A 72,089-nucleotide genomic window follows, 5' to 3' on the forward strand; every position below is an offset into this window, starting at 1 on the left:
CAGCGAAGGTCAAGCATGGGCTAACTGGGAAGGGTGAGTTATGAGACTGCTCCAAGCAGGCTCTGAAACCTGTATCCAGGAAGCATGCTGGACCTCAGAGACACAATTATGACAAATCCTCTGACATCACAATGGACCCGAAAAACAACCTAGCCTCATCTACACAGTGCTAGAGTTGGGCTCACTAGTATATTTAACTCCCATTGCACTCAACTGCACGTTGCCACTGAACATGTAAGTGGCCGGCCGGTGGTGCAGTGGTGAGGTCCGCACCTTCTGGGTCTGTGGCCCAGTATGGGCTGGGTGGAATCCTCGGTTTGGGCCTCCTCACCACTGCTTCAGTTGTTCTGGTGCAGGCGTCCGAGGTAGAGTAGAGGCAGATGGGAAGGGACGTTGGACAGGGCCAGACTTCCACAGCAAATACAGGAGCATTGCCAGCAGATGTGAGCACAGCAATGCACTTGTGCCAAAACAAAACCAATTAAAAGTTGCAAAGAATAGAAAAACTGAAGCTAAGGAAAAAAAAAACAAAAAAACAGGAGCTTGCCATTACGAAGAATAGGATCTCTGTGAATAACCTTAGCAAAACAGGTGAATTCTATGTTAATTCAAAAACTAGCAAACCTTTGGGGAAAGAAACTCAAGAAGACACAAGAAAAAAAAAAGATATCGAGGGATCTAGGAATGGAAGGATTAACACACTTGAAAGGTTCATACCGCAGTAAGGAATCTCTGGATTCCATGCAATCCCAGTCAAAGTTGCAGCAGTATTTGCCACAGAGAAGAAGAGAGAATCCTAAAGTTTCTAGCCAGCAACACGAGACCCTGACTAGGCAAAGGAATCCTCAGGAAAACGAACAAAGCAGCACGTGTCACAATTTCTGATTTCAACATAGAGGACGAAGCGCTAGGTACCGAAACGGCACAGTCTGGGCCCCAAAACAGGCATGAAGACCCATGCAAAACAATTGAGAGCCCAGAGCCCAACTCAAACTTACATGGACAGCCCATTTTGGACCAGGGAGCCAAGTGGAGACAGCGGAGAAAGGAGAGTCTCTACAATAAACGGTGCTGGGAAGCCTGCACAGCCACATGGAACACAACGAGAGTACACCATGATGTTACACCTGGCACACACACCACCTGAAGTGGATTAAAGCCTTGAATGGCAGACTTGAAACCGTGAACCTTGTAGGAGAAGACCTAGGCAGAGTGCTCTTTGCCATCTGTCTGAGCCGCCTATTTGGAAGAAGCATGTCTGACTGGTCAAGGGCAACAAAGGAAACAAGAAACAAACGGGACCACATCAAATGCACACACTTCTGCCCACTCAAGGAAACCATCAACTGAATACTAAGACACCACAACAATTGGGAGAGGATGTTTGCAAACCACACATCGGACAAGGGGTGAAAAGCCCAAAGATACAATCAACTCGCACGTCTGCACAAGAAAAAAAACAAGCCAATGAAAACCTGGTCAAAAGATGGAAGCAGAGATTTCTCCGAAGAAGACAGAAAGAGGGCCAGTAGGTGCATGAAAACTTGTTCACCATCATTAAGTCTCAGGAAAATGCAAATCCAAACTGCAAGGCCATGGCAGCTCACTGTGGTCAGCATGGCTAGAAGGAAGCAGACAGGAAATAACAAGTGTCAGAGAGGAGGTGGAGAGAAGGGAAGCCTCCTGCACTGCTGGTGGGAGTGTAACCCGGTGCAGCCACGATGCCAAAGGTGTGGAACTGCCTCAGAAGTTTAAGTATCCATGTCCCGTATGACCCAGCTATTAATCTGCCGCTTGCTTATCCAAAAAAGTCAGAAAGACTACCGCATAAAGACATGTGCATGGCTGTGTTCACCACAGTCTTACTCCTGATATCCAAGACTTGGAAAGCACCCTGGTGTCCAGCAAGGGATGATTGGAGAAGGAAGATGGGCTATAGCCACACAATGGTATACCACTCAGCCGGAACAAATGATGCAATCCAGCCATTTGTGACCACCAGAATGGCTGTGAGGGTTTTAGGGGAAGTGTAACAAGCCCCAGGGAGAAATTCAAATACCATAGAATCTCACTTACAAGGAGAAGAAAAAGCAAGCACTAACCAACAGGTGGCACTGAACATTTGTATGCGGGCTCCCAGAGGCAAAGAGGGGCGGTGACGGAGGGTGAAAGAGAAGATTAGGCACAAGTGTGTGGTGAGGGCCTGTGATTAGTCTTACACTGGTGAAGATGATGTAAGCTACACAGAAGTCTAAAGCAATGAGGATGTGAATCTGGAAGTTATAGTACGTTCTAATGCAGGGTCATGGCTATAAATTCACCTCAAATCAAAAATCCAAAACGGGGTCCAGAATGATGTCATAAAGCTTTGGGGGCGGAAAGAGTTTACAGAAGGTGAACTTCCAAGGATGGAAAATCACCTCCAAATGCTTACAGATGCTACAGAAAGGCAGACCATTCCAAATAGGTGAAGAGGAATACTACGAAGAGAACATGATCAGTCCTAAACCCATGAACGAACGGAAAATGTTACCGTCCATGATGTTATTACTAATCACCTTCACGAATAATCCAAACAGGCCCACGTCTTCCCAAGTTCAGGCAAAAGGTTGGTCCAAAAGTACAATTCAGGGCCGGCCCTGTGGTGGAGCAGGTAAGTGCCCACATTCCGCTTGGGCGGCCCGGGCCTCACTGTTTCACATTACGAGTGCATATCACATTAGTAGTGTTAGGAAATATAGATTTCATGGTATGGTGCGGGCAGAGATCATAAATAAGCAGCAATTGTGAGGATACGTTATCAATACGCACAAGAAAAGGAACCATAAGAATATTACAATCTATGGAAGTATCTGGTACACTTCCCAAAGGCAGAAGGAAGGAAAACTTGTGACCTGCCAAGGTGGAATTGGCAGAGTGCCACGAGATGACACCATCATCGTGCATCAGAACATTCCCTGGGCAACTTCAACTTGTGAGGGAGTCCAGGACTTTTTCTGGGTAAGGTCCACCCATTTTGCCATCTACCCAAGATATAAGAGATAAAACCCAGGATAATCTTACAGGAGTGAAACCAGTGTCTAGAGAGAATGTAGGAGCCCTTTCGAAGTTCAAGGAGAAAGATAGAAACTGACAACAATTGCAGAAAAAGGAAAACTATCCTACCTAGACAGGGTGAGGAGTCAGACTGGTCTGAGATGGCTGTGAAACTCTGTGTGCACGGAGGTTGTCAGGACAACTTCGAATTTTGAGGTCGCTTATGACATCACGGTGAACATGTCCCCCAGGGTGGCCGCATGGTTACAGTCTGAGGATTGGCCTAGGCTAGGCTATTAAAGGGACAGATACCCAGAAACAGGTTTGGCAAACAGAAAGCAGGCACAGAAACTAGAAGAGATAAAACAGAGTCTGATGCAAGGGCTAAGAAAGGAACCCTAGGCCACAAGTGAGAATAGAGGGACAGGCACGGAGAGGAGAACATTGTCATCTATTCAAGTCTATGGGGAGGTCATGCTGATTCAAGCTTGCAACTTCATTGGAAACAAGTGGCCGGACTTGGGGTTCATCGCACCTACAGTGCCCTTGTGCCTTAAGCATAATGCAAAGTCAAGAAAGATGTCTTGAGGACATTGAAGAGAAGAATCGATGCCTCCTTTCCGAGGCCCATAGCATTCTTTGCAGGTCAGTCTCTTTTTCCGAAGCTCTGGTGTCACGTGGGCCCACTGGGCACATGGTAATGTGTCCCAAGAGATGTCTTGGAAGCCTTGAAGGAATGGAGCCCTGTCACGCTTGGGGTATGTCTCTTTGTTTGGAAGTGCTCTACAAGGGTGCTGAAAAGCACCCTCTTCCACAGGGCTTCGTTCCTTCGTGAAGGCTGCCCTCCCAGGCTAGTGTGCTCTGTTTGCCTCCATCGAAATTCTCTCCCCCTACCTCTTGCCGTAGAAGGATTATTGATTATGTGTTTTGACACCATATGTAAGGAAGTTGCACGAAAATTAGAACTTTACAGTTGTGTTTCAAGAAAAATAAACAGGCCAGGGTAGAGGATGTAGGGCAAACAAATGGCACACCCTATAAAAATTAAGTAAGCCCGTATCTGGACGGAATCTAGGGGAACGTTCAAGGATCAGGGGTCAAGTTCGAAACTTCCCAAATCCGGAAAAGAGACAGAAAAATATCTTTCCTGGAGAGTGGAATTCATCCGATTTGTCTAAGTTGTCTTGGAAACATTGTGTCCGTGAAGGGGGTTGCCAGGACCACCTCGAATTTGGAGTTTCTGATCTCAGGATGTCAAACCAACCCACACGACCACGTGTTCTCAGTGCTTAGTTTGACCTAGGCTAGGATAGCCAAGAGTCCTACAAGTGACCGGTGCAAATTCAAGGACAACAACCAAGAGTCACGAAAGCACTCACACCTCACCCTAGAGAACATACAGCGATTAAAGAAATACAAACTAATCCCTTGGAATGAAGGAGAACGGACTGATAAGCATGTCTAAGGGAGATAGCTGAGAAAGACCATGACGAGTATACTATGGAAAAGAAAAAGAGGACCCAGAAAATGGAAGGTGAACAGAAATCACACCTGAATTATCCACAATGAAAGATGATGTCCGTCTTTAGACAGACTCTGCTGGAACGTTTGAAAGTCAGAGAAATTCACAAGCCAAAAAACGGCAGCGAAGGTCAAGCATGGGCTAACTGGGAAGGGTGAGTTATGAGACTGCTCCAAGCAGGCTCTGAAACCTGTATCCAGGAAGCATGCTGGACCTCAGAGACACAATTATGACAAATCCTCTGACATCACAATGGACCCGAAAAACAACCTAGCCTCATCTACACAGTGCTAGAGTTGGGCTCACTAGTATATTTAACTCCCATTGCACTCAACTGCACGTTGCCACTGAACATGTAAGTGGCCGGCCGGTGGTGCAGTGGTGAGGTCCGCACCTTCTGGGTCTGTGGCCCAGTATGGGCTGGGTGGAATCCTCGGTTTGGGCCTCCTCACCACTGCTTCAGTTGTTCTGGTGCAGGCGTCCGAGGTAGAGTAGAGGCAGATGGGAAGGGACGTTGGACAGGGCCAGACTTCCACAGCAAATACAGGAGCATTGCCAGCAGATGTGAGCACAGCAATGCACTTGTGCCAAAACAAAACCAATTAAAAGTTGCAAAGAATAGAAAAACTGAAGCTAAGGAAAAAAAAAACAAAAAAAACAGGAGCTTGCCATTACGAAGAATAGGATCTCTGTGAATAACCTTAGCAAAACAGGTGAATTCTATGTTAATTCAAAAACTAGCAAACCTTTGGGGAAAGAAACTCAAGAAGACACAAGAAAAAAAAAAGATATCGAGGGATCTAGGAATGGAAGGATTAACACACTTGAAAGGTTCATACCGCAGTAAGGAATCTCTGGATTCCATGCAATCCCAGTCAAAGTTGCAGCAGTATTTGCCACAGAGAAGAAGAGAGAATCCTAAAGTTTCTAGCCAGCAACACGAGACCCTGACTAGGCAAAGGAATCCTCAGGAAAACGAACAAAGCAGCACGTGTCACAATTTCTGATTTCAACATAGAGGACGAAGCGCTAGGTACCGAAACGGCACAGTCTGGGCCCCAAAACAGGCATGAAGACCCATGCAAAACAATTGAGAGCCCAGAGCCCAACTCAAACTTACATGGACAGCCCATTTTGGACCAGGGAGCCAAGTGGAGACAGCGGAGAAAGGAGAGTCTCTACAATAAACGGTGCTGGGAAGCCTGCACAGCCACATGGAACACAACGAGAGTACACCATGATGTTACACCTGGCACACACACCACCTGAAGTGGATTAAAGCCTTGAATGGCAGACTTGAAACCGTGAACCTTGTAGGAGAAGACCTAGGCAGAGTGCTCTTTGCCATCTGTCTGAGCCGCCTATTTGGAAGAAGCATGTCTGACTGGGCAAGGGCAACAAAGGAAACAAGAAACAAACGGGACCACATCAAATGCACACACTTCTGCCCACTCAAGGAAACCATCAACTGAATACTAAGACACCACAACAATTGGGAGAGGATGTTTGCAAACCACACATCGGACAAGGGGTGAAAAGCCCAAAGATACAATCAACTCGCACGTCTGCACAAGAAAAAAAACAAGCCAATGAAAACCTGGTCAAAAGATGGAAGCAGAGATTTCTCCGAAGAAGACAGAAAGAGGGCCAGTAGGTGCATGAAAACTTGTTCACCATCATTAAGTCTCAGGAAAATGCAAATCCAAACTGCAAGGCCATGGCAGCTCACTGTGGTCAGCATGGCTAGAAGGAAGCAGACAGGAAATAACAAGTGTCAGAGAGGAGGTGGAGAGAAGGGAAGCCTCCTGCACTGCTGGTGGGAGTGTAACCCGGTGCAGCCACGATGCCAAAGGTGTGGAACTGCCTCAGAAGTTTAAGTATCCATGTCCCGTATGACCCAGCTATTAATCTGCCGCTTGCTTATCCAAAAAAGTCAGAAAGACTACCGCATAAAGACATGTGCATGGCTGTGTTCACCACAGTCTTACTCCTGATATCCAAGACTTGGAAAGCACCCTGGTGTCCAGCAAGGGATGATTGGAGAAGGAAGATGGGCTATAGCCACACAATGGTATACCACTCAGCCGGAACAAATGATGCAATCCAGCCATTTGTGACCACCAGAATGGCTGTGAGGGTTTTAGGGGAAGTGTAACAAGCCCCAGGGAGAAATTCAAATACCATAGAATCTCACTTACAAGGAGAAGAAAAAGCAAGCACTAACCAACAGGTGGCACTGAACATTTGTATGCGGGCTCCCAGAGGCAAAGAGGGGCGGTGACGGAGGGTGAAAGAGAAGATTAGGCACAAGTGTGTGGTGAGGGCCTGTGATTAGTCTTACACTGGTGAAGATGATGTAAGCTACACAGAAGTCTAAAGCAATGAGGATGTGAATCTGGAAGTTATAGTACGTTCTAATGCAGGGTCATGGCTATAAATTCACCTCAAATCAAAAATCCAAAACGGGGTCCAGAATGATGTCATAAAGCTTTGGGGGCGGAAAGAGTTTACGGAAGGTGAACTTCCAAGGATGGAAAATCACCTCCAAATGCTTACAGATGCTACAGAAAGGCAGACCATTCCAAATAGGTGAAGAGGAATACTACGAAGAGAACATGATCAGTCCTAAACCCATGAACGAACGGAAAATGTTACCGTCCATGATGTTATTACTAATCACCTTCACGAATAATCCAAACAGGCCCACGTCTTCCCAAGTTCAGGCAAAAGGTTGGTCCAAAAGTACAATTCAGGGCCGGCCCTGTGGTGGAGCAGGTAAGTGCCCACATTCCGCTTGGGCGGCCCGGGCCTCACTGTTTCACATTACGAGTGCATATCACATTAGTAGTGTTAGGAAATATAGATTTCATGGTATGGTGCGGGCAGAGATCATAAATAAGCAGCAATTGTGAGGATACGTTATCAATACGCACAAGAAAAGGAACCATAAGAATATTACAATCTATGGAAGTATCTGGTACACTTCCCAAAGGCAGAAGGAAGGAAAACTTGTGACCTGCCAAGGTGGAATTGGCAGAGTGCCACGAGATGACACCATCATCGTGCATCAGAACATTCCCTGGGCAACTTCAACTTGTGAGGGAGTCCAGGACTTTTTCTGGGTAAGGTCCACCCATTTTGCCATCTACCCAAGATATAAGAGATAAAACCCAGGATAATCTTACAGGAGTGAAACCAGTGTCTAGAGAGAATGTAGGAGCCCTTTCGAAGTTCAAGGAGAAAGATAGAAACTGACAACAATTGCAGAAAAAGGAAAACTATCCTACCTAGACAGGGTGAGGAGTCAGACTGGTCTGAGATGGCTGTGAAACTCTGTGTGCACGGAGGTTGTCAGGACAACTTCGAATTTTGAGGTCGCTTATGACATCACGGTGAACATGTCCCCCAGGGTGGCCGCATGGTTACAGTCTGAGGATTGGCCTAGGCTAGGCTATTAAAGGGACAGATACCCAGAAACAGGTTTGGCAAACAGAAAGCAGGCACAGAAACTAGAAGAGATAAAACAGAGTCTGATGCAAGGGCTAAGAAAGGAACCCTAGGCCACAAGTGAGAATAGAGGGACAGGCACGGAGAGGAGAACATTGTCATCTATTCAAGTCTATGGGGAGGTCATGCTGATTCAAGCTTGCAACTTCATTGGAAACAAGTGGCCGGACTTGGGGTTCATCGCACCTACAGTGCCCTTGTGCCTTAAGCATAATGCAAAGTCAAGAAAGATGTCTTGAGGACATTGAAGAGAAGAATCGATGCCTCCTTTCCGAGGCCCATAGCATTCTTTGCAGGTCAGTCTCTTTTTCCGAAGCTCTGGTGTCACGTGGGCCCACTGGGCACATGGTAATGTGTCCCAAGAGATGTCTTGGAAGCCTTGAAGGAATGGAGCCCTGTCACGCTTGGGGTATGTCTCTTTGTTTGGAAGTGCTCTACAAGGGTGCTGAAAAGCACCCTCTTCCACAGGGCTTCGTTCCTTCGTGAAGGCTGCCCTCCCAGGCTAGTGTGCTCTGTTTGCCTCCATCGAAATTCTCTCCCCCTACCTCTTGCCGTAGAAGGATTATTGATTATGTGTTTTGACACCATATGTAAGGAAGTTGCACGAAAATTAGAACTTTACAGTTGTGTTTCAAGAAAAATAAACAGGCCAGGGTAGAGGATGTAGGGCAAACAAATGGCACACCCTATAAAAATTAAGTAAGCCCGTATCTGGACGGAATCTAGGGGAACGTTCAAGGATCAGGGGTCAAGTTCGAAACTTCCCAAATCCGGAAAAGAGACAGAAAAATATCTTTCCTGGAGAGTGGAATTCATCCGATTTGTCTAAGTTGTCTTGGAAACATTGTGTCCGTGAAGGGGGTTGCCAGGACCACCTCGAATTTGGAGTTTCTGATCTCAGGATGTCAAACCAACCCACACGACCACGTGTTCTCAGTGCTTAGTTTGACCTAGGCTAGGATAGCCAAGAGTCCTACAAGTGACCGGTGCAAATTCAAGGACAACAACCAAGAGTCACGAAAGCACTCACACCTCACCCTAGAGAACATACAGCGATTAAAGAAATACAAACTAATCCCTTGGAATGAAGGAGAACGGACTGATAAGCATGTCTAAGGGAGATAGCTGAGAAAGACCATGACGAGTATACTATGGAAAAGAAAAAGAGGACCCAGAAAATGGAAGGTGAACAGAAATCACACCTGAATTATCCACAATGAAAGATGATGTCCGTCTTTAGACAGACTCTGCTGGAACGTTTGAAAGTCAGAGAAATTCACAAGCCAAAAAACGGCAGCGAAGGTCAAGCATGGGCTAACTGGGAAGGGTGAGTTATGAGACTGCTCCAAGCAGGCTCTGAAACCTGTATCCAGGAAGCATGCTGGACCTCAGAGACACAATTATGACAAATCCTCTGACATCACAATGGACCCGAAAAACAACCTAGCCTCATCTACACAGTGCTAGAGTTGGGCTCACTAGTATATTTAACTCCCATTGCACTCAACTGCACGTTGCCACTGAACATGTAAGTGGCCGGCCGGTGGTGCAGTGGTGAGGTCCGCACCTTCTGGGTCTGTGGCCCAGTATGGGCTGGGTGGAATCCTCGGTTTGGGCCTCCTCACCACTGCTTCAGTTGTTCTGGTGCAGGCGTCCGAGGTAGAGTAGAGGCAGATGGGAAGGGACGTTGGACAGGGCCAGACTTCCACAGCAAATACAGGAGCATTGCCAGCAGATGTGAGCACAGCAATGCACTTGTGCCAAAACAAAACCAATTAAAAGTTGCAAAGAATAGAAAAACTGAAGCTAAGGAAAAAAAAAACAAAAAAACAGGAGCTTGCCATTACGAAGAATAGGATCTCTGTGAATAACCTTAGCAAAACAGGTGAATTCTATGTTAATTCAAAAACTAGCAAACCTTTGGGGAAAGAAACTCAAGAAGACACAAGAAAAAAAAAGATATCGAGGGATCTAGGAATGGAAGGATTAACACACTTGAAAGGTTCATACCGCAGTAAGGAATCTCTGGATTCCATGCAATCCCAGTCAAAGTTGCAGCAGTATTTGCCACAGAGAAGAAGAGAGAATCCTAAAGTTTCTAGCCAGCAACACGAGACCCTGACTAGGCAAAGGAATCCTCAGGAAAACGAACAAAGCAGCACGTGTCACAATTTCTGATTTCAACATAGAGGACGAAGCGCTAGGTACCGAAACGGCACAGTCTGGGCCCCAAAACAGGCATGAAGACCCATGCAAAACAATTGAGAGCCCAGAGCCCAACTCAAACTTACATGGACAGCCCATTTTGGACCAGGGAGCCAAGTGGAGACAGCGGAGAAAGGAGAGTCTCTACAATAAACGGTGCTGGGAAGCCTGCACAGCCACATGGAACACAACGAGAGTACACCATGATGTTACACCTGGCACACACACCACCTGAAGTGGATTAAAGCCTTGAATGGCAGACTTGAAACCGTGAACCTTGTAGGAGAAGACCTAGGCAGAGTGCTCTTTGCCATCTGTCTGAGCCGCCTATTTGGAAGAAGCATGTCTGACTGGGCAAGGGCAACAAAGGAAACAAGAAACAAACGGGACCACATCAAATGCACACACTTCTGCCCACTCAAGGAAACCATCAACTGAATACTAAGACACCACAACAATTGGGAGAGGATGTTTGCAAACCACACATCGGACAAGGGGTGAAAAGCCCAAAGATACAATCAACTCGCACGTCTGCACAAGAAAAAAAACAAGCCAATGAAAACCTGGTCAAAAGATGGAAGCAGAGATTTCTCCGAAGAAGACAGAAAGAGGGCCAGTAGGTGCATGAAAACTTGTTCACCATCATTAAGTCTCAGGAAAATGCAAATCCAAACTGCAAGGCCATGGCAGCTCACTGTGGTCAGCATGGCTAGAAGGAAGCAGACAGGAAATAACAAGTGTCAGAGAGGAGGTGGAGAGAAGGGAAGCCTCCTGCACTGCTGGTGGGAGTGTAACCCGGTGCAGCCACGATGCCAAAGGTGTGGAACTGCCTCAGAAGTTTAAGTATCCATGTCCCGTATGACCCAGCTATTAATCTGCCGCTTGCTTATCCAAAAAAGTCAGAAAGACTACCGCATAAAGACATGTGCATGGCTGTGTTCACCACAGTCTTACTCCTGATATCCAAGACTTGGAAAGCACCCTGGTGTCCAGCAAGGGATGATTGGAGAAGGAAGATGGGCTATAGCCACACAATGGTATACCACTCAGCCGGAACAAATGATGCAATCCAGCCATTTGTGACCACCAGAATGGCTGTGAGGGTTTTAGGGGAAGTGTAACAAGCCCCAGTGAGAAATTCAAATACCATAGAATCTCACTTACAAGGAGAAGAAAAAGCAAGCACTAACCAACAGGTGGCACTGAACATTTGTATGCGGGCTCCCAGAGGCAAAGAGGGGCGGTGACGGAGGGTGAAAGAGAAGATTAGGCACAAGTGTGTGGTGAGGGCCTGTGATTAGTCTTACACTGGTGAAGATGATGTAAGCTACACAGAAGTCTAAAGCAATGAGGATGTGAATCTGGAAGTTATAGTACGTTCTAATGCAGGGTCATGGCTATAAATTCACCTCAAATCAAAAATCCAAAACGGGGTCCAGAATGATGTCATAAAGCTTTGGGGGCGGAAAGAGTTTACAGAAGGTGAACTTCCAAGGATGGAAAATCACCTCCAAATGCTTACAGATGCTACAGAAAGGCAGACCATTCCAAATAGGTGAAGAGGAATACTACGAAGAGAACATGATCAGTCCTAAACCCATGAACGAACGGAAAATGTTACCGTCCATGATGTTATTACTAATCACCTTCACGAATAATCCAAACAGGCCCACGTCTTCCCAAGTTCAGGCAAAAGGTTGGTCCAAAAGTACAATTCAGGGCCGGCCCTGTGGTGGAGCAGGTAAGTGCCCACATTCCGCTTGGGCGGCCCGGGCCTCACTGTTTCACATTACGAGTGCATATCACATTAGTAGTGTTAGGAAATATAGATTTCATGGTATGGTGCGGGCAGAGATCATAAATAAGCAGCAATTGTGAGGATACGTTATCAATACGCACAAGAAAAGGAACCATAAGAATATTACAATCTATGGAAGTATCTGGTACACTTCCCAAAGGCAGAAGGAAGGAAAACTTGTGACCTGCCAAGGTGGAATTGGCAGAGTGCCACGAGATGACACCATCATCGTGCATCAGAACATTCCCTGGGCAACTTCAACTTGTGAGGGAGTCCAGGACTTTTTCTGGGTAAGGTCCACCCATTTTGCCATCTACCCAAGATATAAGAGATAAAACCCAGGATAATCTTACAGGAGTGAAACCAGTGTCTAGAGAGAATGTAGGAGCCCTTTCGAAGTTCAAGGAGAAAGATAGAAACTGACAACAATTGCAGAAAAAGGAAAACTATCCTACCTAGACAGGGTGAGGAGTCAGACTGGTCTGAGATGGCTGTGAAACTCTGTGTGCACGGAGGTTGTCAGGACAACTTCGAATTTTGAGGTCGCTTATGACATCACGGTGAACATGTCCCCCAGGGTGGCCGCATGGTTACAGTCTGAGGATTGGCCTAGGCTAGGCTATTAAAGGGACAGATACCCAGAAACAGGTTTGGCAAACAGAAAGCAGGCACAGAAACTAGAAGAGATAAAACAGAGTCTGATGCAAGGGATAAGAAAGGAACCCTAGGCCACAAGTGAGAATAGAGGGACAGGCACGGAGAGGAGAACATTGTCATCTATTCAAGTCTATGGGGAGGTCATGCTGATTCAAGCTTGCAACTTCATTGGAAACAAGTGGCCGGACTTGGGGTTCATCGCACCTACAGTGCCCTTGTGCCTTAAGCATAATGCAAAGTCAAGAAAGATGTCTTGAGGACATTGAAGAGAAGAATCGATGCCTCCTTTCCGAGGCCCATAGCATTCTTTGCAGGTCAGTCTCTTTTTCCGAAGCTCTGGTGTCACGTGGGCCCACTGGGCACATGGTAATGTGTCCCAAGAGATGTCTTGGAAGCCTTGAAGGAATGGAGCCCTGTCACGCTTGGGGTATGTCTCTTTGTTTGGAAGTGCTCTACAAGGGTGCTGAAAAGCACCCTCTTCCACAGGGCTTCGTTCCTTCGTGAAGGCTGCCCTCCCAGGCTAGTGTGCTCTGTTTGCCTCCATCGAAATTCTCTCCCCCTACCTCTTGCCGTAGAAGGATTATTGATTATGTGTTTTGACACCATATGTAAGGAAGTTGCACGAAAATTAGAACTTTACAGTTGTGTTTCAAGAAAAATAAACAGGCCAGGGTAGAGGATGTAGGGCAAACAAATGGCACACCCTATAAAAATTAAGTAAGCCCGTATCTGGACGGAATCTAGGGGAACGTTCAAGGATCAGGGGTCAAGTTCGAAACTTCCCAAATCCGGAAAAGAGACAGAAAAATATCTTTCCTGGAGAGTGGAATTCATCCGATTTGTCTAAGTTGTCTTGGAAACATTGTGTCCGTGAAGGGGGTTGCCAGGACCACCTCGAATTTGGAGTTTCTGATCTCAGGATGTCAAACCAACCCACACGACCACGTGTTCTCAGTGCTTAGTTTGACCTAGGCTAGGATAGCCAAGAGTCCTACAAGTGACCGGTGCAAATTCAAGGACAACAACCAAGAGTCACGAAAGCACTCACACCTCACCCTAGAGAACATACAGCGATTAAAGAAATACAAACTAATCCCTTGGAATGAAGGAGAACGGACTGATAAGCATGTCTAAGGGAGATAGCTGAGAAAGACCATGACGAGTATACTATGGAAAAGAAAAAGAGGACCCAGAAAATGGAAGGTGAACAGAAATCACACCTGAATTATCCACAATGAAAGATGATGTCCGTCTTTAGACAGACTCTGCTGGAACGTTTGAAAGTCAGAGAAATTCACAAGCCAAAAAACGGCAGCGAAGGTCAAGCATGGGCTAACTGGGAAGGGTGAGTTATGAGACTGCTCCAAGCAGGCTCTGAAACCTGTATCCAGGAAGCATGCTGGACCTCAGAGACACAATTATGACAAATCCTCTGACATCACAATGGACCCGAAAAACAACCTAGCCTCATCTACACAGTGCTAGAGTTGGGCTCACTAGTATATTTAACTCCCATTGCACTCAACTGCACGTTGCCACTGAACATGTAAGTGGCCGGCCGGTGGTGCAGTGGTGAGGTCCGCACCTTCTGGGTCTGTGGCCCAGTATGGGCTGGGTGGAATCCTCGGTTTGGGCCTCCTCACCACTGCTTCAGTTGTTCTGGTGCAGGCGTCCGAGGTAGAGTAGAGGCAGATGGGAAGGGACGTTGGACAGGGCCAGACTTCCACAGCAAATACAGGAGCATTGCCAGCAGATGTGAGCACAGCAATGCACTTGTGCCAAAACAAAACCAATTAAAAGTTGCAAAGAATAGAAAAACTGAAGCTAAGAAAAAAAAAAAACAAAAAAACAGGAGCTTGCCATTACGAAGAATAGGATCTCTGTGAATAACCTTAGCAAAACAGGTGAATTCTATGTTAATTCAAAAACTAGCAAACCTTTGGGGAAAGAAACTCAAGAAGACACAAGAAAAAAAAAGATATCGAGGGATCTAGGAATGGAAGGATTAACACACTTGAAAGGTTCATACCGCAGTAAGGAATCTCTGGATTCCATGCAATCCCAGTCAAAGTTGCAGCAGTATTTGCCACAGAGAAGAAGAGAGAATCCTAAAGTTTCTAGCCAGCAACACGAGACCCTGACTAGGCAAAGGAATCCTCAGGAAAACGAACAAAGCAGCACGTGTCACAATTTCTGATTTCAACATAGAGGACGAAGCGCTAGGTACCGAAACGGCACAGTCTGGGCCCCAAAACAGGCATGAAGACCCATGCAAAACAATTGAGAGCCCAGAGCCCAACTCAAACTTACATGGACAGCCCATTTTGGACCAGGGAGCCAAGTGGAGACAGCGGAGAAAGGAGAGTCTCTACAATAAACGGTGCTGGGAAGCCTGCACAGCCACATGGAACACAACGAGAGTACACCATGATGTTACACCTGGCACACACACCACCTGAAGTGGATTAAAGCCTTGAATGGCAGACTTGAAACCGTGAACCTTGTAGGAGAAGACCTAGGCAGAGTGCTCTTTGCCATCTGTCTGAGCCGCCTATTTGGAAGAAGCATGTCTGACTGGGCAAGGGCAACAAAGGAAACAAGAAATAAACGGGACCACATCAAATGCACACACTTCTGCCCACTCAAGGAAACCATCAACTGAATACTAAGACACCACAACAATTGGGAGAGGATGTTTGCAAACCACACATCGGACAAGGGGTGAAAAGCCCAAAGATACAATCAACTCGCACGTCTCCACAAGAAAAAAAACAAGCCAATGAAAACCTGGTCAAAAGATGGAAGCAGAGATTTCTCCGAAGAAGACAGAAAGAGGGCCAGTAGGTGCATGAAAACTTGTTCACCATCATTAAGTCTCAGGAAAATGCAAATCCAAACTGCAAGGCCATGGCAGCTCACTGTGGTCAGCATGGCTAGAAGGAAGCAGACAGGAAATAACAAGTGTCAGAGAGGAGGTGGAGAGAAGGGAAGCCTCCTGCACTGCTGGTGGGAGTGTAACCCGGTGCAGCCACGATGCCAAAGGTGTGGAACTGCCTCAGAAGTTTAAGTATCCATGTCCCGTATGACCCAGCTATTAATCTGCCGCTTGCTTATCCAAAAAAGTCAGAAAGACTACCGCATAAAGACATGTGCATGGCTGTGTTCACCACAGTCTTACTCCTGATATCCAAGACTTGGAAAGCACCCTGGTGTCCAGCAAGGGATGATTGGAGAAGGAAGATGGGCTATAGCCACACAATGGTATACCACTCAGCCGGAACAAATGATGCAATCCAGCCATTTGTGACCACCAGAATGGCTGTGAGGGTTTTAGGGGAAGTGTAACAAGCCCCAGTGAGAAATTCAAATACCATAGAATCTCACTTACAAGGAGAAGAAAAAGCAAGCACTAACCATCAGGTGGCACTGAACATTTGTATGCGGGCTCCCAGAGGCAAAGAGGGGCGGTGACGGAGGGTGAAAGAGAAGATTAGGCACAAGTGTGTGGTGAGGGCCTGTGATTAGTCTTACACTGGTGAAGATGATGTAAGCTACACAGAAGTCTAAAGCAATGAGGATGTGAATCTGGAAGTTATAGTACGTTCTAATGCAGGGTCATGGCTAGAAATTCACCTCAAATCAAAAATCCAAAAAGGGGTCCAGAATGATGTCATAAAGCTTTGGGGGCGGAAAGAGTTTACGGAAGGTGAACTTCCAAGGATGGAAAATCACCTCCAAATGCTTACAGATGCTACAGAAAGGCAGACCATTCCAAATAGGTGAAGAGGAATACTACGAAGAGAACATGATCAGTCCTAAACCCATGAACGAACGGAAAATGTTACCGTCCATGATGTTATTACTAATCACCTTCACGAATAATCCAAACAGGCCCACGTCTTCCCAAGTTCAGGCAAAAGGTTGGTCCAAAAGTACAATTCAGGGCCGGCCCTGTGGTGGAGCAGGTAAGTGCCCACATTCCGCTTGGGCGGCCCGGGCCTCACTGTTTCACATTACGAGTGCATATCACATTAGTAGTGTTAGGAAATATAGATTTCATGGTATGGTGCGGGCAGAGATCATAAATAAGCAGCAATTGTGAGGATACGTTATCAATACGCACAAGAAAAGGAACCATAAGAATATTACAATCTATGGAAGTATCTGGTACACTTCCCAAAGGCAGAAGGAAGGAAATCTTGTGACCTGCCAAGGTGGAATTGGCAGAGTGCCACGAGATGACACCATCATTGTGCATCAGAACATTCCCTGGGCAACTTCAACTTGTGAGGGAGTCCAGGACTTTTTCTGGGTAAGGTCCACCCATTTTGCCATCTACCCAAGATATAAGAGATAAAACCCAGGATAATCTTACAGGAGTGAAACCAGTGTCTAGAGAGAATGTAGGAGCCCTTTCGAAGTTCAAGGAGAAAGATAGAAACTGACAACAATTGCAGAAAAAGGAAAACTATCCTACCTAGACAGGGTGAGGAGTCAGACTGGTCTGAGATGGCTGTGAAACTCTGTGTGCACGGAGGTTGTCAGGACAACTTCGAATTTTGAGGTCGCTTATGACATCACGGTGAACATGTCCCCCAGGGTGGCCGCATGGTTACAGTCTGAGGATTGGCCTAGGCTAGGCTATTAAAGGGACAGATACCCAGAAACAGGTTTGGCAAACAGAAAGCAGGCACAGAAACTAGAAGAGATAAAACAGAGTCTGATGCAAGGGATAAGAAAGGAACCCTAGGCCACAAGTGAGAATAGAGGGACAGGCACGGAGAGGAGAACATTGTCATCTATTCAAGTCTATGGGGAGGTCATGCTGATTCAAGCTTGCAACTTCATTGGAAACAAGTGGCCGGACTTGGGGTTCATCGCACCTACAGTGCCCTTGTGCCTTAAGCATAATGCAAAGTCAAGAAAGATGTCTTGAGGACATTGAAGAGAAGAATCGATGCCTCCTTTCCGAGGCCCATAGCATTCTTTGCAGGTCAGTCTCTTTTTCCGAAGCTCTGGTGTCACGTGGGCCCACTGGGCACATGGTAATGTGTCCCAAGAGATGTCTTGGAAGCCTTGAAGGAATGGAGCCCTGTCACGCTTGGGGTATGTCTCTTTGTTTGGAAGTGCTCTACAAGGGTGCTGAAAAGCACCCTCTTCCACAGGGCTTCGTTCCTTCGTGAAGGCTGCCCTCCCAGGCTAGTGTGCTCTGTTTGCCTCCATCGAAATTCTCTCCCCCTACCTCTTGCCGTAGAAGGATTATTGATTATGTGTTTTGACACCATATGTAAGGAAGTTGCACGAAAATTAGAACTTTACAGTTGTGTTTCAAGAAAAATAAACAGGCCAGGGTAGAGGATGTAGGGCAAACAAATGGCACACCCTATAAAAATTAAGTAAGCCCGTATCTGGACGGAATCTAGGGGAACGTTCAAGGATCAGGGGTCAAGTTCGAAACTTCCCAAATCCGGAAAAGAGACAGAAAAATATCTTTCCTGGAGAGTGGAATTCATCCGATTTGTCTAAGTTGTCTTGGAAACATTGTGTCCGTGAAGGGGGTTGCCAGGACCACCTCGAATTTGGAGTTTCTGATCTCAGGATGTCAAACCAACCCACACGACCACGTGTTCTCAGTGCTTAGTTTGACCTAGGCTAGGATAGCCAAGAGTCCTACAAGTGACCGGTGCAAATTCAAGGACAACAACCAAGAGTCACGAAAGCACTCACACCTCACCCTAGAGAACATACAGCGATTAAAGAAATACAAACTAATCCCTTGGAATGAAGGAGAACGGACTGATAAGCATGTCTAAGGGAGATAGCTGAGAAAGACCATGACGAGTATACTATGGAAAAGAAAAAGAGGACCCAGAAAATGGAAGGTGAACAGAAATCACACCTGAATTATCCACAATGAAAGATGATGTCCGTCTTTAGACAGACTCTGCTGGAACGTTTGAAAGTCAGAGAAATTCACAAGCCAAAAAACGGCAGCGAAGGTCAAGCATGGGCTAACTGGGAAGGGTGAGTTATGAGACTGCTCCAAGCAGGCTCTGAAACCTGTATCCAGGAAGCATGCTGGACCTCAGAGACACAATTATGACAAATCCTCTGACATCACAATGGACCCGAAAAACAACCTAGCCTCATCTACACAGTGCTAGAGTTGGGCTCACTAGTATATTTAACTCCCATTGCACTCAACTGCACGTTGCCACTGAACATGTAAGTGGCCGGCCGGTGGTGCAGTGGTGAGGTCCGCACCTTCTGGGTCTGTGGCCCAGTATGGGCTGGGTGGAATCCTCGGTTTGGGCCTCCTCACCACTGCTTCAGTTGTTCTGGTGCAGGCGTCCGAGGTAGAGTAGAGGCAGATGGGAAGGGACGTTGGACAGGGCCAGACTTCCACAGCAAATACAGGAGCATTGCCAGCAGATGTGAGCACAGCAATGCACTTGTGCCAAAACAAAACCAATTAAAAGTTGCAAAGAATAGAAAAACTGAAGCTAAGGAAAAAAAAAACAAAAAAACAGGAGCTTGCCATTACGAAGAATAGGATCTCTGTGAATAACCTTAGCAAAACAGGTGAATTCTATGTTAATTCAAAAACTAGCAAACCTTTGGGGAAAGAAACTCAAGAAGACACAAGAAAAAAAAAGATATCGAGGGATCTAGGAATGGAAGGATTAACACACTTGAAAGGTTCATACCGCAGTAAGGAATCTCTGGATTCCATGCAATCCCAGTCAAAGTTGCAGCAGTATTTGCCACAGAGAAGAAGAGAGAATCCTAAAGTTTCTAGCCAGCAACACGAGACCCTGACTAGGCAAAGGAATCCTCAGGAAAACGAACAAAGCAGCACGTGTCACAATTTCTGATTTCAACATAGAGGACGAAGCGCTAGGTACCGAAACGGCACAGTCTGGGCCCCAAAACAGGCATGAAGACCCATGCAAAACAATTGAGAGCCCAGAGCCCAACTCAAACTTACATGGACAGCCCATTTTGGACCAGGGAGCCAAGTGGAGACAGCGGAGAAAGGAGAGTCTCTACAATAAACGGTGCTGGGAAGCCTGCACAGCCACATGGAACACAACGAGAGTACACCATGATGTTACACCTGGCACACACACCACCTGAAGTGGATTAAAGCCTTGAATGGCAGACTTGAAACCGTGAACCTTGTAGGAGAAGACCTAGGCAGAGTGCTCTTTGCCATCTGTCTGAGCCGCCTATTTGGAAGAAGCATGTCTGACTGGGCAAGGGCAACAAAGGAAACAAGAAACAAACGGGACCACATCAAATGCACACACTTCTGCCCACTCAAGGAAACCATCAACTGAATACTAAGACACCACAACAATTGGGAGAGGATGTTTGCAAACCACACATCGGACAAGGGGTGAAAAGCCCAAAGATACAATCAACTCGCACGTCTGCACAAGAAAAAAAACAAGCCAATGAAAACCTGGTCAAAAGATGGAAGCAGAGATTTCTCCGAAGAAGACAGAAAGAGGGCCAGTAGGTGCATGAAAACTTGTTCACCATCATTAAGTCTCAGGAAAATGCAAATCCAAACTGCAAGGCCATGGCAGCTCACTGTGGTCAGCATGGCTAGAAGGAAGCAGACAGGAAATAACAAGTGTCAGAGAGGAGGTGGAGAGAAGGGAAGCCTCCTGCACTGCTGGTGGGAGTGTAACCCGGTGCAGCCACGATGCCAAAGGTGTGGAACTGCCTCAGAAGTTTAAGTATCCATGTCCCGTATGACCCAGCTATTAATCTGCCGCTTGCTTATCCAAAAAAGTCAGAAAGACTACCGCATAAAGACATGTGCATGGCTGTGTTCACCACAGTCTTACTCCTGATATCCAAGACTTGGAAAGCACCCTGGTGTCCAGCAAGGGATGATTGGAGAAGGAAGACGGGCTATAGCCACACAATGGTATACCACTCAGCCGGAACAAATGATGCAATCCAGCCATTTGTGACCACCAGAATGGCTGTGAGGGTTTTAGGGGAAGTGTAACAAGCCCCAGTGAGAAATTCAAATACCATAGAATCTCACTTACAAGGAGAAGAAAAAGCAAGCACTAACCAACAGGTGGCACTGAACATTTGTATGCGGGCTCCCAGAGGCAAAGAGGGGCGGTGACGGAGGGTGAAAGAGAAGATTAGGCACAAGTGTGTGGTGAGGGCCTGTGATTAGTCTTACACTGGTGAAGATGATGTAAGCTACACAGAAGTCTAAAGCAATGAGGATGTGAATCTGGAAGTTATAGTACGTTCTAATGCAGGGTCATGGCTATAAATTCACCTCAAATCAAAAATCCAAAACGGGGTCCAGAATGATGTCATAAAGCTTTGGGGGCGGAAAGAGTTTACGGAAGGTGAACTTCCAAGGATGGAAAATCACCTCCAAATGCTTACAGATGCTACAGAAAGGCAGACCATTCCAAATAGGTGAAGAGGAATACTACGAAGAGAACATGATCAGTCCTAAACCCATGAACGAACGGAAAATGTTACCGTCCATGATGTTATTACTAATCACCTTCACGAATAATCCAAACAGGCCCACGTCTTCCCAAGTTCAGGCAAAAGGTTGGTCCAAAAGTACAATTCAGGGCCGGCCCTGTGGTGGAGCAGGTAAGTGCCCACATTCCGCTTGGGCGGCCCGGGCCTCACTGTTTCACATTACGAGTGCATATCACATTAGTAGTGTTAGGAAATATAGATTTCATGGTATGGTGCGGGCAGAGATCATAAATAAGCAGCAATTGTGAGGATACGTTATCAATACGCACAAGAAAAGGAACCATAAGAATATTACAATCTATGGAAGTATCTGGTACACTTCCCAAAGGCAGAAGGAAGGAAATCTTGTGACCTGCCAAGGTGGAATTGGCAGAGTGCCACGAGATGACACCATCATTGTGCATCAGAACATTCCCTGGGCAACTTCAACTTGTGAGGGAGTCCAGGACTTTTTCTGGGTAAGGTCCACCCATTTTGCCATCTACCCAAGATATAAGAGATAAAACCCAGGATAATCTTACAGGAGTGAAACCAGTGTCTAGAGAGAATGTAGGAGCCCTTTCGAAGTTCAAGGAGAAAGATAGAAACTGACAACAATTGCAGAAAAAGGAAAACTATCCTACCTAGACAGGGTGAGGAGTCAGACTGGTCTGAGATGGCTGTGAAACTCTGTGTGCACGGAGGTTGTCAGGACAACTTCGAATTTTGAGGTCGCTTATGACATCACGGTGAACATGTCCCCCAGGGTGGCCGCATGGTTACAGTCTGAGGATTGGCCTAGGCTAGGCTATTAAAGGGACAGATACCCAGAAACAGGTTTGGCAAACAGAAAGCAGGCACAGAAACTAGAAGAGATAAAACAGAGTCTGATGCAAGGGATAAGAAAGGAACCCTAGGCCACAAGTGAGAATAGAGGGACAGGCACGGAGAGGAGAACATTGTCATCTATTCAAGTCTATGGGGAGGTCATGCTGATTCAAGCTTGCAACTTCATTGGAAACAAGTGGCCGGACTTGGGGTTCATCGCACCTACAGTGCCCTTGTGCCTTAAGCATAATGCAAAGTCAAGAAAGATGTCTTGAGGACATTGAAGAGAAGAATCGATGCCTCCTTTCCGAGGCCCATAGCATTCTTTGCAGGTCAGTCTCTTTTTCCGAAGCTCTGGTGTCACGTGGGCCCACTGGGCACATGGTAATGTGTCCCAAGAGATGTCTTGGAAGCCTTGAAGGAATGGAGCCCTGTCACGCTTGGGGTATGTCTCTTTGTTTGGAAGTGCTCTACAAGGGTGCTGAAAAGCACCCTCTTCCACAGGGCTTCGTTCCTTCGTGAAGGCTGCCCTCCCAGGCTAGTGTGCTCTGTTTGCCTCCATCGAAATTCTCTCCCCCTACCTCTTGCCGTAGAAGGATTATTGATTATGTGTTTTGACACCATATGTAAGGAAGTTGCACGAAAATTAGAACTTTACAGTTGTGTTTCAAGAAAAATAAACAGGCCAGGGTAGAGGATGTAGGGCAAACAAATGGCACACCCTATAAAAATTAAGTAAGCCCGTATCTGGACGGAATCTAGGGGAACGTTCAAGGATCAGGGGTCAAGTTCGAAACTTCCCAAATCCGGAAAAGAGACAGAAAAATATCTTTCCTGGAGAGTGGAATTCATCCGATTTGTCTAAGTTGTCTTGGAAACATTGTGTCCGTGAAGGGGGTTGCCAGGACCACCTCGAATTTGGAGTTTCTGATCTCAGGATGTCAAACCAACCCACACGACCACGTGTTCTCAGTGCTTAGTTTGACCTAGGCTAGGATAGCCAAGAGTCCTACAAGTGACCGGTGCAAATTCAAGGACAACAACCAAGAGTCACGAAAGCACTCACACCTCACCCTAGAGAACATACAGCGATTAAAGAAATACAAACTAATCCCTTGGAATGAAGGAGAACGGACTGATAAGCATGTCTAAGGGAGATAGCTGAGAAAGACCATGACGAGTATACTATGGAAAAGAAAAAGAGGACCCAGAAAATGGAAGGTGAACAGAAATCACACCTGAATTATCCACAATGAAAGATGATGTCCGTCTTTAGACAGACTCTGCTGGAACGTTTGAAAGTCAGAGAAATTCACAAGCCAAAAAACGGCAGCGAAGGTCAAGCATGGGCTAACTGGGAAGGGTGAGTTATGAGACTGCTCCAAGCAGGCTCTGAAACCTGTATCCAGGAAGCATGCTGGACCTCAGAGACACAATTATGACAAATCCTCTGACATCACAATGGACCCGAAAAACAACCTAGCCTCATCTACACAGTGCTAGAGTTGGGCTCACTAGTATATTTAACTCCCATTGCACTCAACTGCACGTTGCCACTGAACATGTAAGTGGCCGGCCGGTGGTGCAGTGGTGAGGTCCGCACCTTCTGGGTCTGTGGCCCAGTATGGGCTGGGTGGAATCCTCGGTTTGGGCCTCCTCACCACTGCTTCAGTTGTTCTGGTGCAGGCGTCCGAGGTAGAGTAGAGGCAGATGGGAAGGGACGTTGGACAGGGCCAGACTTCCACAGCAAATACAGGAGCATTGCCAGCAGATGTGAGCACAGCAATGCACTTGTGCCAAAACAAAACCAATTAAAAGTTGCAAAGAATAGAAAAACTGAAGCTAAGAAAAAAAAAAAACAAAAAAACAGGAGCTTGCCATTACGAAGAATAGGATCTCTGTGAATAACCTTAGCAAAACAGGTGAATTCTATGTTAATTCAAAAACTAGCAAACCTTTGGGGAAAGAAACTCAAGAAGACACAAGAAAAAAAAAGATATCGAGGGATCTAGGAATGGAAGGATTAACACACTTGAAAGGTTCATACCGCAGTAAGGAATCTCTGGATTCCATGCAATCCCAGTCAAAGTTGCAGCAGTATTTGCCACAGAGAAGAAGAGAGAATCCTAAAGTTTCTAGCCAGCAACACGAGACCCTGACTAGGCAAAGGAATCCTCAGGAAAACGAACAAAGCAGCACGTGTCACAATTTCTGATTTCAACATAGAGGACGAAGCGCTAGGTACCGAAACGGCACAGTCTGGGCCCCAAAACAGGCATGAAGACCCATGCAAAACAATTGAGAGCCCAGAGCCCAACTCAAACTTACATGGACAGCCCATTTTGGACCAGGGAGCCAAGTGGAGACAGCGGAGAAAGGAGAGTCTCTACAATAAACGGTGCTGGGAAGCCTGCACAGCCACATGGAACACAACGAGAGTACACCATGATGTTACACCTGGCACACACACCACCTGAAGTGGATTAAAGCCTTGAATGGCAGACTTGAAACCGTGAACCTTGTAGGAGAAGACCTAGGCAGAGTGCTCTTTGCCATCTGTCTGAGCCGCCTATTTGGAAGAAGCATGTCTGACTGGGCAAGGGCAACAAAGGAAACAAGAAACAAACGGGACCACATCAAATGCACACACTTCTGCCCACTCAAGGAAACCATCAACTGAATACTAAGACACCACAACAATTGGGAGAGGATGTTTGCAAACCACACATCGGACAAGGGGTGAAAAGCCCAAAGATACAATCAACTCGCACGTCTCCACAAGAAAAAAAACAAGCCAATGAAAACCTGGTCAAAAGATGGAAGCAGAGATTTCTCCGAAGAAGACAGAAAGAGGGCCAGTAGGTGCATGAAAACTTGTTCACCATCATTAAGTCTCAGGAAAATGCAAATCCAAACTGCAAGGCCATGGCAGCTCACTGTGGTCAGCATGGCTAGAAGGAAGCAGACAGGAAATAACAAGTGTCAGAGAGGAGGTGGAGAGAAGGGAAGCCTCCTGCACTGCTGGTGGGAGTGTAACCCGGTGCAGCCACGATGCCAAAGGTGTGGAACTGCCTCAGAAGTTTAAGTATCCATGTCCCGTATGACCCAGCTATTAATCTGCCGCTTGCTTATCCAAAAAAGTCAGAAAGACTACCGCATAAAGACATGTGCATGGCTGTGTTCACCACAGTCTTACTCCTGATATCCAAGACTTGGAAAGCACCCTGGTGTCCAGCAAGGGATGATTGGAGAAGGAAGATGGGCTATAGCCACACAATGGTATACCACTCAGCCGGAACAAATGATGCAATCCAGCCATTTGTGACCACCAGAATGGCTGTGAGGGTTTTAGGGGAAGTGTAACAAGCCCCAGTGAGAAATTCAAATACCATAGAATCTCACTTACAAGGAGAAGAAAAAGCAAGCACTAACCAACAGGTGGCACTGAACATTTGTATGCGGGCTCCCAGAGGCAAAGAGGGGCGGTGACGGAGGGTGAAAGAGAAGATTAGGCACAAGTGTGTGGTGAGGGCCTGTGATTAGTCTTACACTGGTGAAGATGATGTAAGCTACACAGAAGTCTAAAGCAATGAGGATGTGAATCTGGAAGTTATAGTACGTTCTAATGCAGGGTCATGGCTAGAAATTCACCTCAAATCAAAAATCCAAAACGGGGTCCAGAATGATGTCATAAAGCTTTGGGGGCGGAAAGAGTTTACGGAAGGTGAACTTCCAAGGATGGAAAATCACCTCCAAATGCTTACAGATGCTACAGAAAGGCAGACCATTCCAAATAGGTGAAGAGGAATACTACGAAGAGAACATGATCAGTCCTAAACCCATGAACGAACGGAAAATGTTACCGTCCATGATGTTATTACTAATCACCTTCACGAATAATCCAAACAGGCCCACGTCTTCCCAAGTTCAGGCAAAAGGTTGGTCCAAAAGTACAATTCAGGGCCGGCCCTGTGGTGGAGCAGGTAAGTGCCCACATTCCGCTTGGGCGGCCCGGGCCTCACTGTTTCACATTACGAGTGCATATCACATTAGTAGTGTTAGGAAATATAGATTTCATGGTATGGTGCGGGCAGAGATCATAAATAAGCAGCAATTGTGAGGATACGTTATCAATACGCACAAGAAAAGGAACCATAAGAATATTACAATCTATGGAAGTATCTGGTACACTTCCCAAAGGCAGAAGGAAGGAAATCTTGTGACCTGCCAAGGTGGAATTGGCAGAGTGCCACGAGATGACACCATCATTGTGCATCAGAACATTCCCTGGGCAACTTCAACTTGTGAGGGAGTCCAGGACTTTTTCTGGGTAAGGTCCACCCATTTTGCCATCTACCCAAGATATAAGAGATAAAACCCAGGATAATCTTACAGGAGTGAAACCAGTGTCTAGAGAGAATGTAGGAGCCCTTTCGAAGTTCAAGGAGAAACATAGAAACTGACAACAATTGCAGAAAAAGGAAAACTATCCTACCTAGACAGGGTGAGGAGTCAGACTGGTCTGAGATGGCTGTGAAACTCTGTGTGCACGGAGGTTGTCAGGACAACTTCGAATTTTGAGGTCGCTTATGACATCACGGTGAACATGTCCCCCAGGGTGGCCGCATGGTTACAGTCTGAGGATTGGCCTAGGCTAGGCTATTAAAGGGACAGATACCCAGAAACAGGTTTGGCAAACAGAAAGCAGGCACAGAAACTAGAAGAGATAAAACAGAGTCTGATGCAAGGGATAAGAAAGGAACCCTAGGCCACAAGTGAGAATAGAGGGACAGGCACGGAGAGGAGAACATTGTCATCTATTCAAGTCTATGGGGAGGTCATGCTGATTCAAGCTTGCAACTTCATTGGAAACAAGTGGCCGGACTTGGGGTTCATCGCACCTACAGTGCCCTTGTGCCTTAAGCATAATGCAAAGTCAAGAAAGATGTCTTGAGGACATTGAAGAGAAGAATCGATGCCTCCTTTCCGAGGCCCATAGCATTCTTTGCAGGTCAGTCTCTTTTTCCGAAGCTCTGGTGTCACGTGGGCCCACTGGGCACATGGTAATGTGTCCCAAGAGATGTCTTGGAAGCCTTGAAGGAATGGAGCCCTGTCACGCTTGGGGTATGTCTCTTTGTTTGGAAGTGCTCTACAAGGGTGCTGAAAAGCACCCTCTTCCACAGGGCTTCGTTCCTTCGTGAAGGCTGCCCTCCCAGGCTAGTGTGCTCTGTTTGCCTCCATCGAAATTCTCTCCCCCTACCTCTTGCCGTAGAAGGATTATTGATTATGTGTTTTGACACCATATGTAAGGAAGTTGCACGAAAATTAGAACTTTACAGTTGTGTTTCAAGAAAAATAAACAGGCCAGGGTAGAGGATGTAGGGCAAACAAATGGCACACCCTATAAAAATTAAGTAAGCCCGTATCTGGACGGAATCTAGGGGAACGTTCAAGGATCAGGGGTCAAGTTCGAAACTTCCCAAATCCGGAAAAGAGACAGAAAAATATCTTTCCTGGAGAGTGGAATTCATCCGATTTGTCTAAGTTGTCTTGGAAACATTGTGTCCGTGAAGGGGGTTGCCAGGACCACCTCGAATTTGGAGTTTCTGATCTCAGGATGTCAAACCAACCCACACGACCACGTGTTCTCAGTGCTTAGTTTGACCTAGGCTAGGATAGCCAAGAGTCCTACAAGTGACCGGTGCAAATTCAAGGACAACAACCAAGAGTCACGAAAGCACTCACACCTCACCCTAGAGAACATACAGCGATTAAAGAAATACAAACTAATCCCTTGGAATGAAGGAGAACGGACTGATAAGCATGTCTAAGGGAGATAGCTGAGAAAGACCATGACGAGTATACTATGGAAAAGAAAAAGAGGACCCAGAAAATGGAAGGTGAACAGAAATCACACCTGAATTATCCACAATGAAAGATGATGTCCGTCTTTAGACAGACTCTGCTGGAACGTTTGAAAGTCAGAGAAATTCACAAGCCAAAAAACGGCAGCGAAGGTCAAGCATGGGCTAACTGGGAAGGGTGAGTTATGAGACTGCTCCAAGCAGGCTCTGAAACCTGTATCCAGGAAGCATGCTGGACCTCAGAGACACAATTATGACAAATCCTCTGACATCACAATGGACCCGAAAAACAACCTAGCCTCATCTACACAGTGCTAGAGTTGGGCTCACTAGTATATTTAACTCCCATTGCACTCAACTGCACGTTGCCACTGAACATGTAAGTGGCCGGCCGGTGGTGCAGTGGTGAGGTCCGCACCTTCTGGGTCTGTGGCCCAGTATGGGCTGGGTGGAATCCTCGGTTTGGGCCTCCTCACCACTGCTTCAGTTGTTCTGGTGCAGGCGTCCGAGGTAGAGTAGAGGCAGATGGGAAGGGACGTTGGACAGGGCCAGACTTCCACAGCAAATACAGGAGCATTGCCAGCAGATGTGAGCACAGCAATGCACTTGTGCCAAAACAAAACCAATTAAAAGTTGCAAAGAATAGAAAAACTGAAGCTAAGAAAAAAAAAAAACAAAAAAACAGGAGCTTGCCATTACGAAGAATAGGATCTCTGTGAATAACCTTAGCAAAACAGGTGAATTCTATGTTAATTCAAAAACTAGCAAACCTTTGGGGAAAGAAACTCAAGAAGACACAAGAAAAAAAAAGATATCGAGGGATCTAGGAATGGAAGGATTAACACACTTGAAAGGTTCATACCGCAGTAAGGAATCTCTGGATTCCATGCAATCCCAGTCAAAGTTGCAGCAGTATTTGCCACAGAGAAGAAGAGAGAATCCTAAAGTTTCTAGCCAGCAACACGAGACCCTGACTAGGCAAAGGAATCCTCAGGAAAACGAACAAAGCAGCACGTGTCACAATTTCTGATTTCAACATAGAGGACGAAGCGCTAGGTACCGAAACGGCACAGTCTGGGCCCCAAAACAGGCATGAAGACCCATGCAAAACAATTGAGAGCCCAGAGCCCAACTCAAACTTACATGGACAGCCCATTTTGGACCAGGGAGCCAAGTGGAGACAGCGGAGAAAGGAGAGTCTCTACAATAAACGGTGCTGGGAAGCCTGCACAGCCACATGGAACACAACGAGAGTACACCATGATGTTACACCTGGCACACACACCACCTGAAGTGGATTAAAGCCTTGAATGGCAGACTTGAAACCGTGAACCTTGTAGGAGAAGACCTAGGCAGAGTGCTCTTTGCCATCTGTCTGAGCCGCCTATTTGGAAGAAGCATGTCTGACTGGGCAAGGGCAACAAAGGAAACAAGAAACAAACGGGACCACATCAAATGCACACACTTCTGCCCACTCAAGGAAACCATCAACTGAATACTAAGACACCACAACAATTGGGAGAGGATGTTTGCAAACCACACATCGGACAAGGGGTGAAAAGCCCAAAGATACAATCAACTCGCACGTCTCCACAAGAAAAAAAACAAGCCAATGAAAACCTGGTCAAAAGATGGAAGCAGAGATTTCTCCGAAGAAGACAGAAAGAGGGCCAGTAGGTGCATGAAAACTTGTTCACCATCATTAAGTCTCAGGAAAATGCAAATCCAAACTGCAAGGCCATGGCAGCTCACTGTGGTCAGCATGGCTAGAAGGAAGCAGACAGGAAATAACAAGTGTCAGAGAGGAGGTGGAGAGAAGGGAAGCCTCCTGCACTGCTGGTGGGAGTGTAACCCGGTGCAGCCACGATGCCAAAGGTGTGGAACTGCCTCAGAAGTTTAAGTATCCATGTCCCGTATGACCCAGCTATTAATCTGCCGCTTGCTTATCCAAAAAAGTCAGAAAGACTACCGCATAAAGACATGTGCATGGCTGTGTTCACCACAGTCTTACTCCTGATATCCAAGACTTGGAAAGCACCCTGGTGTCCAGCAAGGGATGATTGGAGAAGGAAGATGGGCTATAGCCACACAATGGTATACCACTCAGCCGGAACAAATGATGCAATCCAGCCATTTGTGACCACCAGAATGGCTGTGAGGGTTTTAGGGGAAGTGTAACAAGCCCCAGTGAGAAATTCAAATACCATAGAATCTCACTTACAAGGAGAAGAAAAAGCAAGCACTAACCATCAGGTGGCACTGAACATTTGTATGCGGGCTCCCAGAGGCAAAGAGGGGCGGTGACGGAGGGTGAAAGAGAAGATTAGGCACAAGTGTGTGGTGAGGGCCTGTGATTAGTCTTACACTGGTGAAGATGATGTAAGCTACACAGAAGTCTAAAGCAATGAGGATGTGAATCTGGAAGTTATAGTACGTTCTAATGCAGGGTCATGGCTAGAAATTCACCTCAAATCAAAAATCCAAAAAGGGGTCCAGAATGATGTCATAAAGCTTTGGGGGCGGAAAGAGTTTACGGAAGGTGAACTTCCAAGGATGGAAAATCACCTCCAAATGCTTACAGATGCTACAGAAAGGCAGACCATTCCAAATAGGTGAAGAGGAATACTACGAAGAGAACATGATCAGTCCTAAACCCATGAACGAACGGAAAATGTTACCGTCCATGATGTTATTACTAATCACCTTCACGAATAATCCAAACAGGCCCACGTCTTCCCAAGTTCAGGCAAAAGGTTGGTCCAAAAGTACAATTCAGGGCCAGCCCTGTGGTGGAGCAGGTAAGTGCCCACATTCCGCTTGGGCGGCCCGGGCCTCACTGTTTCACATTACGAGTGCATATCACATTAGTAGTGTTAGGAAATATAGATTTCATGGTATGGTGCGGGCAGAGATCATAAATAAGCAGCAATTGTGAGGATACGTTATCAATACGCACAAGAAAAGGAACCATAAGAATATTACAATCTATGGAAGTATCTGGTACACTTCCCAAAGGCAGAAGGAAGGAAATCTTGTGACCTGCCAAGGTGGAATTGGCAGAGTGCCACGAGATGACACCATCATTGTGCATCAGAACATTCCCTGGGCAACTTCAACTTGTGAGGGAGTCCAGGACTTTTTCTGGGTAAGGTCCACCCATTTTGCCATCTACCCAAGATATAAGAGATAAAACCCAGGATAATCTTACAGGAGTGAAACCAGTGTCTAGAGAGAATGTAGGAGCCCTTTCGAAGTTCAAGGAGAAAGATAGAAACTGACAACAATTGCAGAAAAAGGAAAACTATCCTACCTAGACAGGGTGAGGAGTCAGACTGGTCTGAGATGGCTGTGAAACTCTGTGTGCACGGAGGTTGTCAGGACAACTTCGAATTTTGAGGTCGCTTATGACATCACGGTGAACATGTCCCCCAGGGTGGCCGCATGGTTACAGTCTGAGGATTGGCCTAGGCTAGGCTATTAAAGGGACAGATACCCAGAAACAGGTTTGGCAAACAGAAAGCAGGCACAGAAACTAGAAGAGATAAAACAGAGTCTGATGCAAGGGATAAGAAAGGAACCCTAGGCCACAAGTGAGAATAGAGGGACAGGCACGGAGAGGAGAACATTGTCATCTATTCAAGTCTATGGGGAGGTCATGCTGATTCAAGCTTGCAACTTCATTGGAAACAAGTGGCCGGACTTGGGGTTCATCGCACCTACAGTGCCCTTGTGCCTTAAGCATAATGCAAAGTCAAGAAAGATGTCTTGAGGACATTGAAGAGAAGAATCGATGCCTCCTTTCCGAGGCCCATAGCATTCTTTGCAGGTCAGTCTCTTTTTCCGAAGCTCTGGTGTCACGTGGGCCCACTGGGCACATGGTAATGTGTCCCAAGAGATGTCTTGGAAGCCTTGAAGGAATGGAGCCCTGTCACGCTTGGGGTATGTCTCTTTGTTTGGAAGTGCTCTACAAGGGTGCTGAAAAGCACCCTCTTCCACAGGGCTTCGTTCCTTCGTGAAGGCTGCCCTCCCAGGCTAGTGTGCTCTGTTTGCCTCCATCGAAATTCTCTCCCCCTACCTCTTGCCGTAGAAGGATTATTGATTATGTGTTTTGACACCATATGTAAGGAAGTTGCACGAAAATTAGAACTTTACAGTTGTGTTTCAAGAAAAATAAACAGGCCAGGGTAGAGGATGTAGGGCAAACAAATGGCACACCCTATAAAAATTAAGTAAGCCCGTATCTGGACGGAATCTAGGGGAACGTTCAAGGATCAGGGGTCAAGTTCGAAACTTCCCAAATCCGGAAAAGAGACAGAAAAATATCTTTCCTGGAGAGTGGAATTCATCCGATTTGTCTAAGTTGTCTTGGAAACATTGTGTCCGTGAAGGGGGTTGCCAGGACCACCTCGAATTTGGAGTTTCTGATCTCAGGATGTCAAACCAACCCACACGACCACGTGTTCTCAGTGCTTAGTTTGACCTAGGCTAGGATAGCCAAGAGTCCTACAAGTGACCGGTGCAAATTCAAGGACAACAACCAAGAGTCACGAAAGCACTCACACCTCACCCTAGAGAACATACAGCGATTAAAGAAATACAAACTAATCCCTTGGAATGAAGGAGAACGGACTGATAAGCATGTCTAAGGGAGATAGCTGAGAAAGACCATGACGAGTATACTATGGAAAAGAAAAAGAGGACCCAGAAAATGGAAGGTGAACAGAAATCACACCTGAATTATCCACAATGAAAGATGATGTCCGTCTTTAGACAGACTCTGCTGGAACGTTTGAAAGTCAGAGAAATTCACAAGCCAAAAAACGGCAGCGAAGGTCAAGCATGGGCTAACTGGGAAGGGTGAGTTATGAGACTGCTCCAAGCAGGCTCTGAAACCTGTATCCAGGAAGCATGCTGGACCTCAGAGACACAATTATGACAAATCCTCTGACATCACAATGGACCCGAAAAACAACCTAGCCTCATCTACACAGTGCTAGAGTTGGGCTCACTAGTATATTTAACTCCCATTGCACTCAACTGCACGTTGCCACTGAACATGTAAGTGGCCGGCCGGTGGTGCAGTGGTGAGGTCCGCACCTTCTGGGTCTGTGGCCCAGTATGGGCTGGGTGGAATCCTCGGTTTGGGCCTCCTCACCACTGCTTCAGTTGTTCTGGTGCAGGCGTCCGAGGTAGAGTAGAGGCAGATGGGAAGGGACGTTGGACAGGGCCAGACTTCCACAGCAAATACAGGAGCATTGCCAGCAGATGTGAGCACAGCAATGCACTTGTGCCAAAACAAAACCAATTAAAAGTTGCAAAGAATAGAAAAACTGAAGCTAAGGAAAAAAAAAAAAAAACAGGAGCTTGCCATTACGAAGAATAGGATCTCTGTGAATAACCTTAGCAAAACAGGTGAATTCTATGTTAATTCAAAAACTAGCAAACCTTTGGGGAAGGAAACTCAAGAAGACACAAGAAAAGAAAAGATATCGAGGGATCTAGGAATGGAAGGATTAACACACTTGAAAGGTTCATACCGCAGTAAGGAATCTCTGGATTCCATGCAATCCCAGTCAAAGTTGCAGCAGTATTTGCCACAGAGAAGAAGAGAGAATCCTAAAGTTTCTAGCCAGCAACGCGAGACCCTGACTAGGCAAAGGAATCCTCAGGAAAACGAACAAAGCAGCACGTGTCACAATTTCTGATTTCAACATAGAGGACGAAGCGCTAGGTACCGAAACGGCACAGTCTGGGCCCCAAAACAGGCATGAAGACCCATGCAAAACAATTGAGAGCCCAGAGCCCAACTCAAACTTACATGGACAGCCCATTTTGGACCAGGGAGCCAAGTGGAGACAGCGGAGAAAGGAGAGTCTCTACAATAAACGGTGCTGGGAAGCCTGCACAGCCACATGGAACACAACGAGAGTACACCATGATGTTACACCTGGCACACACACCACCTGAAGTGGATTAAAGCCTTGAATGGCAGACTTGAAACCGTGAACCTTGTAGGAGAAGACCTAGGCAGAGTGCTCTTTGCCATCTGTCTGAGCCGCCTATTTGGAAGAAGCATGTCTGACTGGGCAAGGGCAACAAAGGAAACAAGAAACAAACGGGACCACATCAAATGCACACACTTCTGCCCACTCAAGGAAACCATCAACTGAATACTAAGACACCACAACAATTGGGAGAGGATGTTTGCAAACCACACATCGGACAAGGGGTGAAAAGCCCAAAGATACAATCAACTCGCACGTCTCCACAACAAAAAAAACAAGCCAATGAAAACCTGGTCAAAAGATGGAAGCAGAGATTTCTCCGAAGAAGACAGAAAGAGGGCCAGTAGGTGCATGAAAACTTGTTCACCATCATTAAGTCTCAGGAAAATGCAAATCCAAACTGCAAGGCCATGGCAGCTCACTGTGGTCAGCATGGCTAGAAGGAAGCAGACAGGAAATAACAAGTGTCAGAGAGGAGGTGGAGAGAAGGGAAGCCTCCTGCACTGCTGGTGGGAGTGTAACCCGGTGCAGCCACGATGCCAAAGGTGTGGAACTGCCTCAGAAGTTTAAGTATCCATGTCCCGTATGACCCAGCTATTAATCTGCCGCTTGCTTATCCAAAAAAGTCAGAAAGACTACCGCATAAAGACATGTGCATGGCTGTGTTCACCACAGTCTTACTCCTGATATCCAAGACTTGGAAAGCACCCTGGTGTCCAGCAAGGGATGATTGGAGAAGGAAGATGGGCTATAGCCACACAATGGTATACCACTCAGCCGGAACAAATGATGCAATCCAGCCATTTGTGACCACCAGAATGGCTGTGAGGGTTTTAGGGGAAGTGTAACAAGCCCCAGTGAGAAATTCAAATACCATAGAATCTCACTTACAAGGAGAAGAAAAAGCAAGCACTAACCAACAGGTGGCACTGAACATTTGTATGCGGGCTCCCAGAGGCAAAGAGGGGCGGTGACGGAGGGTGAAAGAGAAGATTAGGCACAAGTGTGTGGTGAGGGCCTGTGATTAGTCTTACACTGGTGAAGATGATGTAAGCTACACAGAAGTCTAAAGCAATGAGGATGTGAATCTGGAAGTTATAGTACGTTCTAATGCAGGGTCATGGCTATAAATTCACCTCAAATCAAAAATCCAAAACGGGGTCCAGAATGATGTCATAAAGCTTTGGGGGCGGAAAGAGTTTACGGAAGGTGATCTTCCAAGGATGGAAAATCACCTCCAAATGCTTACAGATGCTACAGAAAGGCAGACCATTCCAAATAGGTGAAGAGGAATACTACGAAGAGAACATGATCAGTCCTAAACCCATGAACGAACGGAAAATGTTACCGTCCATGATGTTATTACTAATCACCTTCACGAATAATCCAAACAGGCCCACGTCTTCCCAAGTTCAGGCAAAAGGTTGGTCCAAAAGTACAATTCAGGGCCGGCCCTGTGGTGGAGCAGGTAAGTGCCCACATTCCGCTTGGGCGGCCCGGGCCTCACTGTTTCACATTACGAGTGCATATCACATTAGTAGTGTTAGGAAATATAGATTTCATGGTATGGTGCGGGCAGAGATCATAAATAAGCAGCAATTGTGAGGATACGTTATCAATACGCACAAGAAAAGGAACCATAAGAATATTACAATCTATGGAAGTATCTGGTACACTTCCCAAAGGCAGAAGGAAGGAAATCTTGTGACCTGCCAAGGTGGAATTGGCAGAGTGCCACGAGATGACACCATCATTGTGCATCAGAACATTCCCTGGGCAACTTCAACTTGTGAGGGAGTCCAGGACTTTTTCTGGGTAAGGTCCACCCATTTTGCCATCTACCCAAGATATAAGAGATAAAACCCAGGATAATCTTACAGGAGTGAAACCAGTGTCTAGAGAGAATGTAGGAGCCCTTTCGAAGTTCAAGGAGAAAGATAGAAACTGACAACAATTGCAGAAAAAGGAAAACTATCCTACCTAGACAGGGTGAGGAGTCAGACTGGTCTGAGATGGCTGTGAAACTCTGTGTGCACGGAGGTTGTCAGGACAACTTCGAATTTTGAGGTCGCTTATGACATCACGGTGAACATGTCCCCCAGGGTGGCCGCATGGTTACAGTCTGAGGATTGGCCTAGGCTAGGCTATTAAAGGGACAGATACCCAGAAACAGGTTTGGCAAACAGAAAGCAGGCACAGAAACTAGAAGAGATAAAACAGAGTCTGATGCAAGGGATAAGAAAGGAACCCTAGGCCACAAGTGAGAATAGAGGGACAGGCACGGAGAGGAGAACATTGTCATCTATTCAAGTCTATGGGGAGGTCATGCTGATTCAAGCTTGCAACTTCATTGGAAACAAGTGGCCGGACTTGGGGTTCATCGCACCTACAGTGCCCTTGTGCCTTAAGCATAATGCAAAGTCAAGAAAGATGTCTTGAGGACATTGAAGAGAAGAATCGATGCCTCCTTTCCGAGGCCCATAGCATTCTTTGCAGGTCAGTCTCTTTTTCCGAAGCTCTGGTGTCACGTGGGCCCACTGGGCACATGGTAATGTGTCCCAAGAGATGTCTTGGAAGCCTTGAAGGAATGGAGCCCTGTCACGCTTGGGGTATGTCTCTTTGTTTGGAAGTGCTCTACAAGGGTGCTGAAAAGCACCCTCTTCCACAGGGCTTCGTTCCTTCGTGAAGGCTGCCCTCCCAGGCTAGTGTGCTCTGTTTGCCTCCATCGAAATTCTCTCCCCCTACCTCTTGCCGTAGAAGGATTATTGATTATGTGTTTTGACACCATATGTAAGGAAGTTGCACGAAAATTAGAACTTTACAGTTGTGTTTCAAGAAAAATAAACAGGCCAGGGTAGAGGATGTAGGGCAAACAAATGGCACACCCTATAAAAATTAAGTAAGCCCGTATCTGGACGGAATCTAGGGGAACGTTCAAGGATCAGGGGTCAAGTTCGAAACTTCCCAAATCCGGAAAAGAGACAGAAAAATATCTTTCCTGGAGAGTGGAATTCATCCGATTTGTCTAAGTTGTCTTGGAAACATTGTGTCCGTGAAGGGGGTTGCCAGGACCACCTCGAATTTGGAGTTTCTGATCTCAGGATGTCAAACCAACCCACACGACCACGTGTTCTCAGTGCTTAGTTTGACCTAGGCTAGGATAGCCAAGAGTCCTACAAGTGACCGGTGCAAATTCAAGGACAACAACCAAGAGTCACGAAAGCACTCACACCTCACCCTAGAGAACATACAGCGATTAAAGAAATACAAACTAATCCCTTGGAATGAAGGAGAACGGACTGATAAGCATGTCTAAGGGAGATAGCTGAGAAAGACCATGACGAGTATACTATGGAAAAGAAAAAGAGGACCCAGAAAATGGAAGGTGAACAGAAATCACACCTGAATTATCCACAATGAAAGATGATGTCCGTCTTTAGACAGACTCTGCTGGAACGTTTGAAAGTCAGAGAAATTCACAAGCCAAAAAACGGCAGCGAAGGTCAAGCATGGGCTAACTGGGAAGGGTGAGTTATGAGACTGCTCCAAGCAGGCTCTGAAACCTGTATCCAGGAAGCATGCTGGACCTCAGAGACACAATTATGACAAATCCTCTGACATCACAATGGACCCGAAAAACAACCTAGCCTCATCTACACAGTGCTAGAGTTGGGCTCACTAGTATATTTAACTCCCATTGCACTCAACTGCACGTTGCCACTGAACATGTAAGTGGCCGGCCGGTGGTGCAGTGGTGAGGTCCGCACCTTCTGGGTCTGTGGCCCAGTATGGGCTGGGTGGAATCCTCGGTTTGGGCCTCCTCACCACTGCTTCAGTTGTTCTGGTGCAGGCGTCCGAGGTAGAGTAGAGGCAGATGGGAAGGGACGTTGGACAGGGCCAGACTTCCACAGCAAATACAGGAGCATTGCCAGCAGATGTGAGCACAGCAATGCACTTGTGCCAAAACAAAACCAATTAAAAGTTGCAAAGAATAGAAAAACTGAAGCTAAGGAAAAAAAAAAAAAAACAGGAGCTTGCCATTACGAAGAATAGGATCTCTGTGAATAACCTTAGCAAAACAGGTGAATTCTATGTTAATTCAAAAACTAGCAAACCTTTGGGGAAGGAAACTCAAGAAGACACAAGAAAAGAAAAGATATCGAGGGATCTAGGAATGGAAGGATTAACACACTTGAAAGGTTCATACCGCAGTAAGGAATCTCTGGATTCCATGCAATCCCAGTCAAAGTTGCAGCAGTATTTGCCACAGAGAAGAAGAGAGAATCCTAAAGTTTCTAGCCAGCAACGCGAGACCCTGACTAGGCAAAGGAATCCTCAGGAAAACGAACAAAGCAGCACGTGTCACAATTTCTGATTTCAACATAGAGGACGAAGCGCTAGGTACCGAAACGGCACAGTCTGGGCCCCAAAACAGGCATGAAGACCCATGCAAAACAATTGAGAGCCCAGAGCCCAACTCAAACTTACATGGACAGCCCATTTTGGACCAGGGAGCCAAGTGGAGACAGCGGAGAAAGGAGAGTCTCTACAATAAACGGTGCTGGGAAGCCTGCACAGCCACATGGAACACAACGAGAGTACACCATGATGTTACACCTGGCACACACACCACCTGAAGTGGATTAAAGCCTTGAATGGCAGACTTGAAACCGTGAACCTTGTAGGAGAAGACCTAGGCAGAGTGCTCTTTGCCATCTGTCTGAGCCGCCTATTTGGAAGAAGCATGTCTGACTGGGCAAGGGCAACAAAGGAAACAAGAAACAAACGGGACCACATCAAATGCACACACTTCTGCCCACTCAAGGAAACCATCAACTGAATACTAAGACACCACAACAATTGGGAGAGGATGTTTGCAAACCACACATCGGACAAGGGGTGAAAAGCCCAAAGATACAATCAACTCACACGTCTCCACAAGAAAAAAAACAAGCCAATGAAAACCTGGTCAAAAGATGGAAGCAGAGATTTCTCCGAAGAAGACAGAAAGAGGGCCAGTAGGTGCATGAAAACTTGTTCACCATCATTAAGTCTCAGGAAAATGCAAATCCAAACTGCAAGGCCATGGCAGCTCACTGTGGTCAGCATGGCTAGAAGGAAGCAGACAGGAAATAACAAGTGTCAGAGAGGAGGTGGAGAGAAGGGAAGCCTCCTGCACTGCTGGTGGGAGTGTAACCCGGTGCAGCCACGATGCCAAAGGTGTGGAACTGCCTCAGAAGTTTAAGTATCCATGTCCCGTATGACCCAGCTATTAATCTGCCGCTTGCTTATCCAAAAAAGTCAGAAAGACTACCGCATAAAGACATGTGCATGGCTGTGTTCACCACAGTCTTACTCCTGATATCCAAGACTTGGAAAGCACCCTGGTGTCCAGCAAGGGATGATTGGAGAAGGAAGATGGGCTATAGCCACACAATGGTATACCACTCAGCCGGAACAAATGATGCAATCCAGCCATTTGTGACCACCAGAATGGCTGTGAGGGTTTTAGGGGAAGTGTAACAAGCCCCAGTGAGAAATTCAAATACCATAGAATCTCACTTACAAGGAGAAGAAAAAGCAAGCACTAACCAACAGGTGGCACTGAACATTTGTATGCGGGCTCCCAGAGGCAAAGAGGGGCGGTGACGGAGGGTGAAAGAGAAGATTAGGCACAAGTGTGTGGTGAGGGCCTGTGATTAGTCTTACACTGGTGAAGATGATGTAAGCTACACAGAAGTCTAAAGCAATGAGGATGTGAATCTGGAAGTTATAGTACGTTCTAATGCAGGGTCATGGCTATAAATTCACCTCAAATCAAAAATCCAAAACGGGGTCCAGAATGATGTCATAAAGCTTTGGGGGCGGAAAGAGTTTACGGAAGGTGAACTTCCAAGGATGGAAAATCACCTCCAAATGCTTACAGATGCTACAGAAAGGCAGACCATTCCAAATAGGTGAAGAGGAATACTACGAAGAGAACATGATCAGTCCTAAACCCATGAACGAACGGAAAATGTTACCGTCCATGATGTTATTACTAATCACCTTCACGAATAATCCAAACAGGCCCACGTCTTCCCAAGTTCAGGCAAAAGGTTGGTCCAAAAGTACAATTCAGGGCCGGCCCTGTGGTGGAGCAGGTAAGTGCCCACATTCCGCTTGGGCGGCCCGGGCCTCACTGTTTCACATTACGAGTGCATATCACATTAGTAGTGTTAGGAAATATAGATTTCATGGTATGGTGCGGGCAGAGATCATAAATAAGCAGCAATTGTGAGGATACGTTATCAATACGCACAAGAAAAGGAACCATAAGAATATTACAATCTATGGAAGTATCTGGTACACTTCCCAAAGGCAGAAGGAAGGAAAACTTGTGACCTGCCAAGGTGGAATTGGCAGAGTGCCACGAGATGACACCATCATTGTGCATCAGAACATTCCCTGGGCAACTTCAACTTGTGAGGGAGTCCAGGACTTTTTCTGGGTAAGGTCCACCCATTTTGCCATCTACCCAAGATATAAGAGATAAAACCCAGGATAATCTTACAGGAGTGAAACCAGTGTCTAGAGAGAATGTAGGAGCCCTTTCGAAGTTCAAGGAGAAACATAGAAACTGACAACAATTGCAGAAAAAGGAAAACTATCCTACCTAGACAGGGTGAGGAGTCAGACTGGTCTGAGATGGCTGTGAAACTCTGTGTGCACGGAGGTTGTCAGGACAACTTCGAATTTTGAGGTCGCTTATGACATCACGGTGAACATGTCCCCCAGGGTGGCCGCATGGTTACAGTCTGAGGATTGGCCTAGGCTAGGCTATTAAAGGGACAGATACCCAGAAACAGGTTTGGCAAACAGAAAGCAGGCACAGAAACTAGAAGAGATAAAACAGAGTCTGATGCAAGGGATAAGAAAGGAACCCTAGGCCACAAGTGAGAATAGAGGGACAGGCACGGAGAGGAGAACATTGTCATCTATTCAAGTCTATGGGGAGGTCATGCTGATTCAAGCTTGCAACTTCATTGGAAACAAGTGGCCGGACTTGGGGTTCATCACACCTACAGTGCCCTTGTGCCTTAAGCATAATGCAAAGTCAAGAAAGATGTCTTGAGGACATTGAAGAGAAGAATCGATGCCTCCTTTCCGAGGCCCATAGCATTCTTTGCAGGTCAGTCTCTTTTTCCGAAGCTCTGGTGTCACGTGGGCCCACTGGGCACATGGTAATGTGTCCCAAGAGATGTCTTGGAAGCCTTGAAGGAATGGAGCCCTGTCACGCTTGGGGTATGTCTCTTTGTTTGGAAGTGCTCTACAAGGGTGCTGAAAAGCACCCTCTTCCACAGGGCTTCGTTCCTTCGTGAAGGCTGCCCTCCCAGGCTAGTGTGCTCTGTTTGCCTCCATCGAAATTCTCTCCCCCTACCTCTTGCCGTAGAAGGATTATTGATTATGTGTTTTGACACCATATGTAAGGAAGTTGCACGAAAATTAGAACTTTACAGTTGTGTTTCAAGAAAAATAAACAGGCCAGGGTAGAGGATGTAGGGCAAACAAATGGCACACCCTATAAAAATTAAGTAAGCCCGTATCTGGACGGAATCTAGGGGAACGTTCAAGGATCAGGGGTCAAGTTCGAAACTTCCCAAATCCGGAAAAGAGACAGAAAAATATCTTTCCTGGAGAGTGGAATTCATCCGATTTGTCTAAGTTGTCTTGGAAACATTGTGTCCGTGAAGGGGGTTGCCAGGACCACCTCGAATTTGGAGTTTCTGATCTCAGGATGTCAAACCAACCCACATGACCACGTGTTCTCAGTGCTTAGTTTGACCTAGGCTAGGATAGCCAAGAGTCCTACAAGTGACCGGTGCAAATTCAAGGACAACAACCAAGAGTCACGAAAGCACTCACACCTCACCCTAGAGAACATACAGCGATTAAAGAAATACAAACTAATCCCTTGGAATGAAGGAGAACGGACTGATAAGCATGTCTAAGGGAGATAGCTGAGAAAGACCATGACGAGTATACTATGGAAAAGAAAAAGAGGACCCAGAAAATGGAAGGTGAACAGAAATCACACCTGAATTATCCACAATGAAAGATGATGTCCGTCTTTAGACAGACTCTGCTGGAACGTTTGAAAGTCAGAGAAATTCACAAGCCAAAAAACGGCAGCGAAGGTCAAGCATGGGCTAACTGGGAAGGGTGAGTTATGAGACTGCTCCAAGCAGGCTCTGAAACCTGTATCCAGGAAGCATGCTGGACCTCAGAGACACAATTATGACAAATCCTCTGACATCACAATGGACCCGAAAAACAACCTAGCCTCATCTACACAGTGCTAGAGTTGGGCTCACTAGTATATTTAACTCCCATTGCACTCAACTGCACGTTGCCACTGAACATGTAAGTGGCCGGCCGGTGGTGCAGTGGTGAGGTCCGCACCTTCTGGGTCTGTGGCCCAGTATGGGCTGGGTGGAATCCTCGGTTTGGGCCTCCTCACCACTGCTTCAGTTGTTCTGGTGCAGGCGTCCGAGGTAGAGTAGAGGCAGATGGGAAGGGACGTTGGACAGGGCCAGACTTCCACAGCAAATACAGGAGCATTGCCAGCAGATGTGAGCACAGCAATGCACTTGTGCCAAAACAAAACCAATTAAAAGTTGCAAAGAATAGAAAAACTGAAGCTAAGGAAAAAAAAAAAAAAAACAGGAGCTTGCCATTACGAAGAATAGGATCTCTGTGAATAACCTTAGCAAAACAGGTGAATTCTATGTTAATTCAAAAACTAGCAAACCTTTGGGGAAGGAAACTCAAGAAGACACAAGAAAAGAAAAGATATCGAGGGATCTAGGAATGGAAGGATTAACACACTTGAAAGGTTCATACCGCAGTAAGGAATCTCTGGATTCCATGCAATCCCAGTCAAAGTTGCAGCAGTATTTGCCACAGAGAAGAAGAGAGAATCCTAAAGTTTCTAGCCAGCAACGCGAGACCCTGACTAGGCAAAGGAATCCTCAGGAAAACGAACAAAGCAGCACGTGTCACAATTTCTGATTTCAACATAGAGGACGAAGCGCTAGGTACCGAAACGGCACAGTCTGGGCCCCAAAACAGGCATGAAGACCCATGCAAAACAATTGAGAGCCCAGAGCCCAACTCAAACTTACATGGACAGCCCATTTTGGACCAGGGAGCCAAGTGGAGACAGCGGAGAAAGGAGAGTCTCTACAATAAACGGTGCTGGGAAGCCTGCACAGCCACATGGAACACAACGAGAGTACACCATGATGTTACACCTGGCACACACACCACCTGAAGTGGATTAAAGCCTTGAATGGCAGACTTGAAACCGTGAACCTTGTAGGAGAAGACCTAGGCAGAGTGCTCTTTGCCATCTGTCTGAGCCGCCTATTTGGAAGAAGCATGTCTGACTGGGCAAGGGCAACAAAGGAAACAAGAAACAAACGGGACCACATCAAATGCACACACTTCTGCCCACTCAAGGAAACCATCAACTGAATACTAAGACACCACAACAATTGGGAGAGGATGTTTGCAAACCACACATCGGACAAGGGGTGAAAAGCCCAAAGATACAATCAACTCGCACGTCTCCACAAGAAAAAAAACAAGCCAATGAAAACCTGGTCAAAAGATGGAAGCAGAGATTTCTCCGAAGAAGACAGAAAGAGGGCCAGTAGGTGCATGAAAACTTGTTCACCATCATTAAGTCTCAGGAAAATGCAAATCCAAACTGCAAGGCCATGGCAGCTCACTGTGGTCAGCATGGCTAGAAGGAAGCAGACAGGAAATAACAAGTGTCAGAGAGGAGGTGGAGAGAAGGGAAGCCTCCTGCACTGCTGGTGGGAGTGTAACCCGGTGCAGCCACGATGCCAAAGGTGTGGAACTGCCTCAGAAGTTTAAGTATCCATGTCCCGTATGACCCAGCTATTAATCTGCCGCTTGTTTATCCAAAAAAGTCAGAAAGACTACCGCATAAAGACATGTGCATGGCTGTGTTCACCACAGTCTTACTCCTGATATCCAAGACTTGGAAAGCACCCTGGTGTCCAGCAAGGGATGATTGGAGAAGGAAGATGGGCTATAGCCACACAATGGTATACCACTCAGCCGGAACAAATGATGCAATCCAGCCATTTGTGACCACCAGAATGGCTGTGAGGGTTTTAGGGGAAGTGTAACAAGCCCCAGTGAGAAATTCAAATACCATAGAATCTCACTTACAAGGAGAAGAAAAAGCAAGCACTAACCAACAGGTGGCACTGAACATTTGTATGCGGGCTCCCAGAGGCAAAGAGGGGCGGTGACGGAGGGTGAAAGAGAAGATTAGGCACAAGTGTGTGGTGAGGGCCTGTGATTAGTCTTACACTGGTGAAGATGATGTAAGCTACACAGAAGTCTAAAGCAATGAGGATGTGAATCTGGAAGTTATAGTACGTTCTAATGCAGGGTCATGGCTATAAATTCACCTCAAATCAAAAATCCAAAACGGGGTCCAGAATGATGTCATAAAGCTTTGGGGGCGGAAAGAGTTTACAGAAGGTGAACTTCCAAGGATGGAAAATCACCTCCAAATGCTTACAGATGCTACAGAAAGGCAGACCATTCCGAATAGGTGAAGAGGAATACTACGAAGAGAACATGATCAGTCCTAAACCCATGAACGAACGGAAAATGTTACCGTCCATGATGTTATTACTAATCACCTTCACGAATAATCCAAACAGGCCCACGTCTTCCCAAGTTCAGGCAAAAGGTTGGTCCAAAAGTACAATTCAGGGCCGGCCCTGTGGTGGAGCAGGTAAGTGCCCACATTCCGCTTGGGCGGCCCGGGCCTCACTGTTTCACATTACGAGTGCATATCACATTAGTAGTGTTAGGAAATATAGATTTCATGGTATGGTGCGGGCAGAGATCATAAATAAGCAGCAATTGTGAGGATACGTTATCAATACGCACAAGAAAAGGAACCATAAGAATATTACAATCTATGGAAGTATCTGGTACACTTCCCAAAGGCAGAAGGAAGGAAAACTTGTGACCTGCCAAGGTGGAATTGGCAGAGTGCCACGAGATGACACCATCATTGTGCATCAGAACATTCCCTGGGCAACTTCAACTTGTGAGGGAGTCCAGGACTTTTTCTGGGTAAGGTCCACCCATTTTGCCATCTACCCAAGATATAAGAGATAAAACCCAGGATAATCTTACAGGAGTGAAACCAGTGTCTAGAGAGAATGTAGGAGCCCTTTCGAAGTTCAAGGAGAAACATAGAAACTGACAACAATTGCAGAAAAAGGAAAACTATCCTACCTAGACAGGGTGAGGAGTCAGACTGGTCTGAGATGGCTGTGAAACTCTGTGTGCACGGAGGTTGTCAGGACAACTTCGAATTTTGAGGTCGCTTATGACATCACGGTGAACATGTCCCCCAGGGTGGCCGCATGGTTACAGTCTGAGGATTGGCCTAGGCTAGGCTATTAAAGGGACAGATACCCAGAAACAGGTTTGGCAAACAGAAAGCAGGCACAGAAACTAGAAGAGATAAAACAGAGTCTGATGCAAGGGATAAGAAAGGAACCCTAGGCCACAAGTGAGAATAGAGGGACAGGCACGGAGAGGAGAACATTGTCATCTATTCAAGTCTATGGGGAGGTCATGCTGATTCAAGCTTGCAACTTGATTGGAAACAAGTGGCCGGACTTGGGGTTCATCGCACCTACAGTGCCCTTGTGCCTTAAGCATAATGCAAAGTCAAGAAAGATGTCTTGAGGACATTGAAGAGAAGAATCGATGCCTCCTTTCCAAGGCCCATAGCATTCTTTGCAGGTCAGTCTCTTTTTCCGAAGCTCTGGTGTCACGTGGGCCCACTGGGCACATGGTAATGTGTCCCAAGAGATGTCTTGGAAGCCTTGAAGGAATGGAGCCCTGTCACGCTTGGGGTATGTCTCTTTGTTTGGAAGTGCTCTACAAGGGTGCTGAAAAGCACCCTCTTCCACAGGGCTTCGTTCCTTCGTGAAGGCTGCCCTCCCAGGCTAGTGTGCTCTGTTTGCCTCCATCGAAATTCTCTCCCCCTACCTCTTGCCGTAGAAGGATTATTGATTATGTGTTTTGACACCATATGTAAGGAAGTTGCACGAAAATTAGAAATTTACAGTTGTGTTTCAAGAAAAATAAACAGGCCAGGGTAGAGGATGTAGGGCAAACAAATGGCACACCCTATAAAAATTAAGTAAGCCCGTATCTGGACGGAATCTAGGGGAACGTTCAAGGATCAGGGGTCAAGTTCGAAACTTCCCAAATCCGGAAAAGAGACAGAAAAATATCTTTCCTGGAGAGTGGAATTCATCCGATTTGTCTAAGTTGTCTTGGAAACATTGTGTCCGTGAAGGGGGTTGCCAGGACCACCTCGAATTTGGAGTTTCTGATCTCAGGATGTCAAACCAACCCACATGACCACGTGTTCTCAGTGCTTAGTTTGACCTAGGCTAGGATAGCCAAGAGTCCTACAAGTGACCGGTGCAAATTCAAGGACAACAACCAAGAGTCACGAAAGCACTCACACCTCACCCTAGAGAACATACAGCGATTAAAGAAATACAAACTAATCCCTTGGAATGAAGGAGAACGGACTGATAAGCATGTCTAAGGGAGATAGCTGAGAAAGACCATGACGAGTATACTATGGAAAAGAAAAAGAGGACCCAGAAAATGGAAGGTGAACAGAAATCACACCTGAATTATCCACAATGAAAGATGATGTCCGTCTTTAGACAGACTCTGCTGGAACGTTTGAAAGTCAGAGAAATTCACAAGCCAAAAAACGGCAGCGAAGGTCAAGCATGGGCTAACTGGGAAGGGTGAGTTATGAGACTGCTCCAAGCAGGCTCTGAAACCTGTATCCAGGAAGCATGCTGGACCTCAGAGACACAATTATGACAAATCCTCTGACATCACAATGGACCCGAAAAACAACCTAGCCTCATCTACACAGTGCTAGAGTTGGGCTCACTAGTATATTTAACTCCCATTGCACTCAACTGCACGTTGCCACTGAACATGTAAGTGGCCGGCCGGTGGTGCAGTGGTGAGGTCCGCACCTTCTGGGTCTGTGGCCCAGTATGGGCTGGGTGGAATCCTCGGTTTGGGCCTCCTCACCACTGCTTCAGTTGTTCTGGTGCAGGCGTCCGAGGTAGAGTAGAGGCAGATGGGAAGGGACGTTGGACAGGGCCAGACTTCCACAGCAAATACAGGAGCATTGCCAGCAGATGTGAGCACAGCAATGCACTTGTGCCAAAACAACACCAATTAAAAGTTGCAAAGAATAGAAAAACTGAAGCTAAGGAAAAAAAAAAAAAAAACAGGAGCTTGCCATTACGAAGAATAGGATCTCTGTGAATAACCTTAGCAAAACAGGTGAATTCTATGTTAATTCAAAAACTAGCAAACCTTTGGGGAAGGAAACTCAAGAAGACACAAGAAAAGAAAAGATATCGAGGGATCTAGGAATGGAAGGATTAACACACTTGAAAGGTTCATACCGCAGTAAGGAATCTCTGGATTCCATGCAATCCCAGTCAAAGTTGCAGCAGTATTTGCCACAGAGAAGAAGAGAGAATCCTAAAGTTTCTAGCCAGCAACGCGAGACCCTGACTAGGCAAAGGAATCCTCAGGAAAACGAACAAAGCAGCACGTGTCACAATTTCTGATTTCAACATAGAGGACGAAGCGCTAGGTACCGAAACGGCACAGTCTGGGCCCCAAAACAGGCATGAAGACCCATGCAAAACAATTGAGAGCCCAGAGCCCAACTCAAACTTACATGGACAGCCCATTTTGGACCAGGGAGCCAAGTGGAGACAGCGGAGAAAGGAGAGTCTCTACAATAAACGGTGCTGGGAAGCCTGCACAGCCACATGGAACACAACGAGAGTACACCATGATGTTACACCTGGCACACACACCACCTGAAGTGGATTAAAGCCTTGAATGGCAGACTTGAAACCGTGAACCTTGTAGGAGAAGACCTAGGCAGAGTGCTCTTTGCCATCTGTCTGAGCCGCCTATTGGGAAGAAGCATGTCTGACTGGGCAAGGGCAACAAAGGAAACAAGAAACAAACGGGACCACATCAAATGCACACACTTCTGCCCACTCAAGGAAACCATCAACTGAATACTAAGACACCACAACAATTGGGAGAGGATGTTTGCAAACCACACATCGGACAAGGGGTGAAAAGCCCAAAGATACAATCAACTCGCACGTCTCCACAAGAAAAAAAACAAGCCAATGAAAACCTGGTCAAAAGATGGAAGCAGAGATTTCTCCGAAGAAGACAGAAAGAGGGCCAGTAGGTGCATGAAAACTTGTTCACCATCATTAAGTCTCAGGAAAATGCAAATCCAAACTGCAAGGCCATGGCAGCTCACTGTGGTCAGCATGGCTAGAAGGAAGCAGACAGGAAATAACAAGTGTCAGAGAGGAGGTGGAGAGAAGGGAAGCCTCCTGCACTGCTGGTGGGAGTGTAACCCGGTGCAGCCACGATGCCAAAGGTGTGGAACTGCCTCAGAAGTTTAAGTATCCATGTCCCGTATGACCCAGCTATTAATCTGCCGCTTGCTTATCCAAAAAAGTCAGAAAGACTACCGCATAAAGACATGTGCATGGCTGTGTTCACCACAGTCTTACTCCTGATATCCAAGACTTGGAAAGCACCCTGGTGTCCAGCAAGGGATGATTGGAGAAGGAAGATGGGCTATAGCCACACAATGGTATACCACTCAGCCGGAACAAATGATGCAATCCAGCCATTTGTGACCACCAGAATGGCTGTGAGGGTTTTAGGGGAAGTGTAACAAGCCCCAGTGAGAAATTCAAATACCATAGAATCTCACTTACAAGGAGAAGAAAAAGCAAGCACTAACCAACAGGTGGCACTGAACATTTGTATGCGGGCTCCCAGAGGCAAAGAGGGGCGGTGACGGAGGGTGAAAGAGAAGATTAGGCACAAGTGTGTGGTGAGGGCCTGTGATTAGTCTTACACTGGTGAAGATGATGTAAGCTACACAGAAGTCTAAAGCAATGAGGATGTGAATCTGGAAGTTATAGTACGTTCTAATGCAGGGTCATGGCTATAAATTCACCTCAAATCAAAAATCCAAAACGGGGTCCAGATTGATGTCATAAAGCTTTGGGGGCGGAAAGAGTTTACAGAAGGTGAACTTCCAAGGATGGAAAATCACCTCCAAATGCTTACAGATGCTACAGAAAGGCAGACCATTCCGAATAGGTGAAGAGGAATACTACGAAGAGAACATGATCAGTCCTAAACCCATGAACGAACGGAAAATGTTACCGTCCATGATGTTATTACTAATCACCTTCACGAATAATCCAAACAGGCCCACGTCTTCCCAAGTTCAGGCAAAAGGTTGGTCCAAAAGTACAATTCAGGGCCGGCCCTGTGGTGGAGCAGGTAAGTGCCCACATTCCGCTTGGGCGGCCCGGGCCTCACTGTTTCACATTACGAGTGCATATCACATTAGTAGTGTTAGGAAATATAGATTTCATGGTATGGTGCGGGCAGAGATCATAAATAAGCAGCAATTGTGAGGATACGTTATCAATACGCACAAGAAAAGGAACCATAAGAATATTACAATCTATGGAAGTATCTGGTACACTTCCCAAAGGCAGAAGGAAGGAAAACTTGTGACCTGCCAAGGTGGAATTGGCAGAGTGCCACGAGATGACACCATCATTGTGCATCAGAACATTCCCTGGGCAACTTCAACTTGTGAGGGAGTCCAGGACTTTTTCTGGGTAAGGTCCACCCATTTTGCCATCTACCCAAGATATAAGAGATAAAACCCAGGATAATCTTACAGGAGTGAAACCAGTGTCTAGAGAGAATGTAGGAGCCCTTTCGAAGTTCAAGGAGAAACATAGAAACTGACAACAATTGCAGAAAAAGGAAAACTATCCTACCTAGACAGGGTGAGGAGTCAGACTGGTCTGAGATGGCTGTGAAACTCTGTGTGCACGGAGGTTGTCAGGACAACTTCGAATTTTGAGGTCGCTTATGACATCACGGTGAACATGTCCCCCAGGGTGGCCGCATGGTTACAGTCTGAGGATTGGCCTAGGCTAGGCTATTAAAGGGACAGATACCCAGAAACAGGTTTGGCAAACAGAAAGCAGGCACAGAAACTAGAAGAGATAAAACAGAGTCTGATGCAAGGGATAAGAAAGGAACCCTAGGCCACAAGTGAGAATAGAGGGACAGGCACGGAGAGGAGAACATTGTCATCTATTCAAGTCTATGGGGAGGTCATGCTGATTCAAGCTTGCAACTTGATTGGAAACAAGTGGCCGGACTTGGGGTTCATCGCACCTACAGTGCCCTTGTGCCTTAAGCATAATGCAAAGTCAAGAAAGATGTCTTGAGGACATTGAAGAGAAGAATCGATGCCTCCTTTCCAAGGCCCATAGCATTCTTTGCAGGTCAGTCTCTTTTTCCGAAGCTCTGGTGTCACGTGGGCCCACTGGGCACATGGTAATGTGTCCCAAGAGATGTCTTGGAAGCCTTGAAGGAATGGAGCCCTGTCACGCTTGGGGTATGTCTCTTTGTTTGGAAGTGCTCTACAAGGGTGCTGAAAAGCACCCTCTTCCACAGGGCTTCGTTCCTTCGTGAAGGCTGCCCTCCCAGGCTAGTGTGCTCTGTTTGCCTCCATCGAAATTCTCTCCCCCTACCTCTTGCCGTAGAAGGATTATTGATTATGTGTTTTGACACCATATGTAAGGAAGTTGCACGAAAATTAGAAATTTACAGTTGCGTTTCAAGAAAAATAAACAGGCCAGGGTAGAGGATGTAGGGCAAACAAATGGCACACCCTATAAAAATTAAGTAAGCCCGTATCTGGACGGAATCTAGGGGAACGTTCAAGGATCAGGGGTCAAGTTCGAAACTTCCCAAATCCGGAAAAGAGACAGAAAAATATCTTTCCTGGAGAGTGGAATTCATCCGATTTGTCTAAGTTGTCTTGGAAACATTGTGTCCGTGAAGGGGGTTGCCAGGACCACCTCGAATTTGGAGTTTCTGATCTCAGGATGTCAAACCAACCCACATGACCACGTGTTCTCAGTGCTTAGTTTGACCTAGGCTAGGATAGCCAAGAGTCCTACAAGTGACCGGTGCAAATTCAAGGACAACAACCAAGAGTCACGAAAGCACTCACACCTCACCCTAGAGAACATACAGCGATTAAAGAAATACAAACTAATCCCTTGGAATGAAGGAGAACGGACTGATAAGCATGTCTAAGGGAGATAGCTGAGAAAGACCATGACGAGTATACTATGGAAAAGAAAAAGAGGACCCAGAAAATGGAAGGTGAACAGAAATCACACCTGAATTATCCACAATGAAAGATGATGTCCGTCTTTAGACAGACTCTGCTGGAACGTTTGAAAGTCAGAGAAATTCACAAGCCAAAAAACGGCAGCGAAGGTCAAGCATGGGCTAACTGGGAAGGGTGAGTTATGAGACTGCTCCAAGCAGGCTCTGAAACCTGTATCCAGGAAGCATGCTGGACCTCAGAGACACAATTATGACAAATCCTCTGACATCACAATGGACCCGAAAAACAACCTAGCCTCATCTACACAGTGCTAGAGTTGGGCTCACTAGTATATTTAACTCCCATTGCACTCAACTGCACGTTGCCACTGAACATGTAAGTGGCCGGCCGGTGGTGCAGTGGTGAGGTCCGCACCTTCTGGGTCTGTGGCCCAGTATGGGCTGGGTGGAATCCTCGGTTTGGGCCTCCTCACCACTGCTTCAGTTGTTCTGGTGCAGGCGTCCGAGGTAGAGTAGAGGCAGATGGGAAGGGACGTTGTACAGGGCCACACTTCCACAGCAAATACAGGAGCATTGCCAGCAGATGTGAGCACAGCAATGCACTTGTGCCAAAACAAAACCAATTAAAAGTTGCAAAGAACAGAAAAACTGAAGCTAAGGAAAAAAAAAAAAACAAAAAAACAGGAGCTTGCCATTACGAAGAATAGGATCTCTGTGAATAACCTTAGCAAAACAGGTGAATTCTATGTTAATTCAAAAACTAGCAAACCTTTGGGGAAAGAAACTCAAGAAGACACAAGAAAAAAAAAGATATCGAGGGATCTAGGAATGGAAGGATTAACACACTTGAAAGGTTCATACCGCAGTAAGGAATCTCTGGATTCCATGCAATCCCAGTCAAAGTTGCAGCAGTATTTGCCACAGAGAAGAAGAGAGAATCCTAAAGTTTCTAGCCAGCAACGCGAGACCCTGACTAGGCAAAGGAATCCTCAGGAAAACGAACAAAGCAGCACGTGTCACAATTTCTGATTTCAACATAGAGGACGAAGCGCTAGGTACCGAAACGGCACAGTCTGGGCCCCAAAACAGGCATGAAGACCCATGCAAAACAATTGAGAGCCCAGAGCCCAACTCAAACTTACATGGACAGCCCATTTTGGACCAGGGAGCCAAGTGGAGACAGCGGAGAAAGGAGAGTCTCTACAATAAACGGTGCTGGGAAGCCTGCACAGCCACATGGAACACAACGAGAGTACACCATGATGTTACACCTGGCACACACACCACCTGAAGTGGATTAAAGCCTTGAATGGCAGACTTGAAACCGTGAACCTTGTAGGAGAAGACCTAGGCAGAGTGCTCTTTGCCATCTGTCTGAGCCGCCTATTGGGAAGAAGCATGTCTGACTGGGCAAGGGCAACAAAGGAAACAAGAAACAAACGGGACCACATCAAATGCACACACTTCTGCCCACTCAAGGAAACCATCAACTGAATACTAAGACACCACAACAATTGGGAGAGGATGTTTGCAAACCACACATCGGACAAGGGGTGAAAAGCCCAAAGATACAATCAACTCGCACGTCTCCACAAGAAAAAAAACAAGCCAATGAAAACCTGGTCAAAAGATGGAAGCAGAGATTTCTCCGAAGAAGACAGAAAGAGGGCCAGTAGGTGCATGAAAACTTGTTCACCATCATTAAGTCTCAGGAAAATGCAAATCCAAACTGCAAGACCATGGCAGCTCACTGTGGTCAGCATGGCTAGAAGGAAGCAGACAGGAAATAACAAGTGTCAGAGAGGAGGTGGAGAGAAGGGAAGCCTCCTGCACTGCTGGTGGGAGTGTAACCCGGTGCAGCCACGATGCCAAAGGTGTGGAACTGCCTCAGAAGTTTAAGTATCCATGTCCCGTATGACCCAGCTATTAATCTGCCGCTTGCTTATCCAAAAAAGTCAGAAAGACTACCGCATAAAGACATGTGCATGGCTGTGTTCACCACAGTCTTACTCCTGATATCCAAGACTTGGAAAGCACCCTGGTGTCCAGCAAGGGATGATTGGAGAAGGAAGATGGGCTATAGCCACACAATGGTATACCACTCAGCCGGAACAAATGATGCAATCCAGCCATTTGTGACCACCAGAATGGCTGTGAGGGTTTTAGGGGAAGTGTAACAAGCCCCAGTGAGAAATTCAAATACCATAGAATCTCACTTACAAGGAGAAGAAAAAGAAAGCACTAACCAACAGGTGGCACTGAACATTTGTATGCGGGCTCCCAGAGGCAAAGAGGGGCGGTGACGGAGGGTGAAAGAGAAGATTAGGCACAAGTGTGTGGTGAGGGCCTGTGATTAGTCTTACACTGGTGAAGATGATGTAAGCTACACAGAAGTCTAAAGCAATGAGGATGTGAATCTGGAAGTTATAGTACGTTCTAATGCAGGGTCATGGCTATAAATTCACCTCAAATCAAAAATCCAAAACGGGGTCCAGATTGATGTCATAAAGCTTTGGGGGTGGAAAGAGTTTACAGAAGGTGAACTTCCAAGGATGGAAAATCACCTCCAAATGCTTACAGATGCTACAGAAAGGCAGACCATTCCGAATAGGTGAAGAGGAATACTACGAAGAGAACATGATCAGTCCTAAACCCATGAACGAACGGAAAATGTTACCGTCCATGATGTTATTACTAATCACCTTCACGAATAATCCAAACAGGCCCACGTCTTCCCAAGTTCAGGCAAAAGGTTGGTCCAAAAGTACAATTCAGGGCCGGCCCTGTGGTGGAGCAGGTAAGTGCCCACATTCCGCTTGGGCGGCCCGGGCCTCACTGTTTCACATTACGAGTGCATATCACATTAGTAGTGTTAGGAAATATAGATTTCATGGTATGGTGCGGGCAGAGATCATAAATAAGCAGCAATTGTGAGGATACGTTATCAATACGCACAAGAAAAGGAACCATAAGAATATTACAATCTATGGAAGTATCTGGTACACTTCCCAAAGGCAGAAGGAAGGAAAACTTGTGACCTGCCAAGGTGGAATTGGCAGAGTGCCACGAGATGACACCATCATTGTGCATCAGAACATTCCCTGGGCAACTTCAACTTGTGAGGGAGTCCAGGACTTTTTCTGGGTAAGGTCCACCCATTTTGCCATCTACCCAAGATATAAGAGATAAAACCCAGGATAATCTTACAGGAGTGAAACCAGTGTCTAGAGAGAATGTAGGAGCCCTTTCGAAGTTCAAGGAGAAACATAGAAACTGACAACAATTGCAGAAAAAGGAAAACTATCCTACCTAGACAGGGTGAGGAGTCAGACTGGTCTGAGATGGCTGTGAAACTCTGTGTGCACGGAGGTTGTCAGGACAACTTCGAATTTTGAGGTCGCTTATGACATCACGGTGAACATGTCCCCCAGGGTGGCCGCATGGTTACAGTCTGAGGATTGGCCTAGGCTAGGCTATTAAAGGGACAGATACCCAGAAACAGGTTTGGCAAACAGAAAGCAGGCACAGAAACTAGAAGAGATAAAACAGAGTCTGATGCAAGGGCTAAGAAAGGAACCCTAGGCCACAAGTGAGAATAGAGGGACAGGCACGGAGAGGAGAACATTGTCATCTATTCAAGTCTATGGGGAGGTCATGCTGATTCAAGCTTGCAACTTCATTGGAAACAAGTGGCCGGACTTGGGGTTCATCGCACCTACAGTGCCCTTGTGCCTTAAGCATAATGCAAAGTCAAGAAAGATGTCTTGAGGACATTGAAGAGAAGAATCGATGCCTCCTTTCCAAGGCCCATAGCATTCTTTGAAGGTCAGTCTCTTTTTCCGAAGCTCTGGTGTCACGTGGGCCCACTGGGCACATGGTAATGTGTCCCAAGAGATGTCTTGGAAGCCTTGAAGGAATGGAGCCCTGTCACGCTTGGGGTATGTCTCTTTGTTTGGAAGTGCTCTACAAGGGTGCTGAAAAGCACCCTCTTCCACAGGGCTTCGTTCCTTCGTGAAGGCTGCCCTCCCAGGCTAGTGTGCTCTGTTTGCCTCCATCGAAATTCTCTCCCCCTACCTCTTGCCGTAGAAGGATTATTGATTATGTGTTTTGACACCATATGTAAGGAAGTTGCACGAAAATTAGAACTTTACAGTTGCGTTTCAAGAAAAATAAACAGGCCAGGGTAGAGGATGTAGGGCAAACAAATGGCACACCCTATAAAAATTAAGTAAGCCCGTATCTGGACGGAATCTAGGGGAACGTTCAAGGATCAGGGGTCAAGTTCGAAACTTCCCAAATCCGGAAAAGAGACAGAAAAATATCTTTCCTGGAGAGTGGAATTCATCCGATTTGTCTAAGTTGTCTTGGAAACATTGTGTCCGTGAAGGGGGTTGCCAGGACCACCTCGAATTTGGAGTTTCTGATCTCAGGATGTCAAACCAACCCACATGACCACGTGTTCTCAGTGCTTAGTTTGACCTAGGCTAGGATAGCCAAGAGTCCTACAAGTGACCGGTGCAAATTCAAGGACAACAACCAAGAGTCACGAAAGCACTCACACCTCACCCTAGAGAACATACAGCGATTAAAGAAATACAAACTAATCCCTTGGAATGAAGGAGAACGGACTGATAAGCATGTCTAAGGGAGATAGCTGAGAAAGACCATGACGAGTATACTATGGAAAAGAAAAAGAGGACCCAGAAAATGGAAGGTGAACAGAAATCACACCTGAATTATCCACAATGAAAGATGATGTCCGTCTTTAGACAGACTCTGCTGGAACGTTTGAAAGTCAGAGAAATTCACAAGCCAAAAAACGGCAGCGAAGGTCAAGCATGGGCTAACTGGGAAGGGTGAGTTATGAGACTGCTCCAAGCAGGCTCTGAAACCTGTATCCAGGAAGCATGCTGGACCTCAGAGACACAATTATGACAAATCCTCTGACATCACAATGGACCCGAAAAACAACCTAGCCTCATCTACACAGTGCTAGAGTTGGGCTCACTAGTATATTTAACTCCCATTGCACTCAACTGCACGTTGCCACTGAACATGTAAGTGGCCGGCCGGTGGTGCAGTGGTGAGGTCCGCACCTTCTGGGTCTGTGGCCCAGTATGGGCTGGGTGGAATCCTCGGTTTGGGCCTCCTCACCACTGCTTCAGTTGTTCTGGTGCAGGCGTCCGAGGTAGAGTAGAGGCAGATGGGAAGGGACGTTGGACAGGGCCACACTTCCACAGCAAATACAGGAGCATTGCCAGCAGATGTGAGCACAGCAATGCACTTGTGCCAAAACAAAACCAATTAAAAGTTGCAAAGAACAGAAAAACTGAAGCTAAGGAAAAAAAAAAAACAAAAAAACAGGAGCTTGCCATTACGAAGAATAGGATCTCTGTGAATAACCTTAGCAAAACAGGTGAATTCTATGTTAATTCAAAAACTAGCAAACCTTTGGGGAAAGAAACTCAAGAAGACACAAGAAAAAAAAAGATATCGAGGGATCTAGGAATGGAAGGATTAACACACTTGAAAGGTTCATACCGCAGTAAGGAATCTCTGGATTCCATGCAATCCCAGTCAAAGTTGCAGCAGTATTTGCCACAGAGAAGAAGAGAGAATCCTAAAGTTTCTAGCCAGCAACGCGAGACCCTGACTAGGCAAAGGAATCCTCAGGAAAACGAACAAAGCAGCACGTGTCACAATTTCTGATTTCAACATAGAGGACGAAGCGCTAGGTACCGAAACGGCACAGTCTGGGCCCCAAAACAGGCATGAAGACCCATGCAAAACAATTGAGAGCCCAGAGCCCAACTCAAACTTACATGGACAGCCCATTTTGGACCAGGGAGCCAAGTGGAGACAGCGGAGAAAGGAGAGTCTCTACAATAAACGGTGCTGGGAAGCCTGCACAGCCACATGGAACACAACGAGAGTACACCATGATGTTACACCTGGCACACACACCACCTGAAGTGGATTAAAGCCTTGAATGGCAGACTTGAAACCGTGAACCTTGTAGGAGAAGACCTAGGCAGAGTGCTCTTTGCCATCTGTCTGAGCCGCCTATTTGGAAGAAGCATGTCTGACTGGGCAAGGGCAACAAAGGAAACAAGAAACAAACGGGACCACATCAAATGCACACACTTCTGCCCACTCAAGGAAACCATCAACTGAATACTAAGACACCACAACAATTGGGAGAGGATGTTTGCAAACCACACATCGGACAAGGGGTGAAAAGCCCAAAGATACAATCAACTCGCACGTCTCCACAAGAAAAAAAACAAGCCAATGAAAACCTGGTCAAAAGATGGAAGCAGAGATTTCTCCGAAGAAGACAGAAAGAGGGCCAGTAGGTGCATGAAAACTTGTTCACCATCATTAAGTCTCAGGAAAATGCAAATCCAAACTGCAAGGCCATGGCAGCTCACTGTGGTCAGCATGGCTAGAAGGAAGCAGACAGGAAATAACAAGTGTCAGAGAGGAGGTGGAGAGAAGGGAAGCCTCCTGCACTGCTGGTGGGAGTGTAACCCGGTGCAGCCACGATGCCAAAGGTGTGGAACTGCCTCAGAAGTTTAAGTATCCATGTCCCGTATGACCCAGCTATTAATCTGCCGCTTGTTTATCCAAAAAAGTCAGAAAGACTACCGCATAAAGACATGTGCATGGCTGTGTTCACCACAGTCTTACTCCTGATATCCAAGACTTGGAAAGCACCCTGGTGTCCAGCAAGGGATGATTGGAGAAGGAAGATGGGCTATAGCCACACAATGGTATACCACTCAGCCGGAACAAATGATGCAATCCAGCCATTTGTGACCACCAGAATGGCTGTGAGGGTTTTAGGGGAAGTGTAACAAGCCCCAGTGAGAAATTCAAATACCATAGAATCTCACTTACAAGGAGAAGAAAAAGCAAGCACTAACCAACAGGTGGCACTGAACATTTGTATGCGGGCTCCCAGAGGCAAAGAGGGGCGGTGACGGAGGGTGAAAGAGAAGATTAGGCACAAGTGTGTGGTGAGGGCCTGTGATTAGTCTTACACTGGTGAAGATGATGTAAGCTACACAGAAGTCTAAAGCAATGAGGATGTGAATCTGGAAGTTATAGTACGTTCTAATGCAGGGTCATGGCTATAAATTCACCTCAAATCAAAAATCCAAAACGGGGTCCAGATTGATGTCATAAAGCTTTGGGGGCGGAAAGAGTTTACAGAAGGTGAACTTCCAAGGATGGAAAATCACCTCCAAATGCTTACAGATGCTACAGAAAGGCAGACCATTCCGAATAGGTGAAGAGGAATACTACGAAGAGAACATGATCAGTCCTAAACCCATGAACGAACGGAAAATGTTACCGTCCATGATGTTATTACTAATCACCTTCACGAATAATCCAAACAGGCCCACGTCTTCCCAAGTTCAGGCAAAAGGTTGGTCCAAAAGTACAATTCAGGGCCGGCCCTGTGGTGGAGCAGGTAAGTGCCCACATTCCGCTTGGGCGGCCCGGGCCTCACTGTTTCACATTACGAGTGCATATCACATTAGTAGTGTTAGGAAATATAGATTTCATGGTATGGTGCGGGCAGAGATCATAAATAAGCAGCAATTGTGAGGATACGTTATCAATACGCACAAGAAAAGGAACCATAAGAATATTACAATCTATGGAAGTATCTGGTACACTTCCCAAAGGCAGAAGGAAGGAAAACTTGTGACCTGCCAAGGTGGAATTGGCAGAGTGCCACGAGATGACACCATCATTGTGCATCAGAACATTCCCTGGGCAACTTCAACTTGTGAGGGAGTCCAGGACTTTTTCTGGGTAAGGTCCACCCATTTTGCCATCTACCCAAGATATAAGAGATAAAACCCAGGATAATCTTACAGGAGTGAAACCAGTGTCTAGAGAGAATGTAGGAGCCCTTTCGAAGTTCAAGGAGAAACATAGAAACTGACAACAATTGCAGAAAAAGGAAAACTATCCTACCTAGACAGGGTGAGGAGTCAGACTGGTCTGAGATGGCTGTGAAACTCTGTGTGCACGGAGGTTGTCAGGACAACTTCGAATTTTGAGGTCGCTTATGACATCACGGTGAACATGTCCCCCAGGGTGGCCGCATGGTTACAGTCTGAGGATTGGCCTAGGCTAGGCTATTAAAGGGACAGATACCCAGAAACAGGTTTGGCAAACAGAAAGCAGGCACAGAAACTAGAAGAGATAAAACAGAGTCTGATGCAAGGGATAAGAAAGGAACCCTAGGCCACAAGTGAGAATAGAGGGACAGGCACGGAGAGGAGAACATTGTCATCTATTCAAGTCTATGGGGAGGTCATGCTGATTCAAGCTTGCAACTTCATTGGAAACAAGTGGCCGGACTTGGGGTTCATCACACCTACAGTGCCCTTGTGCCTTAAGCATAATGCAAAGTCAAGAAAGATGTCTTGAGGACATTGAAGAGAAGAATCGATGCCTCCTTTCCAAGGCCCATAGCATTCTTTGAAGGTCAGTCTCTTTTTCCGAAGCTCTGGTGTCACGTGGGCCCACTGGGCACATGGTAATGTGTCCCAAGAGATGTCTTGGAAGCCTTGAAGGAATGGAGCCCTGTCACGCTTGGGGTATGTCTCTTTGTTTGGAAGTGCTCTACAAGGGTGCTGAAAAGCACCCTCTTCCACAGGGCTTCGTTCCTTCGTGAAGGCTGCCCTCCCAGGCTAGTGTGCTCTGTTTGCCTCCATCGAAATTCTCTCCCCCTACCTCTTGCCGTAGAAGGATTATTGATTATGTGTTTTGACACCATATGTAAGGAAGTTGCACGAAAATTAGAAATTTACAGTTGCGTTTCAAGAAAAATAAACAGGCCAGGGTAGAGGATGTAGGGCAAACAAATGGCACACCCTATAAAAATTAAGTAAGCCCGTATCTGGACGGAATCTAGGGGAACGTTCAAGGATCAGGGGTCAAGTTCGAAACTTCCCAAATCCGGAAAAGAGACAGAAAAATATCTTTCCTGGAGAGTGGAATTCATCCGATTTGTCTAAGTTGTCTTGGAAACATTGTGTCCGTGAAGGGGGTTGCCAGGACCACCTCGAATTTGGAGTTTCTGATCTCAGGATGTCAAACCAACCCACATGACCACGTGTTCTCAGTGCTTAGTTTGACCTAGGCTAGGATAGCCAAGAGTCCTACAAGTGACCGGTGCAAATTCAAGGACAACAACCAAGAGTCACGAAAGCACTCACACCTCACCCTAGAGAACATACAGCGATTAAAGAAATACAAACTAATCCCTTGGAATGAAGGAGAACGGACTGATAAGCATGTCTAAGGGAGATAGCTGAGAAAGACCATGACGAGTATACTATGGAAAAGAAAAAGAGGACCCAGAAAATGGAAGGTGAACAGAAATCACACCTGAATTATCCACAATGAAAGATGATGTCCGTCTTTAGACAGACTCTGCTGGAACGTTTGAAAGTCAGAGAAATTCACAAGCCAAAAAACGGCAGCGAAGGTCAAGCATGGGCTAACTGGGAAGGGTGAGTTATGAGACTGCTCCAAGCAGGCTCTGAAACCTGTATCCAGGAAGCATGCTGGACCTCAGAGACACAATTATGACAAATCCTCTGACATCACAATGGACCCGAAAAACAACCTAGCCTCATCTACACAGTGCTAGAGTTGGGCTCACTAGTATATTTAACTCCCATTGCACTCAACTGCACGTTGCCACTGAACATGTAAGTGGCCGGCCGGTGGTGCAGTGGTGAGGTCCGCACCTTCTGGGTCTGTGGCCCAGTATGGGCTGGGTGGAATCCTCGGTTTGGGCCTCCTCACCACTGCTTCAGTTGTTCTGGTGCAGGCGTCCGAGGTAGAGTAGAGGCAGATGGGAAGGGACGTTGGACAGGGCCACACTTCCACAGCAAATACAGGAGCATTGCCAGCAGATGTGAGCACAGCAATGCACTTGTGCCAAAACAAAACCAATTAAAAGTTGCAAAGAACAGAAAAACTGAAGCTAAGGAAAAAAAAAAAACAAAAAAACAGGAGCTTGCCATTACGAAGAATAGGATCTCTGTGAATAACCTTAGCAAAACAGGTGAATTCTATGTTAATTCAAAAACTAGCAAACCTTTGGGGAAAGAAACTCAAGAAGACACAAGAAAAAAAAAGATATCGAGGGATCTAGGAATGGAAGGATTAACACACTTGAAAGGTTCATACCGCAGTAAGGAATCTCTGGATTCCATGCAATCCCAGTCAAAGTTGCAGCAGTATTTGCCACAGAGAAGAAGAGAGAATCCTAAAGTTTCTAGCCAGCAACGCGAGACCCTGACTAGGCAAAGGAATCCTCAGGAAAACGAACAAAGCGGCACGTGTCACAATTTCTGATTTCAACATAGAGGACGAAGCGCTAGGTACCGAAACGGCACAGTCTGGGCCCCAAAACAGGCATGAAGACCCATGCAAAACAATTGAGAGCCCAGAGCCCAACTCAAACTTACATGGACAGCCCATTTTGGACCAGGGAGCCAAGTGGAGACAGCGGAGAAAGGAGAGTCTCTACAATAAACGGTGCTGGGAAGCCTGCACAGCCACATGGAACACAACGAGAGTACACCATGATGTTACACCTGGCACACACACCACCTGAAGTGGATTAAAGCCTTGAATGGCAGACTTGAAACCGTGAACCTTGTAGGAGAAGACCTAGGCAGAGTGCTCTTTGCCATCTGTCTGAGCCGCCTATTTGGAAGAAGCATGTCTGACTGGGCAAGGGCAACAAAGGAAACAAGAAACAAACGGGACCACATCAAATGCACACACTTCTGCCCACTCAAGGAAACCATCAACTGAATACTAAGACACCACAACAATTGGGAGAGGATGTTTGCAAACCACACATCAGACAAGGGGTGAAAAGCCCAAAGATACAATCAACTCGCACGTCTCCACAAGAAAAAAAACAAGCCAATGAAAACCTGGTCAAAAGATGGAAGCAGAGATTTCTCCGAAGAAGACAGAAAGAGGGCCAGTAGGTGCATGAAAACTTGTTCACCATCATTAAGTCTCAGGAAAATGCAAATCCCAACTGCAAGGCCATGGCAGCTCACTGTGGTCAGCATGGCTAGAAGGAAGCAGACAGGAAATAACAAGTGTCAGAGAGGAGGTGGAGAGAAGGGAAGCCTCCTGCACTGCTGGTGGGAGTGTAACCCGGTGCAGCCACGATGCCAAAGGTGTGGAACTGCCTCAGAAGTTTAAGTATCCATGTCCCGTATGACCCAGCTATTAATCTGCCGCTTGTTTATCCAAAAAAGTCAGAAAGACTACCGCATAAAGACATGTGCATGGCTGTGTTCACCACAGTCTTACTCCTGATATCCAAGACTTGGAAAGCACCCTGGTGTCCAGCAAGGGATGATTGGAGAAGGAAGATGGGCTATAGCCACACAATGGTATACCACTCAGCCGGAACAAATGATGCAATCCAGCCATTTGTGACCACCAGAATGGCTGTGAGGGTTTTAGGGGAAGTGTAACAAGCCCCAGTGAGAAATTCAAATACCATAGAATCTCACTTACAAGGAGAAGAAAAAGCAAGCACTAACCAACAGGTGGCACTGAACATTTGTATGCGGGCTCCCAGAGGCAAAGAGGGGCGGTGACGGAGGGTGAAAGAGAAGATTAGGCACAAGTGTGTGGTGAGGGCCTGTGATTAGTCTTACACTGGTGAAGATGATGTAAGCTACACAGAAGTCTAAAGCAATGAGGATGTGAATCTGGAAGTTATAGTACGTTCTAATGCAGGGTCATGGCTATAAATTCACCTCAAATCAAAAATCCAAAACGGGGTCCAGATTGATGTCATAAAGCTTTGGGGGCGGAAAGAGTTTACAGAAGGTGAACTTCCAAGGATGGAAAATCACCTCCAAATGCTTACAGATGCTACAGAAAGGCAGACCATTCCGAATAGGTGAAGAGGAATACTACGAAGAGAACATGATCAGTCCTAAACCCATGAACGAACGGAAAATGTTACCGTCCATGATGTTATTACTAATCACCTTCACGAATAATCCAAACAGGCCCACGTCTTCCCAAGTTCAGGCAAAAGGTTGGTCCAAAAGTACAATTCAGGGCCGGCCCTGTGGTGGAGCAGGTAAGTGCCCACATTCCGCTTGGGCGGCCCGGGCCTCACTGTTTCACATTACGAGTGCATATCACATTAGTAGTGTTAGGAAATATAGATTTCATGGTATGGTGCGGGCAGAGATCATAAATAAGCAGCAATTGTGAGGATACGTTATCAATACGCACAAGAAAAGGAACCATAAGAATATTACAATCTATGGAAGTATCTGGTACACTTCCCAAAGGCAGAAGGAAGGAAAACTTGTGACCTGCCAAGGTGGAATTGGCAGAGTGCCACGAGATGACACCATCATTGTGCATCAGAACATTCCCTGGGCAACTTCAACTTGTGAGGGAGTCCAGGACTTTTTCTGGGTAAGGTCCACCCATTTTGCCATCTACCCAAGATATAAGAGATAAAACCCAGGATAATCTTACAGGAGTGAAACCAGTGTCTAGAGAGAATGTAGGAGCCCTTTCGAAGTTCAAGGAGAAACATAGAAACTGACAACAATTGCAGAAAAAGGAAAACTATCCTACCTAGACAGGGTGAGGAGTCAGACTGGTCTGAGATGGCTGTGAAACTCTGTGTGCACGGAGGTTGTCAGGACAACTTCGAATTTTGAGGTCGCTTATGACATCACGGTGAACATGTCCCCCAGGGTGGCCGCATGGTTACAGTCTGAGGATTGGCCTAGGCTAGGCTATTAAAGGGACAGATACCCAGAAACAGGTTTGGCAAACAGAAAGCAGGCACAGAAACTAGAAGAGATAAAACAGAGTCTGATGCAAGGGATAAGAAAGGAACCCTAGGCCACAAGTGAGAATAGAGGGACAGGCACGGAGAGGAGAACATTGTCATCTATTCAAGTCTATGGGGAGGTCATGCTGATTCAAGCTTGCAACTTCATTGGAAACAAGTGGCCGGACTTGGGGTTCATCGCACCTACAGTGCCCTTGTGCCTTAAGCATAATGCAAAGTCAAGAAAGATGTCTTGAGGACATTGAAGAGAAGAATCGATGCCTCCTTTCCAAGGCCCATAGCATTCTTTGCAGGTCAGTCTCTTTTTCCGAAGCTCTGGTGTCACGTGGGCCCACTGGGCACATGGTAATGTGTCCCAAGAGATGTCTTGGAAGCCTTGAAGGAATGGAGCCCTGTCACGCTTGGGGTATGTCTCTTTGTTTGGAAGTGCTCTACAAGGGTGCTGAAAAGCACCCTCTTCCACAGGGCTTCGTTCCTTCGTGAAGGCTGCCCTCCCAGGCTAGTGTGCTCTGTTTGCCTCCATCGAAATTCTCTCCCCCTACCTCTTGCCGTAGAAGGATTATTGATTATGTGTTTTGACACCATATGTAAGGAAGTTGCACGAAAATTAGAACTTTACAGTTGCGTTTCAAGAAAAATAAACAGGCCAGGGTAGAGGATGTAGGGCAAACAAATGGCACACCCTATAAAAATTAAGTAAGCCCGTATCTGGACGGAATCTAGGGGAACGTTCAAGGATCAGGGGTCAAGTTCGAAACTTCCCAAATCCGGAAAAGAGACAGAAAAATATCTTTCCTGGAGAGTGGAATTCATCCGATTTGTCTAAGTTGTCTTGGAAACATTGTGTCCGTGAAGGGGGTTGCCAGGACCACCTCGAATTTGGAGTTTCTGATCTCAGGATGTCAAACCAACCCACATGACCACGTGTTCTCAGTGCTTAGTTTGACCTAGGCTAGGATAGCCAAGAGTCCTACAAGTGACCGGTGCAAATTCAAGGACAACAACCAAGAGTCACGAAAGCACTCACACCTCACCCTAGAGAACATACAGCGATTAAAGAAATACAAACTAATCCCTTGGAATGAAGGAGAACGGACTGATAAGCATGTCTAAGGGAGATAGCTGAGAAAGACCATGACGAGTATACTATGGAAAAGAAAAAGAGGACCCAGAAAATGGAAGGTGAACAGAAATCACACCTGAATTATCCACAATGAAAGATGATGTCCGTCTTTAGACAGACTCTGCTGGAACGTTTGAAAGTCAGAGAAATTCACAAGCCAAAAAACGGCAGCGAAGGTCAAGCATGGGCTAACTGGGAAGGGTGAGTTATGAGACTGCTCCAAGCAGGCTCTGAAACCTGTATCCAGGAAGCATGCTGGACCTCAGAGACACAATTATGACAAATCCTCTGACATCACAATGGACCCGAAAAACAACCTAGCCTCATCTACACAGTGCTAGAGTTGGGCTCACTAGTATATTTAACTCCCATTGCACTCAACTGCACGTTGCCACTGAACATGTAAGTGGCCGGCCGGTGGTGCAGTGGTGAGGTCCGCACCTTCTGGGTCTGTGGCCCAGTATGGGCTGGGTGGAATCCTCGGTTTGGGCCTCCTCACCACTGCTTCAGTTGTTCTGGTGCAGGCGTCCGAGGTAGAGTAGAGGCAGATGGGAAGGGACGTTGGACAGGGCCAGACTTCCACAGCAAATACAGGAGCATTGCCAGCAGATGTGAGCACAGCAATGCACTTGTGCCAAAACAAAACCAATTAAAAGTTGCAAAGAATAGAAAAACTGAAGCTAAGGAAAAAAAAAAAACAAAAAAACAGGAGCTTGCCATTACGAAGAATAGGATCTCTGTGAATAACCTTAGCAAAACAGGTGAATTCTATGTTAATTCAAAAACTAGCAAACCTTTGGGGAAAGAAACTCAAGAAGACACAAGAAAAAAAAGATATCGAGGGATCTAGGAATGGAAGGATTAACACACTTGAAAGGTTCATACCGCAGTAAGGAATCTCTGGATTCCATGCAATCCCAGTCAAAGTTGCAGCAGTATTTGCCACAGAGAAGAAGAGAGAATCCTAAAGTTTCTAGCCAGCAACACGAGACCCTGACTAGGCAAAGGAATCCTCAGGAAAACGAACAAAGCGGCACGTGTCACAATTTCTGATTTCAACATAGAGGACGAAGCGCTAGGTACCGAAACGGCACAGTCTGGGCCCCAAAACAGGCATGAAGACCCATGCAAAACAATTGAGAGCCCAGAGCCCAACTCAAACTTACATGGACAGCCCATTTTGGACCAGGGAGCCAAGTGGAGACAGCGGAGAAAGGAGAGTCTCTACAATAAACGGTGCTGGGAAGCCTGCACAGCCACATGGAACACAACGAGAGTACACCATGATGTTACACCTGGCACACACACCACCTGAAGTGGATTAAAGCCTTGAATGGCAGACTTGAAACCGTGAACCTTGTAGGAGAAGACCTAGGCAGAGTGCTCTTTGCCATCTGTCTGAGCCGCCTATTTGGAAGAAGCATGTCTGACTGGGCAAGGGCAACAAAGGAAACAAGAAACAAACGGGACCACATCAAATGCACACACTTCTGCCCACTCAAGGAAACCATCAACTGAATACTAAGACACCACAACAATTGGGAGAGGATGTTTGCAAACCACACATCGGACAAGGGGTGAAAAGCCCAAAGATACAATCAACTCGCACGTCTCCACAAGAAAAAAAACAAGCCAATGAAAACCTGGTCAAAAGATGGAAGCAGAGATTTCTCCGAAGAAGACAGAAAGAGGGCCAGTAGGTGCATGAAAACTTGTTCACCATCATTAAGTCTCAGGAAAATGCAAATCCCAACTGCAAGGCCATGGCAGCTCACTGTGGTCAGCATGGCTAGAAGGAAGCAGACAGGAAATAACAAGTGTCAGAGAGGAGGTGGAGAGAAGGGAAGCCTCCTGCACTGCTGGTGGGAGTGTAACCCGGTGCAGCCACGATGCCAAAGGTGTGGAACTGCCTCAGAAGTTTAAGTATCCATGTCCCGTATGACCCAGCTATTAATCTGCCGCTTGCTTATCCAAAAAAGTCAGAAAGACTACCGCATAAAGACATGTGCATGGCTGTGTTCACCACAGTCTTACTCCTGATATCCAAGACTTGGAAAGCACCCTGGTGTCCAGCAAGGGATGATTGGAGAAGGAAGACGGGCTATAGCCACACAATGGTATACCACTCAGCCGGAACAAATGATGCAATCCAGCCATTTGTGACCACCAGAATGGCTGTGAGGGTTTTAGGGGAAGTGTAACAAGCCCCAGTGAGAAATTCAAATACCATAGAATCTCACTTACAAGGAGAAGAAAAAGCAAGCACTAACCAACAGGTGGCACTGAACATTTGTATGCGGGCTCCCAGAGGCAAAGAGGGGCGGTGACGGAGGGTGAAAGAGAAGATTAGGCACAAGTGTGTGGTGAGGGCCTGTGATTAGTCTTACACTGGTGAAGATGATGTAAGCTACACAGAAGTCTAAAGCAATGAGGATGTGAATCTGGAAGTTATAGTACGTTCTAATGCAGGGTCATGGCTATAAATTCACCTCAAATCAAAAATCCAAAACGGGGTCCAGAATGATGTCATAAAGCTTTGGGGGCGGAAAGAGTTTACAGAAGGTGAACTTCCAAGGATGGAAAATCACCTCCAAATGCTTACAGATGCTACAGAAAGGCAGACCATTCCAAATAGGTGAAGAGGAATACTACGAAGAGAACATGATCAGTCCTAAACCCATGAACGAACGGAAAATGTTACCGTCCATGATGTTATTACTAATCACCTTCACGAATAATCCAAACAGGCCCACGTCTTCCCAAGTTCAGGCAAAAGGTTGGTCCAAAAGTACAATTCAGGGCCGGCCCTGTGGTGGAGCAGGTAAGTGCCCACATTCCGCTTGGGCGGCCCGGGCCTCACTGTTTCACATTACGAGTGCATATCACATTAGTAGTGTTAGGAAATATAGATTTCATGGTATGGTGCGGGCAGAGATCATAAATAAGCAGCAATTGTGAGGATACGTTATCAATACGCACAAGAAAAGGAACCATAAGAATATTACAATCTATGGAAGTATCTGGTACACTTCCCAAAGGCAGAAGGAAGGAAATCTTGTGACCTGCCAAGGTGGAATTGGCAGAGTGCCACGAGATGACACCATCATTGTGCATCAGAACATTCCCTGGGCAACTTCAACTTGTGAGGGAGTCCAGGACTTTTTCTGGGTAAGGTCCACCCATTTTGCCATCTACCCAAGATATAAGAGATAAAACCCAGGATAATCTTACAGGAGTGAAACCAGTGTCTAGAGAGAATGTAGGAGCCCTTTCGAAGTTCAAGGAGAAAGATAGAAACTGACAACAATTGCAGAAAAAGGAAAACTATCCTACCTAGACAGGGTGAGGAGTCAGACTGGTCTGAGATGGCTGTGAAACTCTGTGTGCACGGAGGTTGTCAGGACAACTTCGAATTTTGAGGTCGCTTATGACATCACGGTGAACATGTCCCCCAGGGTGGCCGCATGGTTACAGTCTGAGGATTGGCCTAGGCTAGGCTATTAAAGGGACAGATACCCAGAAACAGGTTTGGCAAACAGAAAGCAGGCACAGAAACTAGAAGAGATAAAACAGAGTCTGATGCAAGGGATAAGAAAGGAACCCTAGGCCACAAGTGAGAATAGAGGGACAGGCACGGAGAGGAGAACATTGTCATCTATTCAAGTCTATGGGGAGGTCATGCTGATTCAAGCTTGCAACTTCATTGGAAACAAGTGGCCGGACTTGGGGTTCATCACACCTACAGTGCCCTTGTGCCTTAAGCATAATGCAAAGTCAAGAAAGATGTCTTGAGGACATTGAAGAGAAGAATCGATGCCTCCTTTCCAAGGCCCATAGCATTCTTTGCAGGTCAGTCTCTTTTTCCGAAGCTCTGGTGTCACGTGGGCCCACTGGGCACATGGTAATGTGTCCCAAGAGATGTCTTGGAAGCCTTGAAGGAATGGAGCCCTGTCACGCTTGGGGTATGTCTCTTTGTTTGGAAGTGCTCTACAAGGGTGCTGAAAAGCACCCTCTTCCACAGGGCTTCGTTCCTTCGTGAAGGCTGCCCTCCCAGGCTAGTGTGCTCTGTTTGCCTCCATCGAAATTCTCTCCCCCTACCTCTTGCCGTAGAAGGATTATTGATTATGTGTTTTGACACCATATGTAAGGAAGTTGCACGAAAATTAGAACTTTACAGTTGCGTTTCAAGAAAAATAAACAGGCCAGGGTAGAGGATGTAGGGCAAACAAATGGCACACCCTATAAAAATTAAGTAAGCCCGTATCTGGACGGAATCTAGGGGAACGTTCAAGGATCAGGGGTCAAGTTCGAAACTTCCCAAATCCGGAAAAGAGACAGAAAAATATCTTTCCTGGAGAGTGGAATTCATCCGATTTGTCTAAGTTGTCTTGGAAACATTGTGTCCGTGAAGGGGGTTGCCAGGACCACCTCGAATTTGGAGTTTCTGATCTCAGGATGTCAAACCAACCCACACGACCACGTGTTCTCAGTGCTTAGTTTGACCTAGGCTAGGATAGCCAAGAGTCCTACAAGTGACCGGTGCAAATTCAAGGACAACAACCAAGAGTCACGAAAGCACTCACACCTCACCCTAGAGAACATACAGCGATTAAAGAAATACAAACTAATCCCTTGGAATGAAGGAGAACGGACTGATAAGCATGTCTAAGGGAGATAGCTGAGAAAGACCATGACGAGTATACTATGGAAAAGAAAAAGAGGACCCAGAAAATGGAAGGTGAACAGAAATCACACCTGAATTATCCACAATGAAAGATGATGTCCGTCTTTAGACAGACTCTGCTGGAACGTTTGAAAGTCAGAGAAATTCACAAGCCAAAAAACGGCAGCGAAGGTCAAGCATGGGCTAACTGGGAAGGGTGAGTTATGAGACTGCTCCAAGCAGGCTCTGAAACCTGTATCCAGGAAGCATGCTGGACCTCAGAGACACAATTATGACAAATCCTCTGACATCACAATGGACCCGAAAAACAACCTAGCCTCATCTACACAGTGCTAGAGTTGGGCTCACTAGTATATTTAACTCCCATTGCACTCAACTGCACGTTGCCACTGAACATGTAAGTGGCCGGCCGGTGGTGCAGTGGTGAGGTCCGCACCTTCTGGGTCTGTGGCCCAGTATGGGCTGGGTGGAATCCTCGGTTTGGGCCTCCTCACCACTGCTTCAGTTGTTCTGGTGCAGGCGTCCGAGGTAGAGTAGAGGCAGATGGGAAGGGACGTTGGACAGGGCCACACTTCCACAGCAAATACAGGAGCATTGCCAGCAGATGTGAGCACAGCAATGCACTTGTGCCAAAACAAAACCAATTAAAAGTTGCAAAGAATAGAAAAACTGAAGCTAAGGAAAAAAAAAACAAAAAAACAGGAGCTTGCCATTACGAAGAATAGGATCTCTGTGAATAACCTTAGCAAAACAGGTGAATTCTATGTTAATTCAAAAACTAGCAAACCTTTGGGGAAAGAAACTCAAGAAGACACAAGAAAAAAAAAGATATCGAGGGATCTAGGAATGGAAGGATTAACACACTTGAAAGGTTCATACCGCAGTAAGGAATCTCTGGATTCCATGCAATCCCAGTCAAAGTTGCAGCAGTATTTGCCACAGAGAAGAAGAGAGAATCCTAAAGTTTCTAGCCAGCAACACGAGACCCTGACTAGGCAAAGGAATCCTCAGGAAAACGAACAAAGCGGCACGTGTCACAATTTCAGATTTCAACATAGAGGACGAAGCGCTAGGTACCGAAACGGCACAGTCTGGGCCCCAAAACAGGCATGAAGACCCATGCAAAACAATTGAGAGCCCAGAGCCCAACTCAAACTTACATGGACAGCCCATTTTGGACCAGGGAGCCAAGTGGAGACAGCGGAGAAAGGAGAGTCTCTACAATAAACGGTGCTGGGAAGACTGCACAGCCACATGGAACACAACGAGAGTACGCCATGATGTTACACCTGGCACACACACCACCTGAAATGGATTAAAGCCTTGAATGGCAGACTTGAAACCGTGAACCTTGTAGGAGAAGACCTAGGCAGAGTGCTCTTTGCCATCTGTCTGAGCCGCCTATTTGGAAGAAGCATGTCTGACTGGGCAAGGGCAACAAAGGAAACAAGAAACAAACGGGACCACATCAAATGCACACACTTCTGCCCACTCAAGGAAACCATCAACTGAATACTAAGACACCACAACAATTGGGAGAGGATGTTTGCAAACCACACATCGGACAAGGGGTGAAAAGCCCAAAGATACAATCAACTCGCACGTCTCCACAAGAAAAAAAACAAGCCAATGAAAACCTGGTCAAAAGATGGAAGCAGAGATTTCTCCGAAGAAGACAGAAAGAGGGCCAGTAGGTGCATGAAAACTTGTTCACCATCATTAAGTCTCAGGAAAATGCAAATCCAAACTGCAAGGCCATGGCAGCTCACTGTGGTCAGCATGGCTAGAAGGAAGCAGACAGGAAATAACAAGTGTCAGAGAGGAGGTGGAGAGAAGGGAAGCCTCCTGCACTGCTGGTGGGAGTGTAACCCGGTGCAGCCACGATGCCAAAGGTGTGGAACTGCCTCAGAAGTTTAAGTATCCATGTCCCGTATGACCCAGCTATTAATCTGCCGCTTGCTTATCCAAAAAAGTCAGAAAGACTACCGCATAAAGACATGTGCATGGCTGTGTTCACCACAGTCTTACTCCTGATATCCAAGACTTGGAAAGCACCCTGGTGTCCAGCAAGGGATGAT

Source organism: Equus asinus, chromosome 27 (assembly GCF_041296235.1).
Source record: "Equus asinus isolate D_3611 breed Donkey chromosome 27, EquAss-T2T_v2, whole genome shotgun sequence".
NCBI classification, from domain to species: Eukaryota; Metazoa; Chordata; class Mammalia; order Perissodactyla; family Equidae; genus Equus; species Equus asinus.